At 41.0% G+C, this 59,971-nt stretch overlaps 2 protein-coding genes and 1 long non-coding RNA gene across 8 annotated transcripts; all 3 read left to right on the top strand.

Annotated features, from left to right (window-relative positions):
• The first annotated feature begins 3,789 nt into the window (after positions 1-3,789).
• On the top strand, positions 3,790-29,626 carry LOC306918365 (uncharacterized protein). Of its 5 annotated transcripts, XM_079531264.1 has the most exons (13): positions 3,790-3,939; positions 12,491-12,562; positions 13,756-13,807; positions 19,047-19,234; positions 20,455-20,614; positions 20,735-20,767; positions 23,957-24,243; positions 24,613-24,756; positions 26,888-27,047; positions 27,447-27,508; positions 27,587-27,631; positions 28,882-28,962; positions 29,072-29,626. In XM_079531264.1, the coding sequence occupies exons 2-13, from the start codon at positions 12,530-12,532 to the stop codon at positions 29,309-29,311; spliced, it is 1,485 nt and encodes a 494-aa protein (XP_079387390.1). In that variant the 5' UTR covers positions 3,790-3,939; positions 12,491-12,529; the 3' UTR covers positions 29,312-29,626. The 5 variants fall into 5 exon arrangements, with proteins under 5 accessions (XP_079387390.1, XP_079387392.1, XP_079387393.1 ...); XM_079531266.1 differs by lacking the exon at positions 28,882-28,962 and having other exon boundaries at positions 12,491-12,628; positions 27,587-27,625; XM_079531267.1 differs by lacking the exons at positions 27,587-27,631; positions 28,882-28,962 and having other exon boundaries at positions 12,491-12,628.
• A 4,629-nt stretch (positions 29,627-34,255) lies between these two features.
• On the top strand, positions 34,256-39,695 carry LOC306918368. Of its 2 annotated transcripts, none has more exons than XR_013789327.1 (8): positions 34,256-34,422; positions 36,318-36,449; positions 37,748-37,794; positions 37,997-38,069; positions 38,270-38,430; positions 38,631-38,703; positions 38,910-38,976; positions 39,253-39,695. It is a non-coding gene; the product is annotated as an uncharacterized lncRNA (long non-coding RNA). The 2 variants fall into 2 exon arrangements; XR_013789328.1 differs by having other exon boundaries at positions 36,280-36,449.
• A 1,458-nt stretch (positions 39,696-41,153) lies between these two features.
• rab42a (RAB42, member RAS oncogene family a) lies at positions 41,154-48,579 on the top strand (the record flags this gene model as incomplete). The annotated part of the gene is made up of 3 exons (XM_079531262.1): positions 41,154-41,368; positions 47,057-47,240; positions 48,319-48,579. The coding sequence occupies 3 exons, from the start codon at positions 41,154-41,156 to the stop codon at positions 48,577-48,579; spliced, it is 660 nt and encodes a 219-aa protein (XP_079387388.1).
• Between the last annotated feature and the right edge of the window lie 11,392 nt (positions 48,580-59,971).

Below are 59,971 nucleotides of genomic sequence, written 5' to 3'. Positions count from 1 at the left end.
TCAAAGGGGAAATAATTTAAAGTTAAACTAGAATCTTAAGATGTGACCAGAAGGAAAGAAAATGAATTCCTACTCATTGGACGTCTACTTATTTATAAATTCAAGAAATCCAGCTTCCAATGAATGTAAAACCTTTGTCTCTTTGAGCTGACATGACAATATGAGCATGTAAAACATAGTGGTTGACTGACAGCCTGTATGAACAAACTATCTGGAAGACATTAATTATGTCCACCTTATGTTAATGTTTTGTTCATGAAGACAACTTGATTATTGCCATTTCTATAGATTATAGGACAATGGAATTAAAAAGTAGCATTCTTTAAGAATAAGTGCAGGTACACCAAACTGACCATCAGTACCACCTGACTGGTGCAGATATAACATATCTGTATAATACTTTATATATGTCTTGTATACTTTAAGAATCAGTCCAGGTACAGATCAAGCTAACAGTCAATATGATGTATTTTATGAATTATCAGAAATGTCAGTCCCATTATTTTCCCATACTGGCAGCATGAAACAACTGCATGCATCTACATTTCATCATTGTATTGATTGTGCAGGTACTGTACAGTATAATTATGGAGCATTACATATGGAGCATTTCTCCAGTCAATAAATAATACAATATTACAACTTTGAATATGTGCCATATTCGTCATCACAAGGCGTCAATATGGCCACATAAAATATCTTTGAACACATTATTCTGACATTCATAATAGTATTTAATTTAGGGTAGTTTGAATAGACATAAATCATTTTTAGGGTAGTTTTATAAAAATCGTTCCATTCTACCAGTAGCTTCATCCATCCTGTCATGATGGCCACTAGGTGTCAGTATAACCCCATGGTACCAGGGCCGTCCTCCACTAATCCAGACAGCTATAGGTTTCATTGACAAAATGACAGATCTGTGGTATTGCGTTTACATAATATTGATTTCTCATTAGTCGATGCCTATTGGCTTATTAATTATTATTTGTAGAATTTAAGATATGTGAAGGAAAAAGCCATAAAAAAACTTACTGGCTAATAATTTTTCTACTAAGATTGTTGAGTGACAGACACTTGATGAGTGACAGACATCCTATAGTTCACTGATTGTCAATCATTTTTTCCCCAAGAGTTTCAAAGAGCCTCAATGTAGTCATTTATTTTATCAGAATATTAAAGTACAGTTCAATACAAATGTCTGCTAAGAGGATTAAAATTAATAAGAAAAAAAGCACTATTAAAGGCTTGTTTCCATTGGGGTCCTCCATTTTCAATTCATTCATCAGGGGATTTAATTAAATGCAAATCTACAGTAAAATATTCATAGGCTATAAACGGTTAGAAAAGACGGTTAGAAAACAAATGTAGGCAGTTAAATGGAATCGTGCATTTCCTGTCTGTCAGTGTGTCACTCAAAATCCCCATACATGGGAAAGCCCCATATATGGTGCCCAGGTCTCGTGACATCACGTGACATCATCAGTGATGAAGATCCCTGATGTCATAGTAAATGCGACTTGCTGTCGCAATTAAGCCCATATAATATGGAGATCCCTGATGTCATCAATATTTACATTCTCAACAGGCCCGGAAATGAAGGCCCGGCCCTACCTGGGCCTTCATCAAACCATGTACACTCAAGACCCCGCTGTGCTGTCACCCTTAGATCTCCATATATGGAGCTGACCTGTTCTGACATTCCATATGTTGATCTGACCTCATCAAACCCTGTACACTCAAGACACGCTCCTTATATGGCCAGTACAGATCTGACCCCCATTCCAAAGCGTTGTCACCCAGGCGGATGCGTGCATGCGACCTCGCCCTTTAGGGCCCTCAGGCGACTTAAGGCTCATTCATAGTCTGGATTTTCGGTGGTGAGCTGACCACCGCTCCGGTGGTGAGGTGACCACCGGAGCTGAAATAACGTTGAGCGGTGGTGAGTAAAAACAGAGAGAAGGGCTGGGGCGGTGGTGGTGGTTTGCTCTTCACCGCGGCTCGTGATGTCATGTTGTAGTTTGGTGGTCGCCCCACCACCGAAAATCCAGACTATAAATGAGCCTTTACTGGTTAGATATAGACGTGGATTTGTCTTTTTTTACACTGGGACTAGTTTCGAATTGCAGCCACCTGCTCTTTGAGAGCGGTTTTGAGGGATTCCTTTACGACTGTTGGTGGGGCGTTCCACATATTTGTGGATTATGTAGGAGCTAAATTAATGTAACCCCTTTTATTTACTTGTTTGAGCCAAATCTGGGTTGAACATGATATGAATGCAGAGAGGTGGTGTAGTCAGATGAATACATCTATATGACTGTATGGATGCAGAGAGGTGGTGTAGTCAGATGAATACATCTATATGACTGTATGGATGCAGAGAGGTGGTGTAGTCAGATGAATACATCTATATGACTGTATGGATGCATTTTATAAACGTGACGTATATGTGATGATGTGTTTTGTTATTGTATCTGTTGAACCATTAACCATTTAAAGGTAGGCCTACTATTTAAAGCCACTGGTTCCACAAACACTGGGGCCTGATCATGGACCCATTTGTGGGTCCGGGACAACTTATTATTATTACTTGTTACTTGCGCAAGCAGAGCGCGCAAGTACTAGTTTCGCCCGACGATGCGTATGCACCGTCCCAGCAAATGACGTAATGACTACTGACTACTGAGCTAGCTATATCAGATATACCCTGACGTAATTTGCTGGGACGGTGCATACGCATCAAGAGTAAACCACAGTATACCGCTAATCAACTTACAAATTACATATACATATACATAGGAACATTACCTCTAATCCTCCCGACACTAAAACATGTCATTACGTCACCATCGAAAACCAATTACATTCTGGCATTGGCTAGTTATCATTGAGACACCTATTACTCTGACCATGATTTAGTATTAATATCACTATAGTCCAAGATTAAGTAAATTTAATTATTAATTAATTATACTGTATACGTGATAATATATTTTATTTCAGTTTATATACCTTTTTTTTCATCGGATATCGAGGATTTATTTTTCTTTGAGAAACTAAAAAGGGATCCAGGACAGTTCTAAATCGATAGAACTGTATTTATTTTATAGATAGAAACTTTTACACTACTTCATAATACTATTTTTTTACGTGCAAAAATTAGGTATGTAGCAAATAGCTAAACCTAATAATTCAATATTTCAAACGTTCTTTCACAGAGACGCTGAGATTTGACAGTTTGTAGCGGTCGAGAGTACTTGCGTGCTCTGCTTGCGCACTAGTAGGCCATTTATGACAGAGTGCAGTTCTAGTTATTATTATTATTATTATTTCAAAACATTTTCAAAACACATTCCCAAGAAAAGCCTTCCAATTAATTACTGTAATTAATGTCACGAAGAAAAAAAAGAAGGAAAATAGAAAATAAATAAATGTTTAAGAAGTAGTGAAAATATCCCATCTACAAACTCGCAAGGCGACTAAATTGTCAATCAAAGCTTTATGTCAGACCAGGGAGATCCATATCACAGAAGATAAAATACATATAAAACAGTATGAATAAATACAGTAGAATTGTATTTGATATTTATTCAATAACACTTTTAAACAAAACACTTAAGTGATAAATAGCTCTAGGCCTATAATGTGTTTGATATCTATTCATTTCCTTTAAAAACACTAGAAGGTTCTAGAGAGGAGGGGAAAACCTTGGGAAAACCCCAAATATTAACCTATCATAACAGCTTATCTGATAGTGTCACTGTTACACCCCCCCCCCCCCATTCCAGCTGTGTACAGTCGAACCACACACTTGTTTTATTATTATTTACATTTACACAACAAAACAAGCTTCACTTCAGAGTTCAGACGTTGTTTTATTATTATTTACATTTACACAACAAAACAAGCTTCACTTCAGAGTTCAGACGTAACGTGTAGGTAAGGTATATATAAACTCTATGCTAGCATGCAGCCATGCATGCACTTTGTTTAAAGAATACTATCTTCCATTTATACAGAACAGCTCCATTCTGTAAATGGAAGAATGATCTGGTCTGGGTTTAACTTTTAAAAGTGGTGCCAAAACAGCACTCAGACTGACGCTTCTCTGTGTTATTGGAACAAGTCAGATCACTCAACTCCCATTGGCTGCATTAATGTGTTCACTGAACACATTCATGTTATATTAATGTATGTTTATTTAGCTTTGAAGCAGCATAATGTCATAATAATGTTGTCTCCACTCAACCATCATGTTTTGGTTTTATTGTGGCAGTGCTGCTAGCAGCTAGCACGGCATGCTAACGTTGTTTGGCTAGCAGCTAGCTAGCTCCGTTTGGAAGCGCATATCATTATTATATCTACGTTTAGCTCCGAGATGTTGGAGATCTCGGAGCTAAAGGTAGATACGGTAGCTCTGTTGTCTGAAGTCGTTAAGGAGACGCTAAAGGTAGAGGTTCCAAACTAAGGTTCCAAAGTACAAACGGCATGCTAACGTTGTTTAGCTAGCCGCTAGCACTGCTAGGATAGATTTAGAACAGTTGATAAGTTTGTAGAATGGTAGTACAATTCAGTGGAAGTACAGCTCAATACAACAACTACTGCTGAGGATAATAATAATAATAAAACATAAAAAGCACTAAGACTTGTTCACATCAGGCCAGGGTCCTCCATGGTGAGGAGCTATCGTGTCCATGGAAGCTAGCTGTTCAAGGCTGGAGTTTGTTAACAGTTAGCCCCGTATAGGTTCCAGGGACGGAGGGAACGGGGCTGGCTAACGGTTAGCCTGGTTAGCATAGAGAACTCTCTAACGCACTGGAGTGGACATGGGCTAGGCTAACTTAGCTTAGCTATCATGTCCATGGAAGCTGTTCGATGCTGGAGTTTGTTGCTAAAGAGAACTTGGCAGATTTAAACCCAACTATCTTAGCTCCGTCTGGAACCTCATATCTCTACGTTTAGCTTAGCTCCTTTCGGAACCCTACGTTAAAGTTTCTGACATTGTGATGACTTTAGGTCCAAAGGAGCTCAACCCGGGGGGTCCGGAGACGGGCTACGTTTAGCTCAGAGAAGAGCTCTTTCTCTCTTTAGCTCCGGAGATAAACGTAGATATGAGTTTCCAAACGGAGCTAACAATCCCTTTATTGATCGATTGATTGATTGAAAAATGTATTAACAGTTTGCAGAATTACAGTACATTTCAAGCACAAACTCAATACAAAGGCTGTTAACTGTGAATTACACTTGTTTCCAATAGGGTCGACAATGTTCAATTCATCAAAAAAATCTATGCTAGCAGGTGGCTAATGCTAGTAGATACAAGCTAGCCATCCTCTGAGTAGATGTCCAAGGATGATAATAAGGGTTAGGGTTATTGATCTAACATTATTCACTAAATGAACACAGACCATATCCACCCTGGTCTTACTGATCTGACATCAATCAGAAATGTAACAGAACCAGAATGTATAACTGTGTCAACTAACTACCTCTTGGGTCGGCAACCTTTTTAGCCTGAAGTGGCACTTTTTTTTTGGCAAATCGCCGCCATAGGGCACTGTTTTTCTGGCAAATCTAAGCTAGCAAATATAAGACTTCCGGGGGACGATCTCTTCAAAATAAGAGTACCCTCTAGAGTATTGAAAAAAAGATTCATTTGCACATTAAAACTATAAATTAAGCATTTAAACGATGCTATAGGACACACATTATGTTTCTGTGTAAAAATAAGTAATAAGTAATGTTTCTGTGTAAAGATAAGTAATTAAAAAGTTATCTAAATGGATAAATGCTATTCACTGGAGTGCATGGACTTTATAAAGTGGACACTGGACAAAAATCCCTGCTATGTATCGACTAGTGTGACATACGCACATGTCCGGGGAGACCTCCTCTACAACACCACACTGTCCGCTAAGCAGCAGAGGTGTAAAACAAAAATTGGCACACCATACAGCGAGGTGAAAGGTCAAAAAACATCCCATTTCCAGACTAAAGTGAACTAAAGTGGACACTGGACAAAAATCCCTGCTATGTATCGACTAGTGTGACATACGCACATGTCCGTGGAGACCTCCTCTACAACACCACACTGTCCGCTAAGCAGCAGAGGTGTAAAACAAAAATTGGCACGCCATACAGCGAGGTGAAAAATACAAAAATATCCCATTTCCAGACTAAAGTCAACTAAAGTGGACACTGGACAAAAATCCCTGCTATGTATCGACTAGTGTGACATACGCACATGTCCGTGGAGACCTCCTCTACAACACCACACTGTCCACTAAGCAGCAGAGGTGTAAAACAAAAATTGGCACGCCATACAGCGAGGTGAAAGATAAAAAAAATCCCATTTCCAGACTAAAGTGAACTAAAGTGGACACTGGAAAAAAATCCCTGCTATGTATCGACTAGTGTGACATACGCACATGTCCGTGGAGACCTCCTCTACAACACCACACTGTCCGCTAAGCAGCAGAGGTGTAAAACAAAAATTGGCACGCCATACAGCGAGGTGAAAGGTAAAAAAAACTCCCATTTCCAGACTAAAGTGAACTAAAGTGGACACTGGACAAAAATCCCTGCTATGTATCGACTAGTGTGACATACGCACATGTCCGTGGAGACCTCCTCTACAACACCACACTGTCCGCTAAGCAGCAGAGGTGTAAAAATGTAATTGGCACACCATACAGCGAGGTGAAAGGTAAAAAAATCTCCCATTTCCAGACTAAAGTGAACTAAAGTGGACACTGGACAAAAATCCCTGCTATGTATCGACTAGTGTGACATATGCACATGTCCGGGGAGACCTCCTCTACAACACCACACTGTCCGCTAAGCAGCAGAGGTGTAAAACAAAAATTGGCACGCCGGTACAGCGAGGTGAAAGATACAAAAATATCCCATTTCCAGACTAAAGTCAACTAAAGTGGACACTGGACAATTTTTGTTTTACACCTCTGCTGCTTAGCGGACAGTGTGGTGTTGTAGAGGAGGTCTCCCCGGACATGTGCATATGTCACACTAGTCGATACATAGCAGGGATTTTTGTCCAGTGTCCACTTTAGTTCACTTTAGTCTGGAAATGGGATATGTTTGACCTTTCACCTCGCTGTATGGTGTGCCAATTGAATTTTTACACCTCTGCTGCTTAGCGGACAGTGTGGTGTTGTAGAGGAGGTCTCCCCGGACATGTGCGTATGTCACACTATTCGATACATAGCAGGGATTTTTGTCCAGTGTCCACTTTAGTTCACTTTAGTCTGGAAATGGGATATTTTTTGACCATTCACCTCGCTGTATGGTGTGCCAATAAATTTTTTACACCTCTGCTGCTTAGCGGACAGTGTAGTGTTGTAGAGGAGGGCTCCCCGGACATGTGCGTATGTCACACTAGTCGATACATAGCAGGGATTTCTGTCCAGTGTCCACTTTAGTTGACTTTAGTCTGGAAATGGGACATTTCTTTACCTTTCACCTCGCTGTATGGTGTGCCAATTTTTGTTTTACACCTCTGCTGCTTAGCGGGCAGTGTGGTGTTGTAGAGGAGGTCTCCCCGGACATGTGCGTATGTCACACTAGTCGATACATAGCAGGGATTTTTGTCCAGTGTCCACTTTAGTTGACTTTAGTCTGGAAATGGGATATTTTTGACCTTTCACCTCGCTGTATGGCGTGCCAATTTTTGTTTTACACCTCTGCTGCTTAGCGGACAGTGTGGTGTTGTAGAGGAGGTCTCCCCGGACATGTGCATATGTCACACTAGTCGATACATAGCAGGGATTTTTGTCCAGTGTCCACTTTAGTTCACTTTAGTCTGGAATTGGGATATTTTTTTTACCTTTCACCTCGCTGTATGGCGTGCCAATTTTTGTTTTACACCTCTGCTGCTTAGCGGACAGTGTGGTGTTGTAGAGGAGGTCTCCCCGGACATGTGCATATGTCACACTAGTCGATACATAGCATGGACTTTTGTCCAGTGTCCACTTTAGTTCACTTTAGTCTGGAAATGGGATGTTTTTTTACCTTTCACCTCGCTGTATGGTGTGCCAATTGAATTTTTACACCTCTGCTGCTTAGCGGACAGTGTGGTGTTGTAGAGGAGGTCTCCCCGGACATGTGCGTATGTCACACTATTCGATACATAGCAGGGATTTTTGTCCAGTGTCCACTTTAGTTCACTTTAGTCTGGAAATGGGATATTTTTTGACCTTTCACCTCGCTGTATGGTGTGCCAATTTAATTTTTACACCTCTGCTGCTTAGCGGACAGTGTGGTGTTGTAGAGGAGGTCTCCATGGACATGTGCGTATGTCACACTATTCGATACATAGCAGGGATTTTTGTCCAGTGTCCACTTTAGTTCACTTTAGTCTGGAAATGGGATGTTCTTTACCTTTCACCTCGCTGTATGGTGTGCCAATTTAATTTTTTCACCTCTGCTGCTTAGCGGACAGTGTGGCTGCTTAGCGGACAGTGTGGTGTTGTAGAGAAGGTCTCCCCGGACATGTGCATATGTCACACTAGTCGATAAATAGCAGGGATTTTTGTCCAGTGTCCACTTTAGTTCACTTTAGTCTGGAAATGGGATATTTTTTTACCTTTCACCTCGCTGTATGGTGTGCCAATTGAATTTTTACACCTCTGCTGCTTAGCGGACAGTGTGGTGTTGTAGAGGAGGTCTCCCCGGACATGTGCGTATGTCACACTATTCGATACATAGCAGGGATTTTTGTCCAGTGTCCACTTTAGTTCACTTTAGTCTGGAAATGGGATGTTCTTTACCTTTCACCTCGCTGTATGGTGTGCCAATTTAATTTTTACACCTCTGCTGCTTAGCGGACAGTGTGGCTGCTTAGCGGACAGTGTGGTGTTGTAGAGGAGGTCTCCCCGGACATGTGCATATGTCACACTAGTCGATACATAGCAGGGATTTTTGTCCAGTGTCCACTTTAGTTCACTTTAGTCGGGAAATGGGATGGTTTTTGACCTTTCACCTCGCTGTATGGTGTGCCAATTGAATTTTTACACCTCTGCTGCTTAGCGGGCAGTGTGGTGTTGTAGAGGAGGTCTCCCCGGACATGTGCGTATGTCACACTAGTCGATACATAGCAGGGATTTTTGTCCAGTGTCCACTTTAGTCTGGAAATGGGATATCTTTTTACCTTTCACCTCGCTGTATGGCGTGCCAATTTTGTTTTACACCTCTGCTGCTTAGCGGACAGTGTGGTGTTGTAGAGGAGGTCTCCACGGACATGTGCGTATGTCACACTAGTCGATACATAGCAGGGATTTTTGTCCAGTGTCCACTTTAGTTGACTTTAGTCTGGAAATTGGATATTTTTGTATCTTTCACCTCGCTGTATGGCGTGCCAATTTTTGTTTTACACCTCTGCTGCTTAGCGGGCAGTGTGGTGTTGTAGAGGAGGTCTCCCCGGACATGTGCGTATGTCACACTAGTCGATACATAGCAGGGATTTTTGTCCAGTGTCCACTTTAGTTGACTTTAGTCTGGAAATGGGATATTTTTGTATCTTTCACCTCGCTGTATGGCGTGCCAATTTTTGTTGTACACCTCTGCTGTTTAGCGGACAGTGTGGTGTTGTAGAGGAGGTCTCCCCGGACATGTGCATATGTCACACTAGTCGATACATAGCAGGGATTCTTGTCCAGTGTCCACTTTAGTTCACTTTAGTCTGGAAATGGGATATTTTTTACCTTTCACCTCGCTGTATGGTGTGCCAATTGAATTTTTACACCTCTGCTGCTTAGCGGACAGTGTGGTGTTGTAGAGGAGGTCTCCATGGACATGTGCGTATGTCACACTATTCGATACATAGCAGGGATTTTTGTCCAGTGTCCACTTTAGTCTGGAAATGGGATGTTCTTTACCTTTCACCTCGCTGTATGGTGTGCCAATTTAATTTTTACACCTCTGCTGCTTAGCGGACAGTGTGGCTGCTTAGCGGACAGTGTGGTGTTGTAGAGGAGGTCTCCCCGGACATGTGCGTATGTCACACTAGTCGATACATAGCAGGGATTTTTGTCCAGTGTCCACTTTAGTTCACTTTAGTCTGGAAATGGGATGTTCTTTACCTTTCACCTCGCTGTATGGTGTGCCAATTTAATTTTTACACCTCTGCTGCTTAGCGGGCAGTGTGGTGTTGTAGAGGAGGTCTCCCCGGACATGTGCATATGTCACACTAGTCGATACATAGCAGGGATTTTTGTCCAGTGTCAATAATAATAATAATAATAGTAATAATAATACTAATAATGTAATGTAATAATTATTTAATTAACAACGCTTTTATTCTGAAAGCAACCGGATGTCTTACATTTGCTAGCTCTCAAACAGGAAGTTCTAGATTTGCCAAAAAGACGGAGCCGCATGAAGTGCTGCCATGTTTTTATTTCCTGATAGTCAGTGTGCCATGTCAACATCATGTTGAATTATGACACCACACCAAAATACAAGCAATTTCAACAGTTATTTTGTGTTATTTTGTCAGCAGATTTTATATTGTGTATGGAGAAATACAAATACAAACCCTATTTTTATTCTACAGAAGACAGCCATAAGTATAATAGATAGATCTGATTATTATGAACCAACCAATAAACTTTTTGTGAAATGTAATACTTGACATAGTAGCCCAAAAAACAGTTTTGTTGGCCTTCAAGGCATAACAGAAACTGCTTCCGGGCTGCATTCAGGAGCTGTTCCTGTGGGTCTGGAAGTTCCATTGATTCATTGATTGAATTGATTGAGTCGGTTCGACTCTGTAGAGCCTACAATGTGACGTCATTTGAGGTTCGGGGGGGGGGGGGCGGGTACCGTCCTAAAGTCGGCTCTTCGGTGCTACTGAAAATTTCTGACGAGCCGAACTCATTTCGGCACTACAGCGCCGAAACAGCGGTGAAATAGGAGTATGAATCGACCCTAAGCCATTCCAGCCTGTCAAAGTGGGCAGGGGTGAGGTGGGTTCGGGGGCTGAACTGTACTGTACTGTCACTGTACTGTACTGGCACACCCAAAATCATCAAATACTTTTAATATGTGCGTGTGTGTTTGTGTGTGTGTTAGCCACACACCCATAGCTCCGTAAGGGAGTGGTTGGACCACTAAAATAAAAAATCCATTATGAACTGAGGGGTATATTGATGTTTGAAATCACAACAGCAAGAACCAACATTAAACAAGAATTAATCACAGTGATATAATGGTCAGGTGAAAGAAGCGTCCGTTGTGTCTCCCCCCCCCCCCCCCCCCCTTTATTAGAATGATTATTATATTAGTAAACTGTATGCAGCCACGTTTGGTGTGAAGTTATATTGAGTGACGTTCTAACATTGCAAACGTGTCTTCCCCGTCAAGCCGTGAGTGTTACTGCGAGTCTTCACTGTCTCAGACAGACAGCCAATCACAAGGTTGTTGCCAGCAGAGTAATATAGTAAGAGAGTTGCGACACTAGCGTTGACTCCCATTGTAACAATGGAATGCTGATTCTATCTCAAGGGGATAGTTAGCCCATAGGCACCCGCTTTGCGGCGAGATCAAAGCGTGTCGCCACTGATGACTGACAGACAGTCAGTGTTGCCAACTCTTGTGAGAGAAATAAGCCAACCCGCCTCCAAAAACAAGCCCAAAACAAGCCAACTCTTGGCGAGGGAAATCTTCCCTCGAAAAACAAGACAAAACAAGCCCAATAATGTGGCCAAATAATACTAATAAATGAATATTTGATGCATTTATCATTATAAGTACTATGTGTGTCTATAATTATGAATGTTTTGGTCATTTATTTCACATAGTAGAGACACCAGACCCATTCTGTCCCTCAATGTGATTCACACTACCCCAAACCTATGGGTATTTATTTATTTAGTATATATACATCAAATAAATGTTGGCTTGTTTGATGTTCAAAACAAGCCAGCCCCCCAAAAACAACTCTGGGAAAAAAGCAAGCCAACATTGGCGGGAAACAAGCGGACGCAGTGCACCACCTTGTGGCTCCAACCGGCTCTGCACATGCCAACTGACTTGTTTTATTTGATGGCCTCCCTGCCCTGGCATCTGGCCTTTGTGCCCTAAAACAAATGGACAACAACAAATGCCATTGTGTCGAAATTCCAGCCCTGGTGTAGATAGCATAATTATTACAGGGTTTACACTGCATTACACTGTAATTCATCACTGTCATAGTGTGATTACTTACTGTAGGCTATACAGTGCTGCGTTGCTACTCGCCCATTGGGCCACACAGCTCTTTAGTGGACTGGTACCTGTCTGGGGAACCTGGGCTCTTAATGGGGAATGGGGAACCTGGGCTCTGTAGTGGACTGGTAACGTACCTGAATGGGGAACCTGGGTTCGCCCAATAGTAATACATCACTGTGATACTGTGGTTAGTAATACATCACACACACAATAAACCTCCTCACAGTTTGTGTCATATTTAATTCCTGCTCTTGTGTGTTTACAGGTTTACTCCTGTAAAGTCCCTAGACCTCTGATAAGAACGATGCAGCAACAATCTGAAGATTGGAGATCTCAGGTGAGTGTAAAGTCCATAGACCTGATAAGAACAACGCAGCAAAGCTCTGAAGGGTGGAGATCTCAGGTGACTAAACTGTCTTGATAATGTAATTGAACTAATGTGACAATTGAATTGAAAGTGAGATGACAGGAGGGTTATGGATTCACTAGTCTCGCGTAGCCAGACAACCATTCCACAATCTCTGAATGCTATAGAGTCTGGAAATAAACCTCCCCAAATCCGAGCAAGGAAGCTGCCAATTCCCTTCATGAAAATATATTTTAAAAATATACTTTTTTATTTCCATTTCTGCTAAGCAGCATCCTATATATGCTTAGATGATTTATATTTATATTACGATACATTTGCGTGACTGTAAAGACGAAACGGAAGTGGGGAGGGTATGCTCCAGACTGTATGACGGAAGCATTTATATTTTACTCATGATCAGAGCTTCCGTTGCTCCAGACTGTATGACGGAAGCATTTATATTTTACTCATGATCAGAGCTTCCGTTGCTCCAGACTGTATGACGGAAGCATTTATATTTTACTCATGATCAGAGCTTCCGTTGCTCCAGACTGTATGACGGAAGCATTTATATTTTACTCATGATCAGAGCTTCCGTTGCTCCAGACTGTATGACGGAAGCATTTATATTTTACTCATGATCAGAGCTTCCGTTGCTCCAGACTGTATGACGGAAGCATTTATATTTTACTCATGATCAGAGCTTCCGTTGCTCCAGACTGTATGACGGAAGCATTTATATTTGACTCATGATCAGAGCTTCCGTTGCTCCAGACTGTATGACGGAAGCATTTATATTTTACTCATGATCAGAGCTTCCGTTGCTCCAGACTGTATGACGGAAGCATTTATATTTTACTCATGATCAGAGCTTCCGTTGCTCCAGACTGTATGACGGAAGCATTTATATTTTACTCATGATCAGAGCTTCCGTTGCTCCAGACTGTATGACAGAAACATTTGAAAATTGCGAGAGGCAACAGTCTGGAAACGCGAGACTATGGATTCAGCCAATCGGGAAATAAGCAGTGTTTCTTTACTTAGATTAACTTTTCACTGTTGTAATTTGAAAGTTTCGTATTCCCCATTTAATTGTATGCTCATAACCTTTATGCTTGATTTTACTGCCTCATTATGTACACATGCTTATATGTAACATTATTTTTTTCTTAATTGTTCAGGCGGAGTTCAGCTCACTAGACTCACACATCTCGTATGACTCTGACATGCCCGGTAAGTGTAATCACATCTGACTTTTGATCATGAAATAGTGTAAATGATTCTCAAAGTGGAAGCAAAACAACCATAACCAGGTCCTATAAAACACCAGTTTACCACTCAGTCCTTTAAAACACCAGTTTACCACTCAGTCCTTTAAAACACCAGTTTACACTCAGTCCATTAAAACACCAGTTTACACTCAGTCCATTAAAACACCAGTTTACCACTCAGTCCTTTAAAACACCAGTTTACACTCAGTCCATTAAAACACCAGTTTACCACTCAGTCCATTAAAACACCAGTTTACCACTCAGTCCTTTAAAACACCAGTTTACACTCAGTCCTTTAAAACACCAGTTTACACTCAGTCCATTAAAACACCAGTTTACCACTCAGTCCTTTAAAACACCAGTTTACCACTCAGTCCTTTAAAACACCAGTTTACACTCAGTCCTTTAAAACACCAGTTTACACTCAGTCCATTAAAACACCAGTTTACACTCAGTCCATTAAAACACCAGTTTACCACTCAGGGCCCTATTAAGCAAGTGGAATCTAATTACATATAATTTTACAGTTTTTAAGACGTGGGGGCGGGTGCAATGTCATATTACAATTATGGGCCAGGTAAGAAGCGCTTTCGACACCCCGTGGTGTGAGCAAAACGGCCTTGAATTAGTCATGGGAGTGTTTAAGGGAGTTTTGAGGCTTACCCAATGAACATGTCCGTACTATTCTCTTTACGACACCAGCTGATGATGCGCCCTTTTCGGCAAGTGGTATTACATTTCTGCAGACTGGCACCATAGACATGACATGACTTTGTCACATTTGGGTTAATTATTCATATTGCACTGCATGCTGTCACCTTTATGCCTCCAAAGAACAGATCCACAAGCTGTCACAGCCATGATGTGCATAGCTTGTAGGCCTATGTCTCTATTTTGTTAAGTAACTTGCAGTTTTCATTGGAAAGTCATTACAGCGGCGCAGCCATATGCTAAGGGAGGGATATATACGCACATCGTCACTTAATTTGTTTCTGTTCTAAGCATGAAAAACAGCTGTAAAAATCTTTATTCTAGTTGATTTGATTCATAAATGAATAACTAAGACTTTGAAATGGCACCTACCTATACCTTTCAGATCGGAATGGAACTGCGAGTAGATACGCAGCATTGGCTGGCAAATTGGCAATCCATGCGTAATGTTCCCGGAATCGTCTAACCCCCGAACATACAAGTTCGTTTGATATTGTTTAATTCGATGAAAATAGAACCATGTACCATACAGCGAATGAAAGCAAGATTCCTAAGGAATATGGGGATTTTTACATTTTAAAAAACGGTTGAGAAATGAGAGAACCATGAGTGTTTATAATATCAAATATTATAAGAATAATATGAAAGACAAACGGGCTGTGAAGAGCTCAGCTCACCATCCCGACAAGGAGGAAATATAGCCTATAGTGCATGCACGTATATGCACTGACTGTTGCACACACGCTCTTTATTTGTTTCTATTGAAAAACACCAGTAAAATAACGTTTATTTTATTTTATTTCATTCGAGTCACGACGAAGGAATGAGTTGAAATGCCATACGTGCGCCATGCGTATTGCTGCGGCCCCAATGTTATGGTCTTCGCTCGTAGCATTTTATTGAAGAAGAATTGAGTCGGGTGTGATACAGCGTATGAAAGCAAACTTCCCAGTGATTATGGAGATGTTTTAATTTTTAAAAAAGGTTTAGAAATGAGCGATATATGACCCTTTATAATCTCAACGAGAAAGCCATAAAGCTCGCTGTTGCCATGTCTCATAGAAACAAGTAAATAGGTCTATAAACATACTCCCAAAAGAATCGCATATAACAGGGGTCTACAACCTATTTTAAATGAAGTGCCATGTTTTTATTTTCTAGATAGTGAGTCTGCCATATCAAGATTCCTTTTAATGACACCACATTAAAATTTCCAGCATATTTTGATTGTCCACAAATATAAAGTTCTTCCTTCTTTTTACATATTTTCTTGCACATTGTTATAATGATCATTATAAATATATATCCCCCTGCAGTCAGAGTTCATTGTTTTAATGAATGAATGTGATGCATTGTGAGCTGGTAGATCTGCTATTTTCAAAAGTAATCTTTGAAAAAAGTGACAATAAGAATATTTTTGAAAAATGTTATTGAAACATTTAAAAACACAAATCTGTCATGGGGGTCACTGGCTTAGTTGGGAAAATGCATTCATCTGGGGGTCCTTGACATGGGAATGTCGCTGTGTGAGGATCACTGGTTTAAACAACATTAGGAGAAAAGCCCAAATAAGCACTTTAGAAACAAGAAAAGCAACCACAACTACCAATATTTACAAGCAACTTTGCAGAAAAAGAAGCCGCTTATAATAAAAAGCAAACAGACATGGCAACACTCCAGCAGCACTCCAGAGCCGCTCAAGTGTAAAATCAAACAGTGCTTTTTGCTTTTAAGACGTGGTCAGACCCAGGCGGAATCGGTATGCGCTGAGTGTTTTTAGGTCAAGGGGCTTAATACCAATTAGCGCAAAGCGAAAATAATTAACATATGGACACTCCCCCAATGCTAAATTATGCAGGAACGTGGTATTCCATATGAGTGAGCGCTCACCACGGCTTCCATAATACGAAAAGGCGCAGAGCGAGGGCGAAATCTGTATTACCGCATGGGTTTTTCGTCTTGCTTAATAGGGCCCTCAGTCCTTTAAAACACCAGTTTACCACTCAGTCCATTAAAACACCAGTTTACCACTCAGTCCTTTAAAACACCAGTTTACCACTCAGTCCTTTAAAACACCAGTTTACCACTCAGTCCTTTAAAACACCAGTTTACCACTCAGTCCATTAAAATACCAGTTTACACTCAGTCCATTAAAACACCAGTTTACCACTCAGTCCTTTAAAACACCAGTTTACCACTCAGTCCTTTAAAACAGTTTACCACTCAGTCCTTTAAAACACCAGTTTACCACTCAGTCCTTTAAAACACCAGTTTACCACTCAGTCTTTTAAAACACCAGTTTACCACTCAGTCCTTTAAAACACCAGTTTACCACTCAGTCCTTTAAAACACCAGTTTACACTCAGTCCTTTAAAACACCAGTTTACACTCAGTCCTTTAAAACACCAGTTTACACTCAGTCCATTAAAACACCAGTTTACACTCAGTCCATTAAAACACCAGTTTACCACTCAGTCCATTAAAACACCAGTTTACACTCAGTCCATTAAAACACCAGTTTACACTCAGTCCTTTAAAACACCAGTTTACCACTCAGTCCATTAAAACACCAGTTTACACTCAGTCCATTAAAACACCAGTTTACCACTCAGTCCTTTAAAACACCAGTTTACCACTCAGTCCTTTAAAACACCAGTTTACCACTCAGTCCTTTAAAACACCAGTTTACACTCAGTCCATTAAAACACCAGTTTACCACTCAGTCCATTAAAACACCAGTTTACTACTCAGTCCTTTAAAACACCAGTTTACTACTCAGTCCTTTAAAACACCAGTTTACACTCAGTACATTAAAACACCAGTTTACCACTCAGTCCTTTAAAACACCAGTTTACTACTCCGTCCTTTAAAACAGTTTACCACTCAGTCCTTTAAAACACCAGTTTACCACTCAGTCCTTTAAAACACCAGTTTACACTCAGTCCATTAAAACACCAGTTTACCACTCAGTCCATTAAAACACCAGTTTACCACTCAGTCCTTTAAAACACCAGTTTACCACTCAGTCCATTAAAACACCAGTTTACCACTCAGTCCTTTAAAACACCAGTTTACACTCAGTCCTTTAAAACACCAGTTTACCACTCAGTCCATTAAAACACCAGTTTACCACTCAGTCCTTTAAAACACCAGTTTACCACTCAGTCCTTTAAAACACCAGTTTACACTCAGTCCATTAAAACACCAGTTTACACTCAGTCCATTAAAACACCAGTTTACACTCAGTCCTTTAAAACACCAGTTTACACTCAGTACATTAAAACACCAGTTTACCACTCAGTCCATTAAAACACCAGTTTACCACTCAGTCCTTTAAAACACCAGTTTACCACTCAGTCCTTTAAAACAGTTTACCACTCAGTCCTTTAAAACAGTTTACCAGATGCATGGGGTATTTTAAAACAGCAGTTTACCAGCTTGACAGGCTGGAATGGCTTAGGGTCGACGACAGAGTACAGCATCTTGCAATGGGTCTGGTCCACAAGATTCGATACACCACCAAGATACCCATGTATTGTACCTGTCTAAATACTTCCTTAATGTTAACGAAGTCCACACACACAACACCAGAGGGAGTGCAACAAACCATGTGCAACCCAGATTCGGCACAAACAAGGGACTAAATTATTTCCGCTCCTATGCCACCAAAATGTGGAACGCCCTACCAACAGTCATTAAGACAAGAATCCCTTGACTCCTTCAAAACCGCTCTCAAAGGGCACCTACGGACGGCTGCAATTCGAAACTGGCCTCCGTAAAATCTGAACCCACCACCCACCCCTTTTTCCCCTCACTGTATATGTTTCTTTTCCCTTTTTACCTCCTTTATGATGAATTCCAGTTCTCATTTTGTTTTTGGCTATATAGATTATAGAAGTGTCTATTTGTATGTCTCTAAGGGCAGTATTATGCGTGTCTTAAGTACCAGGTCTTATGACTTAACTTAAGACCTGGAGGCGTGGTCAATGCTGTTTGGCCACTCAGAATAGCCAAATGGCATTGATCACGCCTCCAGGTCTTAAGTTAAGTAATAAGACCTGGTACTTAAGACACACATAATACTGCCCTAAATGTTTTGATGAATTGAACAAGGTGGACCCTATTATAAATAAGTGTAATGCTTTATTGGGTCGTCCACTCACAGTTAACAGTCTTTGTATTGAGTTGTGCTTGAAATGTACTGTAATTCTGCAAACTGTTAATAAATATTTCAATCAATCAATCAATCAATCAATCAACCAATCAATCAATCAGATGCATGGGGTATTTTAAAACACCAGTTTACCATATGCATGGGGTATTTTAAAACACCAGTTTACCATATGCATGGGGTATTTTAAAACACCAGTTTACCATATGCATGGGGTATTTGTTTAAGTAGCAGAAGTGCTGTCAATTCTTTGTTTTCTTCCATTGACTCTTGTTTCGCCATGCAGCTGTTTTCATGTGCCATATGTTGTCTTCCTCAGAGACAGACAGCCAGTCTTCTCAGGAGGAGACAGACAGCCATTCTTCACAGGAGGAGACAAATAGGCTGTCCTCACATATGGAGACAGACAGCCAGTCCTCACAGATGGAGACAGACAGGCTGTCCTCAGGGGAGACAGCCAGGCTGTCCTCAGGGATGAAGGACTCTCCAGAGATCAAAGCCTCTCAGGTATGGAGAACTCCACCCGTTTATCTTTGCTGACTCACAATGTCAACAATGCAATAAAATAGGCCAAGATATGACTGACCAGGACTGGGCATTAAGATACGACTGACCAGGACTGGGCATTAAGATATGACTGACCAGGACTGGGCAATAAGATACGACTGACCAGGACTGGGCAATAAGATACAACTGACCAGGACTGGGCAATAAGATACAACTGACCAGGACTGGGCAATAAGATACAACTGACCAGGACTGGGCAATAAGATACGACTGACCAGGACTGGGCAATAAGATACGACTGACCAGGACTGGGCAATAAGATACGACTGACCAGGACTGGCCAATAAGATACGACTGACCAGGACTGGGCAATAAGATACGACTGACCAGGACTGGGCATTAAGATATGACTGACCAGGACTGGGCAATAAGATACGACTGACCAGGACTGGGCAATAAGATACGACTGACCAGGACTGAGCATTAAGAAATGACTGACCAGGACTGGGCAATAAGATACGACTGACCAGGACTGGGCAATAAGATACAACTGACCAGGACTGGGCAATAAGATACGACTGACCAGGACTGGGCAATAAGATACGACTGACCAGGACTGGCCAATAAGATACGACTGACCAGGACTGGGAAATAAGATACGACTGACCAGGACTGGCCAATAAAATAATCCTTTGGCTGTCCCCACTCTCCCCTGTGACCTTGTACAGTATACAAGAGGTTTTTCATGGCATTTGGAGCAGGCGGACAAAATGTTTACGTGTGTGTGTGTGTGTGTGTGTGTGTGTGTGTGTGTGTGTGTGTGTGTGTGTGTGTGTGTGTGTGTGTGTGTGTGTGTGTGTGTGTGTGTGTGTGTGTGTGTGTGTGTGTGTGTGTGTGTGTGTGTGTGTGTGTGTGTGTGTGTGAGTGAGAGAGAGAGAGTGCAGGACAGAGTGAAAGCGAGGTTCATGGTTCAATAAACATCAAATGTCAATTATGTACTAAAACTATACAAAAAATTCTAGTCCGCAAAGAAGTGCGGAATTTTGAAATGGAAATTGTGTAGGAACTCTGCACGCATATTCAGAAAAGCACTGACGCCTATTAATGATTCACTTAAAACAACTTGTACTTTTTACTTTGGCAATGTATGTTTTCTCATTTCAATAAAGCCCTTTGATTTGAATTGAATCAAACAAGTGTCCTTGTTGTGTTGTCTTTAGGCAGTAAGTGTTCCCGTGCCGCCCAACACAGCTGTGGGACCTAGAACTAGAACTAGACATGTCAGCAGATCACTAGAAGATACAAAGTATGTTAAAACATTCTTCTACAAACAACGTCTGGGCAGCGAAACTTCCACCATGGAGTTCAAACAAGGACTTGGTAAGGATACACTCTTTATATATAACATCATTCATTAAAACTTTTGGCAAAATATAAACTTAGTTTTACTTAAATTCAGTGATAGTTTATTTTTTATCAAACCTTCTCCACCGCATTCAGGAGATCCTCCAAAGTCTCTCAAGATCAATACAGGTTGGTATTGTCTGCAAAAAGGACATATTATATTTTAACAGGGTAGACACTTTGCAAATATTATTCATTAAATTAATAGCTTTTTACCAAGTACAGAACCTTGCGGGACTCCATATGTTACCTTATTAGCCTAGTCGATGTTATTTAATTGTTTCGGTCGGCAAGGTAACTCTTGCACCATATTATATCTCTCCAGCTTATGTAATAACAAGCTGGGATGTATCATATCTCCATCTTATTTAATAAACTGGATGTATCATATCTCCATCTTATTTAATAAACTGGATGTATCATATCTCCAGTTTATTTAATAAACTGGCATGTATCATATCTCCATCTTATTTAATAAACTGGGATGTATCATATCTCCAGTTTATTTAATAAACTGGGATGTATCATATCTCCATCTTATTTAATAAACTGCGATGTATCATATCTCCAGTTTATTTAATAAACTGGATGTATCATATCTCCATCTTATTTAATAAACTGGGATGTATCATATCTCCATCTTATTTAATAAACTGGATGTATCATATCTCCATCTTATTTAATAAACTGGGATGTATCATATCTCCATCTTATTTAATAAACTGGGATGTATCATATCTCCATCTTATTTAATAAACTGGATGTATCATATCTCCATATTTTTTAATAAACTGGATGTATCATATCTCCAGTTTATTTAATAAACTGGATGTATCATATCTCCATCTTATTTAATAAACTGGGATGTATCATATCTCCATCTTATTTAATAAACTGGGATGTATCATATCTCCAGTTTATTTAATAAACTGGGATGTATCATATCTCCAGTTTATTTAATAAACTGGGATGTATCATATCTCCAGTTTATTTAATAAACTGGATGTATCATATCTCCAGTTTATTTAATAAACTGGGATGTATCATATCTCCAGTTTATTTAATAAACTGGATGTATCATATCTCCAGTTTATTTAATAAACTGGGATGTATCATATCTCCAGTTTATTTAATAAACTGGATGTATCATATCTCCAGTTTATTTAATAAACTGGATGTATCATATCTCCAGTTTATTTAATAAACTGGGATGTATCATATCTCCAGTTTATTTAATAAACTGGGATGTATCATATCTCCAGTTTATTTCATAAACTGGGATGTATCATATCTCCAGTTTATTTAATAAACTGGGATGTATCATATCTCCAGTTTATTTAATAAACTGGAGATATGATACATCCCAGTTTATTTAATAAACTGGGATGTATCATATCTCCATCTTATTTAATAAACTGGGATGTATCATATCTCCAGTTTATTTAATAAACTGGAGATATGATACATCCCAGTTTATTTAATAAACTGGGATGTATCATATCTCCAGTTTATTTAATAAACTGGGATGTATCATATCTCCAGTTTATTTAATAAACTGGGATGTATCATATCTCCAGTTTATTTAATAAACTGGGATGTATCATATCTCCAGTTTATTTAATAAACTGGGATGTATCATATCTCCAGTTTATTTAATAAACTGGATATGATACATCCAGTTTATTAAATAAACTGGAGATATGATACATCCCAGTTTATTAAATAAACTGGAGATATGATACATCCCAGTTTATTAAATAAGATGGAGATATGATACATCCCAGTTTATTAAATAAGATGGAGATATGATACATCCCAGTTTATTAAATAAACTGGAGATATGATACATCCCAGTTTATTAAATAAGATGGAGATATGATACATCCCAGTTTATTAAATAAGATGGAGATATGATACATCCCAGTTTATTAAATAAGATGGAGATATGATACATCCCAGTTTATTAAATAAGATGGAGATATGATACATCCCAGTTTATTAAAAAATATGGAGATATGATACATCCCAGTTTATTAAATAAACTGGAGATATGATACATCCAGTTTATTAAATAAACTGGAGATATGATACATCCAGTTTATTAAATAAACTGGAGATATGATACATCCAGTTTATTAAATAAACTGGAGATATGATACATCCCAGTTTATTAAATAAACTGGAGATATGATACATCCCAGTTTATTAAATAAACTGGAGATATGATACATCCCAGTTTATTAAATAAACTGGAGATATGATACATCCCAGTTTATTAAATAAACTGGAGATATGATACATCCCAGTTTATTAAATAAACTGGAGATATGATACATCCCAGTTTATTTAATAAACTGGGATGTATCATATCTCCATCTTATTTAATAAACTGGGATGTATCATATCTCCAGTTTATTTAATAAACTGGAGATATGATACATCCCAGTTTATTTAATAAACTGGGATGTATCATATCTCCAGTTTATTTAATAAACTGGGATGTATCATATCTCCAGTTTATTTAATAAACTGGGATGTATCATATCTCCAGTTTATTTAATAAACTGGGATGTATCATATCTCCAGTTTATTTAATAAACTGGATGTATCATATCTCCAGTTTATTTAATAAACTGGGATGTATCATATCTCCAGTTTATTTAATAAACTGGATGTATCATATCTCCAGTTTATTTAATAAACTGGATGTATCATATCTCCAGTTTATTTAATAAACTGGGATGTATCATATCTCCAGTTTATTTAATAAACTGGGATGTATCATATCTCCAGTTTATTTAATAAACTGGGATGTATCATATCTCCAGTTTATTTAATAAACTGGGATGTATCATATCTCCAGTTTATTTAATAAACTGGGATGTATCATATCTCCAGTTTATTTAATAAACTGGAGATATGATACATCCCAGTTTATTTAATAAACTGGGATGTATCATATCTCCATCTTATTTAATAAACTGGGATGTATCATATCTCCATCTTATTTAATAAACTGGGATGTATCATATCTCCAGTTTATTTAATAAACTGGGATGTATCATATCTCCATCTTATTTAATAAACTGGGATGTATCCAAAGCTCAAACACTCCTACCGTATATTTTCTCTCCTCTATTGCTGTTGAGATTTCTTCCACCAGTTCCGTCACAGCCATCGAGGTGGACCTATTCTCTCTAAATCCATACTGGTGGTTATAATAATTATTATTTATGAAGCGCTTTTCAGAACAAAGTCACAAAGTGCTTTACATTGAATATAAAATGCAGTACAATCTTTTTTCCTCTGTCTGTAAAGGAGAGTATAAAGGAACGTTTGTGGACAACTTGCGTAAGTACGCCACTGCCTTCCTGAACAACGAGGGCGGGACGCTGATGATTGGGGTGGATGACAGCGGCCAGGTGCTGGGGAACAAGATCAACTTCCATCAGCAGGACAAATATCAACAGACAGCAGATTCAGTTTTTATGAACTTCAAGCCTCGTGTCTGGCCTGGCAGCAACTACTGTGTGGCGTTTGTGCCTGTCGTAGCTGGAGTGGAGGAGATCCCACCCGGGGAAACACCAGATCTTAAAGACCTCATGGTTAGGGACGATATGAATAGTACACATCACGGTTATTGTGGCAAACATTATTGCGATAACGGTATTATCATAATAATCTAAATTATGCTTAAAGCTTAGAATGACACTTTTGTTGTTAACCACTTGAAACCCCAACATCCATAAAAATAGCCGATCTACAAGCTCACAAAGCTTTGGTATTTGCTATTTTTGGCCAATCAATTTGTGTAGAGTGATAAATGCTGTAAGTGGTACTGAATTTTGCAGCTCAACAAAAGCTAATGTAGTTTCTAGTGTATGACAGAGGACAATTTCACGATAAATTACAATTCCACGATACAATTATTGTGTTTTTATCACGATAATGACGATTCTCATCCTGTCCTCAAGGTGCTGTGCATCACCTTCAAACGCCCTGCGGGCTGCAGAGAGCTCTACCGGACACTGCGGACAGAGCAGGGAAAGGCGTTTATCAGAGGCAATGGAAGTGTGCAGCAAATGACTACGGATGCCATCCATGACTGGTATAAACAGGTAAGACAATTTAAAATGTAGGCATTCAGCAGACGCTCTTAATCCAGAGCGATTTACAGTAAGCAAGAACCAAAACAGGGCAATGCATCACATACATAAAATGTGTCATCATGAATCATAAGAGCTAAGAACCTAACAATGGAATATCTATATAATGAAACTATGCATACAGTATAATTACTATATAGTGCTACAGTATGTCTACATAAAATGCTATCGAGGTTAAGTTTGCATACGCCTGTAAAGTCGTCGAAGAGGTGGGTTTTCAGACTATGGCGGAAGATTGGACTCTTTCTCACCCAGGAGTAAGCCCAGCTCCTAATCCACACATCAGTAATGTCTAAACGTAACTATTGTAACTCCCTCCTTACTGGCCTACACACTAAAGCCTCTCCAACTGATCCAGAATGCCGCAGCTAGCTTGATCTTCAACCAGCCAACATTCTCACATGTCTCCCCCCTTCTCCGCTCCCTCCATTGGCTACCGGTTGCTGCCCGCACAGAGTACAAAACTCTGATGTTGGCATTCAAAGCAACCCCATATGTTCAAAGTCTGATCAGACTCTACAACCCACCCTGCTCGCTCAGATCAGCCAACGCAGGGAAGCTGGAAGTATATATAAGTTATATACGTTTATGCTATGAGAATCAGCCTTAAAATAAATACTTTTTCAAGACATACTCAAGAGAAGACCTCACTTAGTGTGTCCACCCTAGAGTCTGCCACGGTCGAGGCAGATGGCCGTCCGCCCTAGAGTCTGACACGGTCGAGGCAGATGGCCGTCCACCCTAGAGTCTGCCACGGTCGAGGCAGATGGCCGTCCGCCCTAGAGTCTGCCACGGTCGAGGCAGATGGCCTCCCACCCTAGAGTCTGCCACGGTCGAGGCGGATGGCCGTCCACCCTAGAGTCTGCCACGGTCGAGGCAGATGGCCGTCCACCCTAGAGTCTGCCACGGTCGAGGCAGATGGCCGTCCACCCTAGAGTCTGCCACGGTCGAGGCAGATGGCCTCCCACCCTAGAGTCTGACACGGTGGAGGCAGATGGCCGTCCACCCTAGAGTCTGCCACGGTGGAGGCAGATGGCCTCCCACCCTAGAGTCTGCCACGGTCGAGGCAGATGGCCGTCCACCCTAGAGTCTGCCACGGTCGAGGCAGATGGCCGTCCGCCCTAGAGTCTGCCACGGTGGAGGCAGATGGCCTCCCACCCTAGAGTCTGACACGGTGGAGGCAGATGGCCTCCCACCCTAGAGTCTGCCACGGTCGAGGCAGATGGCCTCCCACCCTAGAGTCTGCCACGGTGGAGGCAGATGGCCTCCCACCCTAGAGTCTGCCACGGTGGAGGCAGATGGCCTCCCACCCTAGAGTCTGCCACGGTCGAGGCAGATGGCCTCCCACCCTAGAGTCTGCCACGGTGGAGGCAGATGGCCGTCCACCCTAGAGTCTGCCACGGTCGAGGCAGATGGCCGTCCACCCTAGAGTCTGACACGGTGGAGGCAGATGGCCTCCCACCCTAGAGTCTGACACGGTGGAGGCAGATGGCCGTCCACCCTAGAGTCTGCCACGGTCGAGGCAGATGGCCGTCCACCCTAGAGTCTGCCACGGTCGAGGCAGATGGCCGTCCACCCTAGAGTCTGCCACGGTCGAGGCAGATGGCCTCCCACCCTAGAGTCTTGGTCTGCTTGGCATTCGTTACCACTATCACAAAATGTCTTGCTCAGGGTGATATCTCTGTCTGTCTCTGCTCTAGGATCCGCCGGGAGAAACTAGACACAGCTGCGCGACATGAGACTAATTAATTAGAGCGACAGAGAGAGAGAGGAGTGTGTGTGCGTGTGTGCGCGTCAATTTAACAAAGGTGCAGACGATCAGTAATCAGCAGAGAGAGACCGACGTTTACGCTACTCTATGCCGAATTGAAGTGGACTCGGTCCCAGACTTTTTTTTCTCCCTGGAAATAAAAACGTCTTGGTTTCCGAGGCTACATGTAAAGTGTCTTGAGACAACTTGTGGTGATTTGACACTTTAATAAAATTGAATTGAATTGACACCAAATTCCCTCACTGGCAGATTGTTGTTGTTCAGGTGCCATTATACCCATCATCTAGTCAATGAGTCCTTATCTGTTTACAGAAGTGGACAGATGAAGTGGAGAAGTTGGCCAAAGAAAATGATGAGCAGAAAAGGGTCATCATGGACCTCCAGACCAAGCAGAATAGTTCTCCCACTCATCAGAAAAGGAAGATGACAGCACCAGCCTCGGAGGAGGCTGACAAGAAGAGTCCAAGGCTCGGTAAGGACTAAAGGAGACGTTCTGCATGTAGACTGGACTCCTCTTTGGACCACCAAGCTAATGTATAGTGTATTTATGTAATATTAAAGTATAATATTTGTTTCAATCAAGTTGAATCAAATTGAAGGGAAATTCACGTGTTGTTAGGACAGTTGCAAGTAAGAGTAGAGAGATATAATAAGAATGAGACTCTAAAACAAATATGTACATTTAGAGTCTAAACACCAGACAACTGCACTTGGTTTGACCCTGGTTTGACCACCGAGTTCACTCATAATTGTAACTATATTCTATTCTATCGAATAAGTACAAATTTAGAATCTATCACATGTTAATATGCATGAATATACACTATTATTTGTACATGTGTATACATATTTTCCCTCTCTGTCTGTAAAGGAAAAAATGGCAGTATGGCAGTGGCTGTGATGGAGAAGAATGAAGATGATGAAGACCGCAAGGTGCCTGGGAGGAAAGGGATGGATGACCTCAAGGACAAGGTGCCTGTGAGGAAAGGGATGGATGACCTCAAGGTCAAGGTGCCTGTGAGGAAAGGGATGGATGACCTCAAGGTCAAGGTGCCTGTGAGGAGGAGGAGGATGGATGACCTCAAGGTCAAGTGTCAGATAGGAGAGTGTAGAGCTCTAGACCCTCATGGTGTCAGATAGGAGAGTGTAGAGCTCTAGATCCTATAGTGATGTTAGATAGGAGAGTGTAGAGCTCTAGACCCTCATGGTGTCAGATAGGAGAGTGTAGAGCTCTAGATCCTATAGTGATGTTAGATAGGAGAGTGTAGAGCTCTAGACCCTCATGGTGTCAGATAGGAGAGTAGAGCTCTAGATCCTATAGTGATGTTAGATAGGAGAGTGTAGAGCTCTAGACCCTCATGGTGTCAGATAGGAGAGTAGAGCTCTAGATCCTATAGTGATGTTAGATAGGAGAGTGTAGAGCTCTAGACCCTCATGGTGTCAGATAGGAGAGTAGAGCTCTAGATCCTATAGTGATGTTAGATAGGAGAGTGTAGAGCTCTAGACCCTCATGGTGTCAGATAGGAGAGTGTAGAGGGCAGAGTTGGTGTCGGCTAGAGTCAATGCACAATCTATGTAAAGGTGTGTGTATGTGTGTGAATGGGTGAATGTAATGCACAATCTATGTAAAGGTGTGTGTATGTGTGTGAATGGGTGAATGTAATGCACAATCTATGTAAAGGTGTGTGAATGTGTGAATGGGTGAATGTAATGCACAATCTATGTAAAGGTGTGTGAATGGGTGAATGTAATGCACAATCTATGTAAAGGTGTGTGTATGTGTGTGTGAATGGGTGAATGTAATGCACAATCTATGTAAAGGTGTGTGTATGTGTGTGTGAATGGGTGAATGTAATGCACAATCTATGTAAAGGTGTGTGTATGTGTGTGTGAATGGGTGAATGTAATGCACAATCTATGTAAAGGTGTGTGAATGTGTGTGAATGGGTGAATGTAATGCACAATCTATGTAAAAGTGTGTGTATGTGTGTGTGTGTGAATGGGTGAATGTAATGCACAATCTATGTAAAGGTGTGTGAATGTGTGAATGTAATGCACAATCTATGTAAAGGTGTGTGTATGTGTGTGTGAATGGGTGAATGTGCAATCTATGTAAAGCGCCTTGGATAATGGCGCTATATAAATGCACCGTTTAAGTGGTACTGAATTTTGAAGCTCACAAAACCTAATCTAGTTTATAGTGTATGAAGTGTCGACAATTTCACGATCAATTAAAATCTCCACAATACAATTATTGTGAGTGTTTTTATCACGATAATAACGATTATCACCCTGTCCTGCTCAAGGTGCTGGGAGAGGTGTATATAAAACGTGATGGAAGTGCGCAGAAAATGACAAATGATGAAATCGATGACTTGTATGAACGGGTACGACTCCTGCAGTCTGCAGACACCCTAGACCTCACTCTCGCAGAATGGAAGGAATGGTATCAAACACTAATTGATCAATTAATGACTGCATGTTGTCTCTGTGCAGACATGGAGCGAAGAGGAGGGCCAGAAGAGACTGCGCAGGAAGCAGAGCTCACAGCATCGACGTCCCCTTCAGTTTCTGGCTTCAGGGAACACCGTGATGAAGGAGAACACCGTGAGGCCGATGAAGGAGAAGACGGGGAGGATCCCGTCTCTGAGGAGCAGTGTGGGGGAACGAGGAGGTGCAGAAAACAGCTCTGTGGGGAGACCTCAACGCAAGGAGTCAGACAGAGCTTTGATTTGATCTTTATTTATCTTGAACAAATAGTTTCAAATCAGTTTTCTAACTATGTTTACATCTTGGCTTGAACGACCTGGTCCTTATGAGTTATCGATATTTTCATGAATGGGAGATAAATATATTTTTATACCTGTCAATCAATGCACCTGTCAATCAATGCACAAGATGAAGGGCCTGTTTTATTGCAAAATAAATGTGATGGCTTTTTATTATCTTATATGGTTGTTTTATATCGTTTTATATCGTTCACACTTAAAAGGATCAATGTTTTAAGTGAAAATAAGGTTCAGGTTGTGAAAGAGTTTGGGTGATCAAAAGTGTTTTACTGGTAATCACATTTTAATAAAAAGGTTTGCCGACATTAATAATGACCATGTTTCTTTTCCAATCTTGCATTCCCTATAGGCTAGACTACACCATAGTGGAGACTATTCTTCCATTAGTCTACACATAGTGGAGTCTATTCTTCCATTAGTCTACACCATAGTGGAGTCTATTCTTCCATTAGTCTACAGTGTAGTAGAGACTATTCTTCCATTAGTCTACACCAGGGGTGCCCAAAAGGTAGATCGCGATCTACCAGTAGATCACAAAGGATGTGCAGGTAGATCACATGACATGCCCCTAAAGAGTATTTCATTTAAATATATTGAAGAAAAAAAACGATTAAAAAAACATTTCTCCCCCTCTATTTCCCATTCCAAGTTGTCTTATACTGTACAGAATGTAACACGGACCCCCATAAGAGAAGATTTTTACGGCTCTAGCAGTGATCCTCAACCCGTTTCATTTCAAGGACCCCCAGTTTGACGTGCATTAGTCTACGGACCCCCATATTTAATGGCATTTCTATCTCTGGGACCCCCAATTTATATTGTAAAATCAATGTTAATTTAACTCAGAGAGTGTACAAATGGAACCAAATGGTTCCATTTGGTTCCATTTGTACACTCAGAGTTACAGACCCATAAGGGTCCATTTGGTTCATAACTATCATTTAGCTGGGGACCCCCTGGAACTATCTCAAGGACCCCTGGGGGTCCCCAGACCCCACTTTGGGAACCGCTGGCGTAAGAGATGTTTTGGTCAAAACAGTGACACGGTAAAAAATAACTTCCCAAAAAGAATATGTGAACTGGGGACCACCCAAAATAATCATATGTGCACTGGGGACCACCCAAAATAATCATATGTGTACTGGGGACCACCCAAAATAATCATATGTGAACTGGGGACCACCCAAAATAATCATATGTGAACTGGGGACCACCCAAAATAATCATAGGTGAACTGGGGACCACCCAAAATAATCATAGGTGAACTGGGGACCACCCAAAATAATCATGTGAACTGGGGACCACCCAAAATAATCATATGTGTACTGTGGACCCCCCAAAATAATCATATGTGTACTGTGGACCCCCCAAAATAATCATATGTGAACTGGGGACCACCCAAAATAATCATGTGAACTGGGGACCACCCAAAATAATCATATGTGTACTGTGGACCCCCCAAAATAATCATATGTGTACTGTGGACCCCCCACAATAATCATATGTGAACTGGGGACCACCCAAAATAATCATATGTGAACTGGGGCACCACCCAAAATAATCATATGTGAACTGGGGACCACCCAAAATGACAAGCACTTTGAATTGTATACAGTTGAGGCATTCTTTTTTTTATAGCTCAATGTGAAATACAGGCAAAATATAGGCTTTTCTGCCACCTTGTGGTGACAACGGACAATTACAGAAATGTCCAGACTAGTCCAGACATTGATTGATTGATTGATTGAAATATTTATTAACAGTTTGCAGAATTACAGTACATTTCAAGCACAAACTCAATACAAAGGCTGTTAACTGTGAGTGGACGACCCAATTAAGCATTACACTTGTTTACAATAGGGTCCACCATGTTCAATTCATCAAAACATTTAGAGACGTACAAATAGACACTTCTATATAGACAAAGAACAGAACAGGAATGAATCATAATGGAGGTAAAACGGGAAAAGAAACATATACAGTGAGGGAAAAAGGGGGGTAACAATAGTTTATATATAAATATAACTTATAATGTTCACATTTATATTATAACTACAAATAATAATTATAACCAATAATAAATTATGTCTTAAACATGATTATTTTTTATTATATAACGCATATTGTTCATTCATAATGAATCCTACTGGTGTTTATAAATGATATTAAACCAATAATAAATGATGTCTTAATGATTATTATAACTTATTGTTCATATTTATATTATAACAACGAATCCTAATGATAGCTAATAATGTTTAAAGACATAATAAATTATGTCTTAAACATGATTATAATGTATTGTTCGTATTTATATTATAACAACGAATCCTAATGATAGCTAATAATGTTTAAGACATAATAAATTCTGGAACGTAGAATAGATTTTAAACTCAACGTGTGTCAATGTATTATTTATTATGTGCACGACGGTCACGCGCGCCGAAAATAGCCGATGCGAGAGCTTGTAGATCAGATATTTTCGCCGACTGCGCAGCCGCAGTACAAAGTCACAGAATTATATAGGTGGCCAAATTCAGTGTAACAAACCGGAAGTCTCTATTTCATAATGTGACCGTGGCGTGTTTACATCCGCAGCCAGCTAGCCAGCTAGCAAGACTGTATTTGTTGTAAAACATTTTTTATTTAATCGACAGTTTGTGTTAATAATCTTCTGTCCTTTAGAACAACATTAAAACATGCAACACGTATTAATATGAATGAAGACCAAATAAAGCTAACAATAGTTAAAGCTAACGCAAGCTGCCACGTTTTAATTTGAAGAGAAAGCGGAAATGCTGCGTTTGACGTCAGAATTTCGACGCTTTAACTTGACGAGTAGAACATAGTGCTATTTTGAAGAGAAAGCGGAAATGCAGCGTTTTACGTCAGAATGTTAACGCTTTAACTTGACAACGCACATTAATAAAATAGCCACCAGATGGCGCTATTATCCACTTTTCAATACATTTTGCATCACAGCCCAGCTCAAAGCAGTAAGCATAGATATATATAAAGTCTATGGTGTGAAGGTTCCGTTGCATCCGCGACGCCCTGTGGGCTTGTAGATCTGCTATTTTCGGCGCTCTGCACCGTCATACGACGGTTCATAAATGTACCGGGCGAAAGTAAATATTATTAAATTATGTTAATGAATAGATCATTTTAAATTAGTTAGTTAATTCGTTATTTAGCTATATTGTTAGTTTATTAGATGAATAAAATAAAGAAAAACAATAGCACAGATTTAAAGTGAGACACTTTGGCTGAAAGGATAAAACATTGTTTCCATTGTGGTCCTAATATTCAATTCATCAATAGAGCATACAATATAATGATACATACTACTACTACTCCTACTACTACTACTACTACTACTACTACTACTACTACTACTACTACTACTACTACTATTACTACTACTACTACTACTACTACTAATAATAATAATAATAATAATAATAATAATAATAATAATAATAATAATAATAATAATAATAATAATAACTTAAGTCAACCAAAGGAAAAGATTCCTGTATAGTGTACAGGATCTTCTCCTCACTGGTCAACAAAAACACCTTGAAGACCCTATTTTTGGCAAAGAGAATTAGTGTAGTCGACTGTGTGTGTGTGTGTGTGTGTGTGTGTGTGTGTGTGTGTGCGTGCGTGCGTGCGTGTGTGTGATGAGTGTAGCAGTGTGGCTCAGAGCCTCTGCCTGTCCAGTCCAAAGGGATATCCCTTGGGTCTAGTGGTTAAGATGTTGGACTTTCACGCGGGAGACTCGAGTTTGAATCCCGGGTGTTACACATATACGGAGATTGTCCTAAATACATCTGATCTTTTCTTAAGTGGGACTCTGAACCCCATCACACCCGGTCAAGTGGTTTCCCCAAATTCAAGGTACCAAAAGTTAACTCTGAACTTGGTAGATCTGCTTTTGGCTTCTGTGGCCCTAATACATGGAATCATAGATATATATATATATCTATACATGGAATGACCTGCAAACTACATTGAAACTGATGACAGTCGTTTAAAAAAAGTCGAAATGTGTCTTAGCCTTTTGTTTTTCTTTTCCTGATCTTCTGATGTATTGTGATGTGTTTTTTTTATATGATATTGTATTACTCAACACTGAAAATGAGTTGAATTACTCAGTGTAATTTCAAGAATAAACAAAACTTGAATGAATGAATCCTGGAGGCAAATCTTGCAATGGGTCTGGTCCACAAGCTTCGATACACTACCAAGATACCCATGTACCTGTCTAAATACTTCACTAAGATACCCATGACCCATGTACCTGTCTAAATACTGCACTAAGATACCCATGTACCTGTCTAAATACTTCACTAAGATACCCATGTACCTGTCTAAATACTGCACTAAGATACCCATGTACCTGTCTAAATACTGCACTAAGATACCCATGTACCTGTCTAAATACTTCACTAAGATACCCATGTACCTGTCTAAATACTTCACTAAGATACCCATGTACGGTGTACCTGTCTAAATACTTCACTAAGATACCCATGTACCTGTCTAAATACTGCACTTATACTACACAAATATTTCAATCAATCAATCAATCAATCAATCAAACCTGTACAGGTCCATTAGGTTCCATGTGTTACACTCTCACAGTTACAGACCTGTGAATTTTGATAGAAAAAAAACTCAATACAATGTCAAACATTTATATAAATCTGCATTTATTGCATTTATATTTAGTGTTGTAGTTAAGAAGGAGCTATGAAACTACGTGTCCCATCATGTCAAGTCGTTCCACGTGACTCTTACGGTCCACGGACCAATCAGCGGGATGCATGGAGGGCGAGTCGTTTATAAATAGACCGACAGGTCGTTTGGTTTTTCCTCTTCGCTTCTCTCCTGATCGCCTCGGTTGGTCCACTCTCTGGCTGAAATCTCCCTGGGTACCGATGGGTACCACCGTACCGACTCTACTCTCTGGCTGAAAGCCCCCTGGGTACCGACGGGTACAGACTCTACTCTGTCTCATGCTTCACTTCAATAGTTCCTCCCCTGAGACACACGGTACGAGATTATTATTATCTATATTATTATCTATTATTATCCTACTATAATATATATAACTTATTATCCTCAACAGTTCATCTGTGCGTACTGCTTACTAAGGTCTAAAATATTAATGAAGTAGAATACGTTAGTTACTGTCTGTCATTCATAGCCCAAGATTTAGACTCGTAGAGTTTTTTTCGATTCTGAATTTCTGACTCGTCAGAATCGAAAAAAACTACGAGAGTCTAAATCTTGGGCTATGTCTGTCACATTCCTAAAGGACAGTATTAAAGTATTTATAATGAAGTAACGGTTCTGATCTTTAGATCATTATAAACTGTTATTATTCATTTCCCCCATGATTACAGTGTAGATGAGAGTTCATACTTTGAATGAACTCTCTCTCATAATAAAAGTTTTCAAGCATGGAAGCTATTACTGTACTGTGAAATATAAGCTATTCATATTAACTACACTATACGTAATAATCTGCACGTGACGGCAGGCTGAGTCATTGTTGGTTCAATTCAGTTTGAACTGAACTGGTGGTCAGCAGTGTTGCTAAGCTAACCTCCTGCGTGTCAAACACGTGGTTCACATGTGGCTCTGAAGTAGGCTAGCTTTATGCTAACTACATTATGCTAGCTGCAGGGTGCTAACTGCACGATGCTAGCTGCAGGGTGCTATATATATCTATGGTGCTAACAGCAGGGTGCTAACAGCAGGGTGCTAACAGCAGGATGCTAACAGCAGGGTGCTAGCTGCAGGGTGCTAGCTGCAGGGTGCTATATATATCTATGGTGCTAGCTGCAGGATGCTAGCTGCAGGGTGCTAGCTGCAGGGTGCTAGCTGCAGGGTGCTAACAGCAGGGTGCTAGCTGCAGGGTGCTAGCTGCAGGGTGCTATATATATCTATGGTGCTAGCTGCAGGATGCTAACAGCAGGGTGCTAGCTGCAGGGTGCTAGCTGCAGGGTGCTAACAGCAGGGTGCTAGCTGCAGGGTGCTAGCTGCAGGATGCTAACAGCAGGGTGCTAGCAGCAGGATGCTAACAGCAGGGTGCTAGCTGCAGGGTGCTAGCTGCAGGGTGCTAGCTGCAGGGTGCTAGCTGCAGGGTGCTAGCTGCAGGGTGCTAGCTGCAGGGTGCTAGCTGCAGGGTGCTAGCAGCAGGGTGCTAGCTGCAGGGTGCTAGCTGCAGGGTGCTAGCTGCAGGGTGCTAGCTGCAGGGTGCTAGCTGCAGGGTGCTAGCAGCAGGATGCTAACAGCAGGATGCTAACAGCAGGGTGCTAGCAGCAGGATGCTAACAGCAGGGTGCTAGCAGCAGGGTGCTAGCAGCAGGATGCTAACAGCAGGGTGCTAGCTGCAGGGTGCTAGCTGCAGGGTGCTAGCTGCAGGGTGCTAGCAGCAGGGTGCTAGCTGCAGGGTGCTAGCTGCAGGGTGCTAGCAGCAGGGTGCTAGCTGCAGGGTGCTAGCTGCAGGGTGCTAGCTGCAGGGTGCTAGCTGCAGGGTGCTAGCTGCAGGGTGCTAGCCATAGGTGCTAGCTGCAGGGTGCTAGCTGCAGGGTGCTAGCTGCAGGATGCTAACAGCAGGGTGCTAGCAGCAGGATGCTAACAGCAGGGTGCTAGCAGCAGGATGCTAACAGCAGGGTGCTAGCTGCAGGGTGCTAGCTGCAGGAATCAGTTCCAATGTGAACTCTGTAGTTCATATGTTAATACATAATGAATGGTAGCCTGTCTGTTTATAGCTGACAGTGTGAACAGTAGTTAATATGTTAATACATAATGAGCTTCTGTTAACTCTCGTCTCCTAACCAGTGACATTTGTGGTTTTTAGCCACTTGGAATCGACTGACCGGTCGGTCCATTTCTGTTTCAGGTTGTGATCTTACAATGTTTTGGACGACATCTCTTAAGATGGCTTCTTCCTCAGCATCGAGTAAGAAGCTGTGTTCCTGTCTTGACCCCTGAGAACCTGGGAACCCCTCTGATGTGACCCCTGAGAGACCCCTCTGATGTGACCCCTCGACCACATCACATCACATTCAGGTAAATCAGTTTGTCATTCTCAGCTAGACCATTTGTCATCATGAGGGAATATCGTGTTTTTAGAGGCTATCGAAGGAGTGAGGGAATATCATGTTTGTTTTTTTAGAGCCAATGGTAGGAGTGAGGGAATATCATGTTTTAGAGCAGGGGTTCTCAACCCGTGGGTCGCGACCCCTCGGGGTCGCCAAATTATTTTAGGGGGTCCCCAAATTATTTTTTTTAAAAAAGGAAAAAAAAATATTTTCACGATTTTTCAAAAATAGCAGACCTACAAGCTCGTAGCGCGCCACTCGGTGGCGCGCTATGAGCTTGTAGATCTGCTATTTTTCAATAGCTAAATTATAACAATGCTTAAAACACCAAAAGGGGTTCCCGCCCAAAATGGTTTAAGGTTATTGTAGCAGTCAATTTATATTGGGGGTCGGGAGGGGATGGGGCGGGGCTCCCGAGACGTTGCCAAAGCATTTCCGGGGGTCCCCGGCCAAAAACGTTGAGAACCCCTGTTTTAGAGGCTCCTATGGAAGGAGTGAGGGAATATGTTTTTTTTTTTAAGAGGCTATGGAAGGAGTGAGGGAATATCATGGTTTTAGAGGCTCCTATGGAAGGAGTGAGGGAATATCATGGTTTTAGAGGCTCCTATGGAAGGAGTGAGGGAATATGTTTTTTTTAAGAGGCTATGGAAGGAGTGAGGGAATATCATGGTTTTAGAGGCTCCTATGGAAGGAGTGAGGGAATATGTTTTTTTTAAGAGGCTATGGAAGGAGTGAGGGAATATCATGGTTTTAGAGGCTCCTATGGAAGGAGTGAGGGAATATGTTTTTTTTTTAAGAGGCTATGGAAGGAGTGAGGGAATATCATGGTTTTAGAGGCTCCTATGGAAGGAGTGAGGGAATATGTTTTTTAGAGGCTCCTATCGAAGCCGTTCTTTCTCCTATGTAGAAACGAGCGGTCAAAAAGGACGCCTAGAGAAACCCTTTCACCGACGGTCGCTGGTCAGTTCAAAACGTAACTGTTTCAGCAACATTAAGGGGAAGAACATACAGACTGTTTCAGCAACATTAAGTGGAAGAACAGACTGTTTCAGCAACATTAAGGGGAAGAACAGACTGTTTCAGCAACAGTAAGGGGTTAATGACATTTGAGCTAATATTTTATATCTTCCTTAAATTGCTTCAACATTGAGCACGCTATGGCTAAATCACACCTATGTGAAGTGAGGGGTGCTCTAATCATCATACATCATCATACAACACATTAACTGTTGACGTTAATCCACCATATTGTGTCTGGTCTTCTAGGCGTGTCCAAGATGAAGATGATTCAGGACCAGATGAACACTTGACTGGTAATTATTTATTTCATCCATATTGCTAATAATAAAGAAAAACATGGCTATGATGATAAACTTGCCCTCACTGAATATGTAATGATCGACTTATTTTACTGAGCCTCGAGTTTTAATGTCAGAACTGTTCTGGCAACATGTTAAGGTCACATGACCCAACATGTTAAGTTTTAAATGTTAATGTGTTAAACTTTAATTCCAGGTGAGCCGTGGTGATGGATGGTTGCCGTGGCGATGGAGGGTTGCCATGTCAGGACAAGCTGAACACTTAACTGGTAATTATTTATTTCATCCATATCACTAATAATAATAAAACATGGCTATGATGATAAACTTGCCCTCACTGAATATGTAATGATCGACTTATTTTACTGAGCCTTGAGTTTTAATGTCGGAACTGTTCTGGCAACATGTTAAGGTCACATGACCCAACATGTTAAGTTTTAAATGTTAATGTGTTAAACTTTAATTCCAGGTGAGCCGTGGCGATGGATGGTTGCCGTGGCGATGGATGGAGGTTTGCCGTGGTGATGGAGGGTTGCCGTGGCGATGGATGGTTGCCGTGGCGATGGATGGAGGGTTGCCGTGGCGATGGATGGAGGGTTGCCATGTCAGGACAAGCTGAACACTTAACTGGTAATTATTTATTTCATCCATATCACTAATAATAATAAAACATGGCTATGATGATAAACTTGCCCTCACTGAATATGTAATGATCGACTTATTTTACTGAGCCTCGAGTTTTAATGTCAGAACTGTTCTGGCAACATGTTAAGGTCACATGACCCAACATGTTAAGTTTTAAATGTTAATGTGTTAAACTTTAATTCCAGGTGAGCCGTGGTGATGGATGGTTGCCGTGGCGATGGAGGGTTGCCATGTCAGGACAAGCTGAACACTTAACTGGTAATTATTTATTTCATCCATATCACTAATAATAATAAAACATGGCTATGATGATAAACTTGCCCTCACTGAATATGTAATGATCGACTTATTTTACTGAGCCTTGAGTTTTAATGTCGGAACTGTTCTGGCAACATGTTAAGGTCACATGACCCAACATGTTAAGGTCACGTGAACCAACATTAAGTATTAAATCTTCATTCCAGGTGATCCGTTCCGGGGTTGCCATGGTGATGGAGGGTTGCCATGTCTGAACCACCATGTGAACAACAGGTAAAGTAGACTTTAATTGTCCTACCGCAGTTAAATATGTAAATTTTTGCTCTAAATTATTCCGATTATTGATACATTTTATATTAATAATTAGCATAAAGATGGAGTTTCTTCTGATCGGTGATGAATCATTTTCTAGTGACTGTTTGGATGAAACTAGCGGATATGGGACTGAGATCAGAACCGCCTTAACATTACCTTAAAACTTATATTTAATGTAAACTTATCTTTAATGTAAGTTCTCTTCACTAATGTGACGTCTCTGTGTTCCCATAGGTGGAGAGGAGCTTTTCTATTCCCATAGGTGGAAGCCCATCCAGACTCCATTCCACTGAATGACGTTGATCCATTCCTTGTTTTTCCTAAATGTGCTTCAGCATCAGTACTAAGTAAATGTACTAATTACTATCATCAGTAGTAAATTACTTTACATCACTGACCGTCGTATGATGTCATCACTGACATCGGTATGATGTCATTAATTACTTTACATCACTAACCGTCGTATGATGTCATCACTGACATCGGTATGATGTCATTAATTACTTTACATCACTGACTATCGGATGATGTCATTTCACATTCATTTTTTGTAATGTAGTAATATGCCTCTAAAAAGAAGCTAAACAAATCAAAGATGTTCTGATTTGATTAAAGTCCAAACATCTTTATTGCATTCAAGAGAGTCCATAACTGGTTCAATAAAAGCTTTAAGTTGACTTCCTTGGTTTTTCTCATTCCTCTGACTAATGGACTGTAGGCTACTTCTATTTATAAAAGACGATTAAGATGTTTTTATTGTTAAAGACTAAATTAACATGCACTGTATTAATAACAAAGTATTTTGCATTGTTCTGGACAGAAAATTCCAAGGAGCTTTATTGGCATGAACCTACGATTACATGTCAAAAATATAATAAACTGGTTGAAATGGGGACAGTATATACAGTTTAGCAGCATTTTGTAAACTGCTGCATTGCATTATATATTCATACAGGGTATAAAGCTTTTTGAAACAAATGGCACTTTAGAAGTAATTTAGCTACAAAAAGCATATTTAAATGGTATACATTTTATATTAGCCTCAAATATAAGTATATGTAGCAGCTGTTTACATGTGCACTAGGTCTAGGTTTGATGTATTACCAGGTTTTTGTTCCTGTAAATTGCTCTGCATTAAAGAGCGTCTGGAAAATGCCTACATTTTCTAGCGGTCTACTTGGTACAGATAGTCCTTAGGGTGGTATGTTGTGATTAAATAATCTGTCTCGTGTGTGTGTGTGTGTGTGTGTGTGTATATATATATATATATATATATATATATATGGTTGGATAGATTGTCTTGTCGTCTATAGAGCAACAGCACTTTCTAAATTAATAAATTGATTTGGTTTAGGATTTGGAAACATTTTTAAAATCTGCCCCAAGGAGTTGTAGAGTGGGTCAGGTCAGTAGTGGTGTGTTACTGCCCTCTGGTGGAGGAATGTGTGTACCGGTTTGAGACGTTGCATTTCTTTTGTCTTGTGTTTTTTTTATGTGATTGCATTAATTATTTAGAATGATGTGTTTTTCTTGTGTTTATATTATTATGCATATCTGATAAATTAACTGCAGGACATGATCTGTTACTGGACACTAAATAATGCGGTTTAAATTAAACCACTGGAATGGTTCCCCCCCCACACACACACACACACCGTGGTACGACGAGATAGATTATTGAAACCAGACGTCAAAACCGAAAGCAGCTTCAATCACAAGATCAGCTTCTCTGTCGCGCTGCGGACGCGACAGGCAGCCATTATTATTACTATATATTATAAGGCTTTTCTTTTTTTAAAATAATTAAACACCAGCCGCTCTATCGGTGCAGGAGAGGAGAGGAGAGCTTACATGGTGTTTAATACAGCTAGCGAGAGGAGAGGAGAGAAGATGATGGAGGCTTTTGTTTCTCCACAGAAAGACATCGTTTCATCACAATGTTTTCATCCTTAGAATAACATGCTGGTGAGTCTCATATGGATGGATGGATAGATAGGCCTATGTGTGGATAGATAGATCATGGACATTAACTGTGTATCAGTTCAGAATCATCCTCCTCGGAGACAACAGATAGATACAGTATATATTTAGTATAGATAATATAAATATAGATAGATTAGATAGATAGATAAATCATGGACATATTGTGGCAGTATCAGTTCAGAATCATCCTCCTCGGAGACTCCACGGTAGGGAAGTCTTCTCTCCTCAAACGCTTCACGGATGGAATCTACAGCGACGCGGCGGATCCAACGGTCGGAGTGGATTTCTATGCCCGCTCTGTGGACATCGAACCCGGCGTGAAGATCAAGCTGCAGCTGTGGGACACGGCGGGCCAGGAGAGGTTCAGGTAGAACATATCATATTAACATTATCTATTATTATACTAAAATATAACAGCTGTGGGACACGGCGGGCCAGGAGAGGTTCAGGTATATTATATTATATTATATTATATTATATTAACATTATCTATGATTATATCATTATAATATAACAGCTGTGGGACAGGCGGGCCAGGAGAGGTTCAGGTATATTATATTATTAAAGGACCACGCAGTCCTGAAAGGACTTGGTCCTTTATTGGATTTGTAGTTATTTTTCTTCCGCCAAAAATAGCAGTTCTGGCTGAACCGTGCAGTCGGTTTTCGCGATATTTGGAGATATGGTAGAGGGCCATTCCAAACGGTGAGGATGCGAAGCCCACAACCATTGGCCAAAGGGTGGCGCTATATTGAAAATGCAAACTTTGACCATGCATAGCTCATGAACCGTTGGACCGTCAGCAATGAAACCTCGACACACATATGCGTCTCCTCATGCCGAACAAGAACGGTGCTCTTACTTTTGACATCTGACCTCTAGATCACCCGCCATTTTGAATTATATGAAAATCAATTAAAATGCATCTCCTCCCAGGATCTTTGATGAACTTTGGACCTATACGGACATGGGAAAGTATAGTACGTTTTTTAAGTGAAAGAATGAAGGTTTTATGAGCCAATGAAAATTTCCGTTTTGTGAAATGTTGTCTTTACTTTGTTGTGTTGTAGTGCCTGTGGCTTTGCTGACCTCTGTTGGTCTAAAGTGCCTCACCTGTCAATCACCTGAGAGTTCGGGCTGCCACACCCTGTGTCAGCTGTTCTTGATTAGTTGCAGGCTATATAAGAGGACTTGTGGCCAGCAGCTCATTGTCTCCCAAACACCCAAACTGAACAGTTGTGTTCCCTTTTTGTTGCTGTTATTAGTTAAGTTTCAGATGGGCTGGTCGTAAGTATTCTTGTCCATCAGTCCCTGTTTTGCAATGCAGGATTTTAAATAAATGTTTAATATCTTTGTAAAGTTTTGATCTGACTTTGTGTCCTTTTATGTTAGCCCTTGGTTGAGCCAAGTTTAAAGGGCCGTAACAATGCTAGAAACTGATTTGTTTAGTGGGAAACATGTATAAAGTACTTGATCCTGATCAAATCAGGTTCTTTACTCATGAATTGATAGATTATTTGATGTTGTACAACAGTGATTTTGAAACAAAGACTGATTTGGACACCTGGCCTTTCAGTTCAGGTTTTTTGTGTCCTGAAAGGATTCCCTTGCATGGATGGTTCTGGTACCGGATGGTACCCAGACCTGGCGAGCCGACCCGGAACTCTGAACCCCCCCTTCACCCACAAATGTGGTAATCTGGTTCTCCAAATTGGAGAAAGAGAATGCTTTCCCTGAACTGTATAGGAACTGAACTGGGACTTTTCAAGTCAACAACTTAAAGTGGGCCCCATTTGTTTGTTTTTCATGAATGTTCAAAGCTGTTTATTTTCTCTGAAGTTTAATAATAATTTTTCAGTTAACCTTTAATCCCTGTTTCAGACTCATTTCATTGGTTTATCACTCATTGAGCTCCTCATCCGAATCTGGTATATTTTCTGGTTTATACGCAGTCAATTCATAAATCTTTATACCCACCTTATCAGTAGTTATCCTTGTGCAACTTGCTAGTTGCTACAAAAACACTGAATGATTTCTTGTTAGCTCGGTAGAGCTCTTGCCTTTGCAACACAATGTCATGGGTTCAAATCTGGGCACCGCCAACTCTGTATGAGTCAAGAACCCGTACCTGCCCCCCACTATAGAAAACCGACCCTGTCACAATTCCATGGTCTTTTTCTCAAGTTTAGTCTTCCATGTTTCTTGTGCATATTCTTATTGCCTTCCTGCTTGGTCCTGCCTTATCGCTGCTTGCAGCGATTTGTTTCTAGTATTAACATTATGATTATATCATTATGATAAATATAACAGCTGTGGGACACGGCGGGCCAGGAGAGGTTCAGGTATATTATATTTTATATTAACATTGTCTATTATACTAAAATATAACAGCTGTGGGACACGGCGGGCCAGGAGAGGTTCAGGTAGAACATATTATATTAACATTATCTATTATACTAAAATATAACAATATAACAGCTGTGGGACACGGCGGGCCAGGAGAGGTTCAGTTAGAACATATTATATTAACATTATCTATTATACTAAAATATAACATAACAGCTGTGGGACACGGCGGGCCAGGAGAGGTTCAGGTATATTATATTATATTAACATTATCTATGATTATTATATTAACAGTAACAGCTGTGGGACACCAGTAGGACAGGAGGTTCAGGTATCATATACATTACTAATGTACGGCCTACTGACTGTACAATATGATAAATATAACAGCTGTGGACACCAGTAGGACACAGGTTCAGGTATAAGAGCCTACATTACATAGCCTGCCTAAACCTACTTTAGAATGATATTAGACATTATCTATGATATCATTATATTAACATTATCTATCATTATATTAACATTATCTATGATTATTATATTAACAGTAACAGCTGTGGGACACCAGTAGGACAGGAGGTTCCGGTATAAGATAGCCTAGCCTGCCTAAGCCTATAGAATGATATTAGACATTATCAAGGATTATATCATTATTATATTAACAATATAACAGCTGGGGTGCCCGCTGGCCTAGCAGTCCAGCTAGGCGCATGCCATATAGGCTCTGGCCTAACAGCGCGTCGCGTGTTCGAGTCCCGTTCATGACGACCTCTTGCTGCATGTCTCTCCCTAGCTCTGGTCCATAGCTCTACTGCTGAACGGCGTTAGAGCTATGGACCAGAGCCCTGGAGAGAGACTATAGCTCTGGTCCATAGCTCTACTGCTGAACGGTGTTAGAGCTATGGACCAGAGCCCTGGAGAGAGACTATAGCTCTGGTCCATAGCTCTACTGCTGAACGGCGTTAGAGCTATGGACCAGAGCCCTGGAGAGAGACTATAGCTCTGGTCCATAGCTCTACTGCTGAACGGCGTTAGAGCTATGGACCAGAGCCCTGGAGAGAGACTATAGCTCTGGTCCATAGCTCTACTGCTGAACGGCGTTAGAGCTATGGACCAGAGCCCTGGAGAGAGACTATAGCTCTGGTCCATAGCTCTACTGCTGAACGGCGTTAGAGCTATGGACCAGAGCCCTGGAGAGAGACTATAGCTCTGGTCCATAGCTCTACTGCTGAACGGCGTTAGAGCTATGGACCAGAGCCCTGGAGAGAGACTATAGCTCTGGTCCATAGCTCTACTGCTGAACGGCGTTAGAGCTATGGACCAGAGCCCTGGAGAGAGACTATAGCTCTGGTCCATAGCTCTACTGCTGAACGGTGTTAGAGCTATGGACCAGAGCCCTGGAGAGAGACTATAGCTCTGGTCCATAGCTCTACTGCTGAACGGCGTTAGAGCTATGGACCAGAGCCCTGGAGAGAGACTATAGCTCTGGTCCATAGCTCTACTGCTGAACGGCGTTAGAGCTATGGACCAGAGCCCTGGAGAGAGACTATAGCTCTGGTCCATAGCTCTACTGCTGAACGGTGTTAGAGCTATGGACCAGAGCCCTGGAGAGAGACTATAGCTCTGGTCCATAGCTCTACTGCTGAACGGCGTTAGAGCTATGGACCAGAGCCCTGGAGAGAGACTATAGCTCTGGTCCATAGCTCTACTGCTGAACGGCGTTAGAGCTATGGACCAGAGCTAGTCTCTCCCTGCTTCCTGTCTGTCTTCACTGTAACTAATTATTACATATATGAACATGTGAATATATGAACAACTTATTATCATAAGTGTGGTTGTTTGTTTGGTCTTGTTTCTAAAGTGTAGTTATTTATTTGGTCTTGTTTCTAAAGTGTAGTTGTTTATTTGGTCTTGTTTCTAAAGTGTAGTTGTTTATTTGGTCTTGTTTCTAAAGTGTAGTTGTTTATTTGGTCTTGTTTCTAAAGTGTAGTTGATTATTTGGTCTTGTTTCTAAAGTGTACTTGTTTATTTGGTCTTGTTTCTAAAGTGTAGTTGATTATTTGGTCTTGTTTCTAAAGTGTAGTTGTTTATTTGGTCTTGTTTCTAAAGTGTAGTTGTTTATTTGGTCTTGTTTCTATAAAGTGTAGTTGTTTATTTCAGATTGTTTCTAAAGTGTAGTTGTTTATTTGGTCTTGTTTCTATAAAGTGTAGTTGTTTATTTTAGATTGTTTCTAAAGTGTAGTTGTTTATTTGGTCTTGTTTCTAAAGTGTAGTTGTTTATTTGGTCTTGTTTCTAGATTGTAGTTTATTTGGTCTTGTTTCTAAAGTGTAGTTGTTTATTTGGTCTTGTTTCTAAAGTGTAGTTGTTTATTTGGTCTTGTTTCTATAAAGTGTAGTTGTTTATTTCAGATTGTTTCTAAAGTGTAGTTGTTTATTTGGTCTTGTTTCTAAAGTGTAGTTGTTTATTTGGTCTTGTTTCTAAAGTGTAGTTGTTTATTTGGTCTTGTTTCTATAAAGTGTAGTTGTTTATTTGGTCTTGTTTCTAGAAAGTGTAGTTGTTTATTTGGTCTTGTTTCTAAAGTGTAGTTGTTTATTTGGTCTTGTTTCTATAAAGTGTAGTTGTTTATTTGGTCTTGTTTCTAAAGTGTAGTTGTTTATTTGGTCTTGTTTCTAAAGTGTAGTTGTTTATTTGGTCTTGTTTCTAGAAAGTGTAGTTGTTTATTTGGTCTTGTTTCTAAAGTGTAGTTGTTTATTTGGTCTTGTTTCTAAAGTGTAGTTGTTTATTTGGTCTTGTTTCTAAAGTGTAGTTGTTTATTTGGTCTTGTTTCTAGAAAGTGTAGTTGTTTATTTGGTCTTGTTTCTAAAGTGTAGTTGTTTATTTGGTCTTGTTTCTAAAGTGTAGTTGTTTATTTGGTCTTGTTTCTAAAGTGTAGTTGTTTATTTGGTCTTGTTTCTAAAGTGTAGTTGTTTATTTGGTCTTGTTTCTAAAGTGTAGTTGTTTATTTGGTCTTGTTTCTAAAGTGTAGTTGTTTATTTGGTCTTGTTTCTAAAGTGTAGTTGTTTATTTGGTCTTGTTTCTAGAAAGTGTAGTTGTTTATTTGGTCTTGTTTCTAAAGTGTAGTTGTTTATTTGGTCTTGTTTCTATAAAGTGTAGTTGTTTATTTGGTCTTGTTTCTAAAGTGTAGTTGTTTATTTGGTCTTGTTTCTAAAGTGTAGTTGTTTATTTGGTCTTGTTTCTAGAAAGTGTAGTTGTTTATTTGGTCTTGTTTCTAAAGTGTAGTTGTTTATTTGGTCTTGTTTCTAAAGTGTAGTTGTTTATTTGGTCTTGTTTCTAAAGTGTAGTTGTTTATTTGGTCTTGTTTCTAGAAAGTGTAGTTGTTTATTTGGTCTTGTTTCTAAAGTGTAGTTGTTTATTTGGTCTTGTTTCTAAAGTGTAGTTGTTTATTTGGTCTTGTTTCTAAAGTGTAGTTGTTTATTTGGTCTTGTTTCTAAAGTGTAGTTGTTTATTTGGTCTTGTTTCTAAAGTGTAGTTGTTTATTTGGTCTTGTTTCTAAAGTGTAGTTGTTTATTTGGTCTTGTTTCTAGAAAGTGTAGTTGTTTATTTGGTCTTGTTTCTAAAGTTATCCATCGACAGATCCATTAATAATAATCTTTATTGATCCATCAGCAGATGATTTAATAACAATAATTTCTATTGGTCCTTGGACAGATCAATCACCACATCGTACTATCGTAACTCTGTGGGTGGGCTGCTGGTGTTCGATCTGACCAATCGCAAGACGTTTGAGCACGTGAGGGAGTGGCATAAGGAGGTGAGCCAGCACATCCTGCCTCATCGCATGGTCTTCATCCTGATTGGCCACAAGAGCGACCTGGGCGGAGCCGAGCGCAAGGTAACTAAGTACATTTAGTATACTTAATTACAATGTGTAGGTATTTGTACTTTACTTAACTTTAACTTTGGCTTTGGCAGGCTGTTGGCCTCCTGTGTGTGTGTGTGTGTGTGTGTGTGTGTGTGTGTGTGTGTGTGTGTGTGTGTGTGTGTGTGTGTGTGTGTGTGTGTGTGTGTGTGTGTGTGTGTGTGTGTGTGTGTGTGTGTGTGTGTGTGTGTGTGTGTGTGTGTGTGGGGGGGGGGGGGGGTGTCTCTTGTTTCTAAAGTGTATTTGTACTTTACTTAACTTTAACTTTGTCTGTTGAAAAATAGTGAAAATGTGGCTCAAATCATTTAATATTATATTATTTCACAATGAACGTTTTTAACTTAAATCCCTGGTCCCTGGAACAACATATTTTCAGATGGGGGTCGGCGGCCAAATACTTCAGTTTCAGTTTATTTTATTTATACTATAGTACAAAATCACCCCAGGGGGTCTCTGTGCAATTTACAGCATTAATACATCAAAAAACAAAAAAAAACAAATCAAAGACACAAATAGCATAGCAATAAAAAACATAGTAAAACATGGTAAAATGTGCATAGCTGTATGAATCATACTGATTAAAACTAAGCGGAACCGTAGTGTATAGAAAAAAGCTGTGTTTTTAGCCTTGACTTAAATATGTCCAGGGAGTGTGCATTTCTGACATCCTGAGGGAGAGCGTTCCAGAGACAGGGGGCACGGTGTGTGAAAGCTCTGCCCCCAACCGTTATTTTATTGTGTGTTGTGACTGTGAGTTTTCCAGCATCCTGAGAGCGTAGTGGTCTTGGAGGGATGTATATATTTATTAAACTGGAGGTGGTGCGAGTCCATTTAAGGTTTTATAGGTTCTACCTACTTCTGTGGGTCTATTTAGAGAACCACTGATATAGAAACATGAGAGACATTTAATGTCCCTCCAGGTGACCCGTGACGAGGCGGGTTAGGTTTAACCTAGGTTAGTAGGTTAGTAGGTTAGTAGGGTTAGTAGAATGTGGTCTAGTAGGGTTAGTAGGTTAGGGTCTCATGTCTTAATGGGTTAATGTCTCGCCAGGTGACCCGTGACGAGGCGGAGTGCCTGGCGGCCGACCTGGGCATTCGCTACGTGGAGACGTCGGCGAAGTGCAACGTGAACGTGGAGCGAGCATTCGAGCTGCTGACCCGAGACGTCTACGAGCTGATGAGGATCGGACACATCACTACCCGCGACGGCTGGGACGGAGTTAAGAGCGGCCTGACCGCCAAGGTGCTCTACCCCAACGACCCTGATGACCTGGTGGCTGCCACGCCCGAGAGGGGGCTCTGTCACTGCTGAGTCTGACTGACCCTAACCCCTAACCCCTGAACCCTAAAGCCCTAGACCCCCTCTAATGACCCCTAACCCCTCTGTCTCTACCCCAACGACCAGGATGAGGACGATTTAGTGTCCGCTACGCCCGAGAGGGGGCTCTGTCACTGCTGACTGACACCCCTAAACCCTAAAACCTAAAGCCCTAGACCCCCTCTAATGACCCATAACCCCTAACCCTGACCACCAAGGTCCTCTACCTCAGAGTGTAGAGTAGGAGAGTAGCGACACGCTTTGATCTCCCTATGGGCTATAGTTCCACACATTGGAACTATCCCATTGACACAAAGCGGGGTGCCTATGGGCTATAGTTCCACACATTGGAACTATCCCATTGACACAAAGCAGGGTGCTATGGGCTATAGTTCCACACATTGGAACTATCCCATTGACACAAAGCGGGGTGCCTATGGGCTATAGTTCCACACATTGGAACTATCCCATTGAGACAAAGCGGGGTGCTATGGGCTATAGTTCCACACATTGGAACTATCCCATTGAGACAAAGCAGGGTGCTATGGGCTATAGTTCCACACATTGGAACTATCCCATTGAGACAAAGCGGGTGCTATGGCCTATAGTTCCACACATTGGAACTATCCCATTGAGACAAAGCGGGGTGCTATGGGCTATAGTTCCACACATTGGAACTATCCCATTGAGACAAAGCGGGGTGCTATGGGCTATAGTTCCACACATTGGAACTATCCCATTGAGACAAAGCGGGGTGCTATGGGCTATAGTTACAAACATTGGAACTATCCCATTGAGACAAAGCAGGGTGCTATGGGCTATAGTTACAAACATTGGAACTATCCCATTGAGACAAAGCGGGGTGCTATGGGCTATAGTTACAAACATTGGAACTATCCCATTGAGACAAAGCTGGGTGCTGTGGGCTTAGCCTGGCTAATAAGCCAGACTAATATCACACAACACTGTCGCGGTATATTAGTCTGGGCTGGCTCCACTTGGATTTCATTTCCCGGGGGGCGGGTTCAAACATTTTCTCTTTGACGCAATTGGTCAGAGCTACTGTCAGTCAAAAGTCTCAAGCATTGAACGTCACTGTACCAAAGCCCGCCCATATTGCATACCGTGTCCCGATTGGTCCGACCTGTTCTCGGTTGTAGGAAAGAGGCGTGCTACTGAGCCTCGCCAGACCGTAATCCGCTGGTAGGCAATTTTTTTTTGCCAACGGCTGATTCGGTCTGGTTTATTAACCAGGCTACTGTGGGCTATAGTTCCACACATTGGAACTATCCCATTGAGACAAAGCGGGGTGCTATGGGCTATAGTTCCAAACATTGGAACTATCCCATTGAGACAAAGCGGGGTGCTATGGGCTATAGTTCCAAACATTGGAACTATCCCATTGAGATAGAATGAGCACTTCCGCATTCCATTGTTACAATGGTAGTCAACGCTAGTGTCGCCACTCTCTTACTAGATTACTCTGCTTTACCCCAGCGACCCCATGTGACACTGATGACCTAGTGTCCGCTACGCCCGAGAGGATGCTCTGTCACTGCTGACTGACCCTGAGTCTGACCCTAAACCCTGACCATGACCCTGTCCTTTGTTCCTGTCTGTCTGTCCCTCTGTCCTTCTGTCTGTCCCTCAACCAGCTCCCTGTCTCTCTGTGGTAATGGTCAGGGTCTCTGAGGTGACTTCACTCCCTCTCCTTGTGCATCGCTTTAGACCCTAACCCTAAGACTGACCCTAAGACTGACCCTAAGCTCCAGTAAAGGTCTATTCATATATAGTCCAGTTTTAGGTGAAGAGGTGACCAGTCTGACCACTGAAAATGACAACATGACGTCAATGAGCCGCGGCGATGTCACTGAGCCGTGGTGATAAGATGCGATGCTGTGAGTGCGGAATGGCCTTCACGTTTGAGTAAATACGCGCTGTGATTGCCCCCCCCCCCCCCCACACTCAAGCTGTGCAACTTAAGCTCCACCCCCTTTGACACTTGCGTATATGAAGCATCAGAGGACTCAGACTGACGGGGTCGATCAGATCCCGCGCTACCAGCTTGTAGATCTGCTATTTTTCGAAGTATAAAATAATGGTTAAAGTGTTGAAAAGCTACGAGTCTGTGTCTCACAGGTCTAAATGGCCTAAAGGCACCGTGAAGTACTTTTGACACGTTGTCAAACTAAATGTCTGATATGTTTTAGTTGTGACTGTACATGACCCCTGACCTCTAACCCTGGCACGGTACATGACCCCTGACCTCTAACCCTGGCACGGTACATGACCCCTGACCTCTAACCCTGGCACGGTACATGACCCCTGACCTCTAACCCTGGCACGGTACATGACCCCTGACCTCTAACCCTGGCACGGTACATGACCCCTGACCTCTAACCCTGGCACTGTACATGACCTATAACCCTGGCTCTGTACATGACCTCTAACCCTGGCACTGTACATGACCCCTGACCTCTAACCCTGGCTCTGTACATGACCCCTGACCTCTAACCCTGGCTCTGTACATGACCCCTGAACCCTGGCTCTGTACATGACCTCTAACCCTGGCTCTGTAAATGATGTATAGAATGTCTTGAACTCGCATTATATCGCTTTTGAACAGTTCGAGAGAAGAAAAGAATCACGCGATGGAGAGTCAGACACATTTACACCTCTCTCATTCAGGATCCTGTTTTAAGGGCCTTTCAAACAGGAAGCGAGGAACGCACATGTTGTTGCCTGGATCAACGACAGGTCTGCTACAGGTCTGCTCAAGAGGGGCGCGACAACGCAAGCGTGAAAAAAAAGCTAGATTTGTTGCGCACGAGCACGTGCGCAACAAATTCACTGGGCTGCGCTCACGTAAATACGCTTGTGTTGTCGCACAGCGACTGCTCCGCAAACGCAGGTCTCATTGAAAATGAACTATAGGCGTTATATCGCTTCACGTTTGAAAGGCCCTTTACACTGTCTACAGTACACTCTCATTCAGGATCCTAGCAGCTGTTTTAGAAGTCCCTACACTCAGCCTCTACACTGTCTGCTCTGTCCCTACACTCAGCCTCTACACTGTCTGCTCTGTCCCTACACTCAGCCTCTACACTGTCTGCTCTGTCCCTACACTCAGCCTCTACACTGTCTGCTCTGTCCCTACACTCAGCCTCTACACTGTCTGCTCTGTCCCTACACTCAGCCTCTACACTGTCTGCTCTGTCCCTACACTCAGCCTCTACACTGTCTGCTCTGTCTGCGCTGTCTGCTCTGTCTGCACTGCGCTGTCTGCTCTGTCTGCAGGCTCTTGCTCTCCCCCAGTGAGTATTGCGTTGATCATGGACGTTCGATCGGTGAATATATTTCCAAGTCAAACGAGGAGAGACTAGTGGACAACAATACCAGTGACATCAACACGTCCATTCACACAATGAGCCCAGAGCCGTTTAGATGAGAGAGTTGTGACAACTCTGTTCACTTCATGGGGCTTCAGTCCAATGGAGGCTCTTCTACATAGACTTCTATTGGCGAAGAGTGACGAAGTCCTGGATCGGACGTAGGCAGAAATGCACTGGACTCACTGGGCAACAGCCCAGCTTTAATGATCTTAAATCCCTTTTTTTTAGATTGTTTTTTAGCAATAGTACAACATAAACATTACAAAGACTAATCTGTACTCTGTGTAATCTGAACACTCCTCCTGAGGGCCCCAACGGGCCTGTTGGGCCCGAGGCCCCTAAACACTCCCCCTGAGGCCCCTAACCACTCCTCCTGAGGCCCCCTAAACACTCCCCCTGAGGCCCCCTAAACACTCCCCCTGAGGCCACTAAACACTCCCCCTGAGGCCCTTAAACACTCCTCCTGAGGACCCTAAACACTCCCCCTGAGGCCCCCTAAACACTCCCCCTGAGGCCCCTAAACACTCCCCCTGAGGCCCTTACACTCCCCCTGAGGCCCCCTAAACACTCCCCCTGAGGCCCCTAAACACTCCCCCTGAGGCCCCTAAACACTCCCCCTGAGGCCCTTACACTCCCCCTGAGGCCCCCTAAACACTCCCCCTGAGGCCCCTAAACACTCCCCCTGAGGCCCTTAAACACTCCCCCTGAGGCCCTTAAACACTCCCCCTGAGGACCCTAAACACTCCTCCTGAGGACCCTAAACACTCCTCCTGAGGCCCTTAAACACTCCTCCTGAGGGCCTGTTGGGCCCCAGGGCCCCTAACCACTCCCCCCGAGGCCCCTAAACACTCCTCCTGAGGCCCCTAACCACTCCTCCTGAGGGCCTGTTGGGCCCCAGGGCCCCTAACCACTCCCCCCGAGGCCCCTAAACACTCCTCCTGAGGCCCCTAACCACTCCTCCTGAGGGCCTGTTGGGCCCCAGGGCCCCTAACCACTCCCCCCGAGGACCCTAAACACTCCTCCTGAGGACCCTAAACACTCCTCCTGAGGCCCTTAAACACTCCTCCTGAGGGCCTGTTGGGCCCCAGGGCCCCTAACCACTCCCCCCGAGGCCCCTAAACACTCCTCCTGAGGCCCCTAACCACTCCTCCTGAGGGCCTGTTGGGCCCCGAGGCCCCTAACCACACCTCCTGAGGCCCCTAACCACTCCTCCTGAGGCCCCTAACCACTCCTCCTGAGGGCCCTAACAGGCCTGTTGGGCCCCGGGGCCCCTAACCACTCCCCCTGCTACTGTAATCTGTACTCTGTATGTATTCTGTACTGTACGTGCACTCATGCCAAAATGACTCAAACTGTACATGGTTGTGTGAAAAGATTATGTCATGTTTTTGTAAAAGAAATATATGTTATTTCTAGTTATTTAAGATTTATAGAACTAGATACAGATATAGAACTAGTTATGTAAGGTATGGTTCTGACAGAGTGTAATGAAGGTGTCTAGTCTAAAGTCCCGACCCGACCCTTTGGTGTGGTTTTGGGTTTAAGACTAGTTAACCGTGAACTAGCATCTCAGCAGAAGATTCGTATTAATTATTGCTATTATAATTATGCACCGTAAGTATTAAGTGTTACACTCGCATCTCAGCCGCAGACCTCTTGCCATGGCGATGAATCACGTTCACCTTGATGTCACGAAAGGAATAAAAACTAAATGAAAACACTTGTATATAGTTTTAAACATGTTTTATTATTTTAACCACTTTGTATATAGTTTTAAACATGTTTTATTATCTTAATCACTTGACAAATGTCATCAAATGGTGGTCCGTGACTCACATGGGTCTGAGAGGCTAAATGTCATCAGATGGTGGTCCGTGGCTCAAATGGGTCTGAGAGGCTAAATGTCATCAGATGGTGGTCCGTGGCTCAAATGGGTCTGAGAGGCTAAATGTCATCAGATGGTGGTCCGTGGCTCAAATGGGTCTGAGAGGCTAAATGTCATCAGATGGTGGTCCGTGGCTCAAATGGGTCTGAGAGGCTAAATGTCATCAGATGGTGGTCCGTGGCTCAAATGGGTCTGAGAGGCTAAATGTCATCAGATGGTGGTCCGTGGCTCAAATGGGTCTGAGAGGCTAAATGTCATCAGATGGTGGTCCGTGGCTCAGATGCTGAATAAATAAATAATGGACCTTGATGTGAAAAGGGTTGAAAACCACTGGTTTAAACAATGTTTAATTTACAGACTCCTTAAAAAATTAAACCTGGCGCTTTGCATACCGATAACCCTCCCTAATCTCTACCTAATCTGTTTATATCTAACCCCTAACCCAAATGGATCTGTATTGTTTCTCTTATCGGGGTCAACTTTACCATCGCTATATGTATGTATTTATAACTTATAAGCCACTATTTAAAGATGCACTGAGTGATATTTGTTTGTTAGAATTACTGTTTTAGTTTAAGGGTTAGGTTTACATTTAGTACAGGAAATCTATGGAAAATACAGGATCAACCTCTAACTAATTGCAAAAAAACAGAACTCAGCTGATTTTGCATCTTCAATATATCCTGAATAACAGAAAGAAAGTTGCCTGGAATTGTCTGAGGGGAAAGTGTTGAAAATAGCCTGTACAGTATGGCCACCATTGACATCCTATTATAAGGTAATATTCTCTAAATGTCCTTATGCTTTAAGTAGCATGTGACATATCAAACTAGGGGGTTTTCATGATGCTGAATCCATTCCAAGCATTAGTCATTGGGCTAAATTTGGCCATAGCAACTTGCCCAAATGTGCTGACCTCATTACATTTTGGCAAGTTGCTATGGCCAAATTTAGCCCAATGAGTGTTTTTATGCAAAACTAATGCTTGGAATGGCTTCAGCATCATGACAACAACCTAGTTTGATATGTCACATGCTACTTAAAGCATAAGGAAATTTAGAAAATATTGCCTTATAATAGGATGTCAATGGTGGCCATACTATACAGGCCATTTTCAACACTTTCCCCTCAGACAATTCCAGGCAACTTTCTTTCTGTTATTCAGGATATATTGAAGATGCAAAATCAGTTGAGTTTGTTTTTTTTGCAATTAGTTAGAGGTCAAATTACATTATTACTTGACTAATTACTGTATGTTTGAGTAAAGCGGAGGAGCTACAATACTGTATGTTTGGTTTGCGTAAAGGGGAGGAGCTACAAATCTACCTTTCTCAAATGTCTCATCCGAGCAGGTTGACGTTACGTATGTGTGCTTTAAACAGGTTGACGTTACGTTACGTATGTGTGCTTTAAACAGGTTGACGTTACGTTACGTATGTGTGCTTTAAACATTAACAACGGAACTAGTTCTAGAACCAAAGTTATTTTGGTGTGAAAGGGTCTGTAAAGGACTGCAAAATAAATAGAATAAAAACACCCTTAAGGGTACATTTGGTTCCATTTGTACTCTCAGAGTTCAGAGTTGTATAATGTAGATTGGGGGCTGCAGAGACAAGGGTCCATTTGGTTCAGAGTTCAGAGTTGTATAATGGGGGCTGCAGAGATAGTAATTTATATCACATGGGAGTCCCCAGATGATTAGTTTAATGTGCAACATTGCTTTCTCACTCAACAGTTAATTAAAAAATATATATAACATATAAAAAAAAATATATAACAAAATAATAACTAAGTGTATACAGAGTAAACCCTAACAGACTACTAACTAACTACTACTAGTACTAACTACTACTAACTAACCCTAACAGAGTAAATTACTTTTCAGCCCAAGCTGATCCCACAAGGGTTCGGGTTGGTGAGGTATGGACTCTGGACTCACGGCAGGCCATTCCATCCTCTCCATTGTTCAGGCCAGAGTTACAGACCCATAAGGGTCCATTTGGTTCCTAACTGTCATTTAGTTGGAGACCCCCTAGAACTATCTCAAGGACCCCTGGGGGTCCCCGGACCCCACTTTGGGAACCGCTGGCGTAAGAGATACGTTTTGGTCAAAACTGTTTTTTAAAAGGTCAAAATTACTTACCCAAAAATAATATATCAACTGGGGACCACCCAAAATAATCATAGGTGAACTGAGGACCACCCAAAATAATCATATGTGAACTGGGGACCACCCAAAATAATCATATGTGAACTGGGGACCACCCAAAATAATCATAGGTGAACTGAGGACCACCCAAAATAATCATATGAACTAGGGACCACCCAAAATAATATATGAACTGGGGACCACCCAAAATAATCATAGGTGAACTGAGGACCACCCAAAATAATCATAGGTGAACTGAGGACCACCCAAAATAATCATGTGAACTGGGGACCACCCAAAATAATCATATGTGAACTGAGGACCACCCAAAATAATCATATGTGAACTGAGGACCACCCAATATAATCATAGGTGAACTGAGGACTATCCAAAATAATCATATGTGAACTGGGGACCACCCAAAATGACAAGCACTTTGAATTGTATGTAGGAGTTGAGGCATTCTTTTTTTTACACCTCAATGTGAAATACAGGCAAAATATAGGCTTTTCTGCCACCTTGTGGTGACAACGGACAATTACAGAATGCGTCAACATGTCCAGACTGACACTAGTCCAGACAAACATCTTAAGTCTTAAACATGATTAGTTTTATTATATAACGTATATTGTTCATTCATAATGAATCCTACTGGTGTTTATAATGAATGATAAGCAATAATAAATTATGTCTTAAATATTATTATAACTTATTGTTCATATTTATATTATAACAACGAATCCTAATGATAGCTAATAATGTTTAAGACATAATAAATTATGTCTTAAACATGATTATAACGTATTGTTCATATTTATATTATAACAACTAATCCTATTGATAGCTAATAATGTTTAAGACATAATAAATTATGGAACGTAGAATAGATTTTAAACTCAACGTGTGTCAATGTAATTTATTAACATGTAATTTATAATGCACGACGGGCACGCGTGCCGAAAATAACCGATGCGAGAGCTTGTAGATCGGTTATTTTCGACGACTGCGCAGCCGCAGTACAAAGTCACAGAATTCTATAGGTGGCCAAATTCAGTTTAACACACCGGAAGTCTCTATTTCATAATGTGACCGTGGCGTGTTTACATCCGCTAGCAGGTGGCTAGCTAGCTAGCTAGCTAGCTAGCTAGCTTGTCAGATGTAGTAAAACAGGGGAAAAAAAGACTATTTGTTGTAAAACATTTTTTATTTAATCGACAATTTGTGTTAATAATCTTCTGTCCTTTAGAACAACATTAAAACATGCAACACGTATTAATATGAATGAAGATCAAAGCTAACAATAGTTAAAGCTAACGCAAGCTGCCACGTTTTAATTTGAAGAGAAAGCGGAAATGTTGCGTTTTACGTCAGAATTTTTGACGCTTTAACTTGACGAGTTGTACCATTTTATTTTGAAGAAAAAGCGGAAATGCAGCGATTTACGTCGGAATTTCAACGCTTTAACTTGACAACGCACATTACCAAAATAACCACCAGATGGCGCTAATACCCACTTTTCAATACATTTTGCATCACAGCGCAGCAAAAAGCAGTGAAGGTTTGCGTTGCATCCGCGACGCCCTGTGGGCTTGTAGATCTGCTATTTCGGCGCTCTGCACCGTCATACGACGGTTCATAAATGTACCGGGCGAAAGTAAATATTATTAAATTATGTTAATGAATAGATTATTTTAAATTAGTTTGTTAATTCGTTATTTAGCTATTTTTTAAAGTTAGTTTATTAGATGAAAAAACAAAAACAACAACAATAGCACAGATTTAAAGTGAGACACTCAAAGGATAACACATGGTTTCCATTGTGGTCCTAATATTCAATTCATCAATAGAGCATAAAATAATAATACATACAAACATACTACTACTACTACTACTACTACTACTACTACTACTACTACTACTACTACTACTAATAACAATACTAATAAACAACAACAACAACAACAACAACAATAATAATAATAATAATAATATGTCAACCAAAGGACAATATTCCTGTAGTGTACAGGATCTTCTCCTCACTGGTAAAACAAACACCTTGAAGTGTGCGTAGACCTTAGAGTATACTCTAAGGCGTAGGCCTTAGAGTTTAAATATACAATTTCCTAAAACCTGTAATACGATAAATCACTGTTCCTAATATATGTTAACGACATGACTTCAGCTTGTGACTGCAACTTGTTCCTGTTCGCAGATGACTCGGCACTGCTGGTCTCGGACAGGAACAAACTGCAGGTTGAAAAGGCCCTCAGCTCTGAACTCGGTAGAATCTGCACCTGGCTCGCTGATAACAAGCTATCTTTACACCTGGGAAAAACTGAATCCATTCTCTTTGGCTCTAATAGTAATCTCAGCAAGGCAAATGGCTTCTTGGTTAGAGTGGGTAACAATGTTATCACACGTAAAGATTAAATTATCTACCTAGGTTCCATCCTGGAGGCTAATCTTTCCGGTGATAACGTAATCAAAAAGGTCAACCAAAGAACAAGATTCCTTTACAGGATCTCCTCACTTGTCAACAAAAACACCTTGAAGACCTTAACTGGAGCCCTCGTACAAGGTTTCTTTGACTATGCATGCACCTCCTGGTACCACAGAACCTCAAAGGCCCTTAAAACTAGGCTCTAGACTTCCCAAAACAAACTGGTCAGGCTCCTACTTGGCCTCACCCCCCGAACCCACCTCACCCCTGCCCACTTTGACAGGCTGGAATGAATGGCTTAGGGTTGACGACAGAGTACAGCATCTTGCAATGGGTCTGGTCCACAAGATTCGATACACCACCAAGATACCCATGTACCTGTCTAGATACTTCCTTAATGTTAACGAAGTCCACACCCACAACACCAGAGGGAGTGCAACGAACCATGAACAACCGAGATTCGGCACAAACAAGGGACTAAATTATTTTCGCTCCTATGCCACCAAAACGCCCTACCAACAGTCATTAAGACATGTGAATCCCTTTACTCCTTCAAAACCGCTCTGAAAGGGCACCTACGGATGGCTGCAATTCAAAACTGGCCCCCGTAAAATCTGAATCCCCCCCCCCCCCCCCTTTTCCCTCACTGTATATGTTTCTTTTCCCTTTTTACCTCCATTATGATTCATTCCTGTTCTGTTCTTTGTCTATATAGAAGTGTCTATTTGTACGTCTCTAAATGTTTTGATGAATTGAACATGGTGGACCCTCTTGTAAACAAGTGTAATGCTTAATTGGGTCGTCCACTCACAGTTAACAGTCTTTGTATTGAGTTTGTGCTTGAAATGTACTGCAAACTGTTAATACATATTTCAATCAATCAATCAATTCAAATTGTCTTCATGTAAATCAACTGGGGACGTTTCATGGTGATAATAAAAAGATCCATGTATAGTTTCTATACATAAAATAAAATAATAAAATGTGTGATAAATAAATATGAAAAAGCTACTCTTGTGGAAGGAAGGTTATCATATATTAATTTACTTATATTGAGCCTATAAACTATTTAATCTATGGTTATCATCTATAAACAGTTTATGGCTTTGCCACTCATTTGATAATCATATTCAATATTATTATTATTATTATTATTGTATATATATTTAATATAAACATGTTTTCCCACTCATTTTAAATGACAGCTCGTTTTATTATATTACTTCATAGCATGTATATTATAATATAAATCACTGCTCATTTTATTACATTATTATTATGTATTTATTTATTTTATTTATTACTTCATATCATATATATTTTAAATAAACATGTTTTCATATATATAAATATCATATATATTAACATCATATTTTAAATAAACATGTTTTCATATATATTTATATCATATATATTTTAATATAAATCACTGCATCATGGACTATAACTCGGTAACGTCGGTGTCGCACACCGCTGATCTACAAGCTCTCAGCGCGTCGCTCCTCGACGCGCTGAGAGCT

Source organism: Electrona antarctica, assembly GCF_951216825.1.
Source record: "Electrona antarctica genome assembly, contig: scaffold_81, whole genome shotgun sequence".
Classification (NCBI taxonomy): domain Eukaryota; kingdom Metazoa; phylum Chordata; class Actinopteri; order Myctophiformes; family Myctophidae; genus Electrona; species Electrona antarctica.
The sequence above is the reverse complement of the archived record's forward strand: the minus strand, read 5'-3'. Positions and strand labels throughout refer to the sequence as shown.

Excerpts from the sequence above, each read along its gene's own strand:
- LOC306918365 (XM_079531263.1), top strand. The coding sequence starts at position 12,530 with ATGCAGCAACAATCTGAAGATTGGAGATCTCAGGTGAGTGTAAAGTCC. Across the intron at positions 20,615-20,734 it reads GGAGTTCAAACAAGGACTTG|GAGATCCTCCAAAGTCTCTC; the intron begins GTAAGGATACAC and ends CACCGCATTCAG. Across the intron at positions 24,757-26,887 it reads TCCATGACTGGTATAAACAG|AAGTGGACAGATGAAGTGGA; the intron begins GTAAGACAATTT and ends ATCTGTTTACAG.